This window comes from Schistocerca nitens, chromosome 8 (genome assembly GCF_023898315.1).
Source record: "Schistocerca nitens isolate TAMUIC-IGC-003100 chromosome 8, iqSchNite1.1, whole genome shotgun sequence".
Classification (NCBI taxonomy): domain Eukaryota; kingdom Metazoa; phylum Arthropoda; class Insecta; order Orthoptera; family Acrididae; genus Schistocerca; species Schistocerca nitens.
The window spans coordinates 609,963,009-610,035,097 of record NC_064621.1 but is presented as its reverse complement, the minus strand read 5'-3'; positions in this window follow the sequence as shown (position 1 = coordinate 610,035,097).

Here is a 72,089-nt window from a genome sequence, read left to right as displayed (position 1 = left end):
CCATCCAAGCTCTCTTTGACTCAATGCCCAGGCGTATCAATGCCGTTATTACGGACAGAGGTGGTTGTTCCGGGTACTGATTTCTCAAGATCTATGCACCCAAACTGCGTGGAAATGTAAACACATGTCAGTTCTAGTATAATATATTTGTTCAATGAATACCCGTTTATCATCTGCATTTCTTCTTGGTGTAGCAATTTTAATGGCCAGTAGAGTAGATTGCAGCACTGCATTGGTACCAATGGTCATCACTTCGAAAACCTTCTGTAAATGGATGTTAATGCTACCTTTGTGACCTTCTTTGGCCTCCAAAGACCTTACTGTTACACATCATTGGATTCGTCTCGACAGCCGCTGTCGGAAAATAAGTACCAAACTATGGCATCCCATTAAAAAAAAAAAGTTGGCCTTCATACGTCTGAAGCGACCCGACCTAGCAACAGTAACCCAAAGTCATATTATGGCCCCCATTGTCCCAGGCAACTTTTGTCTCACAAACGTTTCAGCTCCTATCATGCTTTCGGAGTTATTCGAGGTGGAAATAGTTGGTGACTCACCTTGTATATAGAAGTAGCCGGCAAAGGCTGCCTCTTAATAGATATTTTGACTCGTTCGATATCGCTGAATGATGGACTTCATGACTGGCCTTATGAACACGGTGAATCAGTGAACGCAAGATCACATCTCCTTACCCCCATCTTGAATCTTAATTGAAGTGGCGACACTGTTTTAACAGCAAGTAGTGGAGAGTGCAACACTGCTGTGAGCGCGACAAGTAACTCGGGGGCCGGAATTAGCCCCGCTCGTTTCTGGGAGGACGCAATTCGTGCAGGCTGCCTACTTTGCCGCCCTGGCCCCCCGCGCCCACGGCGCGCTGTCTTCTGGCCAATTAGTGCCTCCGCAGGCCGACAGAGTGGCTCTCTCTCGGCCCACGGCCGACCGCCGCGCCGCCAATTTGCCGGCAGTCGCCCGTGCAGTGGGCCGGACGCAAACTGCCCGCCCGACCACTCCACTCCATCCCGGCACGCACTTTGCGCAGCCTTCGACCGCGCTGTAAGCGTCCAACATTTTCACGTACGCTGTTGTCTCGAAAGGGTATCCGAACTGAGGTGAATGTACCTCTCGTGATGCAATGCAATTCCGAATGTTTGAAAACTTAATTTGTATACTTCAGATTCATCTACATCTGCATCCATACTCGGCAAGCCACCTGACGGTGTGTGGCGGTGGGTACGTTGAGTACCTCTATCGGTTCTCCCTTCTATCCCAGTCTCGTATTGTTCGTGGAAAGAAGGATTGTCGGTCTGCTTCTGTGTGGGCTCTAATCTCTCTGATTTTATCCTCATGGTCTTTTCGCGAGATATACGTAGGAGGGAGCAATATACTGCTTGACTCTACGGTGAAGGTATGTTCTCGAAACTTTTCTTCCACTGGAGATTATCTATCATCTCCGTAACGCTTTCGCGATTACTAAATGATTCTGTAACGAAGCGCGCTGCTCTCCGTTGGATTTTCTCTATCAACTTTATATGATCATTCCATTTTAAATCACTCCTAATGCGTACTCCCAGATAATTTATGGTGACTGCTTCCAGTTACTGACCTGCTATTTCGTACCTAAATGATAAGAGATCTATCTTTCTATGTATTCGCAGCACATTACACTCGTATACATTGAGATTCAATTGTCATTCCCTGCACCATGCGTCAATTCGCTGCAGATTTCCTGCATTTCAGTACATTTTTCCATTGTTACAACCTCTCGATACACCACTGCATCATCGCAAAAAGCCTTAGTGAACTTCCGATGTCATCCACAAGGTCATTTATGTATATTGTGAATAGCAACGGCCCTATGACACTCCCCTGTGGCACACCTGAAATCAATCTTACTTCGGAAGACTTCTCTCCATTGAGAATGACATGCTGCGTTATATTATCTAGGAACTCTTCAATCCAATCACACAATTGGTCTGATAGTCCGTACGCTCTTACTTTGTTCATTAAACGACTGTGGGGAACTGTATCAAACATCTTGCGGAAGTCAAGAAACACGGCGTCTACCTGGGAACCCGCGTCTATTGCCCTCTGAGTCTCGTGGACGAATAGCGCGAGCTGGGTTTCACACGACCGTATTTTTCGAAACCCATGCTGATTCCTACAGAGTAGATTTCTAGTCTCCAGAAAAGTCATTATACTCGAACGTAATACGTGTTCCAAAATTCTAGAACTGATCGACGTTAGAGATATAGGTCTATAGTTCTGCACATCTGTTCGACGTACCTTCTTGAAAACGGGGATGACCTGTGCCCTTTTCCAATCCTTTGGAACGCTACGCTCTTCTAGAGACCTACGGTACACCGCTGCAAGAAGGGGGGCAAGTTCCTTGGCGTACTCTGTATAAAATCGAACTGGTATCCCATCAGGTCCAGCGGCCTTTCCTCTTTTGAGCGATTTTAATTGTTTCTCTATCCCTCTGTCGTCTATTCAGATATTTACCATTTTGTCATCTGTGAGACAATCTAGAGAAGGAACTACAGTGCAGTCTTCCTCTGTGAAACAGATTGCTGAAAGGCACTCATTGAATACTTTAACATGTTTCACAAGCTGCGACATGGTAGCGAATTGAACAGTGACCCGAATATAGAATAAAATTCCTTTATTTCTCGTCTATGGTCACATTTTTTATTTATTTATTTATTTATTTTTTTTTTTTTTTTGTCATTAGACTACCGGTTTCGGTCTGTAACTACCATCTTCAGACCTGCAGCAAAATATAGAAAGGACACATATACGCTAGAGATCGTATATAACTGTTTTATTGTTTTGAAGCGGTATACAATCTAATCATAACATGTAAGCTTTTACTAATTAAAACTTCCGGGCTGAATTGCCGTGGTCCATATGTAAAACTGCTACTCCTTCCTGACGTTTCGTTGCCTACTGCGGGCAACATCTTCCGATGTGAGTCGGCGACTGGCTGCTAGGCGCTGGAGGTCCCGCTTGTATAGAGTGCTTAGATGGCGCCACCACTCATCACGTGCTTTCGACTTTAAAACTATCTCTGCCTAGTGCCATCTCTCTCGATTATAGATAATCGATAGTCACTTCGTTGGTACAGAGTCGACCGCCATATCTTGTCTAGTTTTAATCCTTCTTCCTTATTATTAAAATTATTTTCGTGCTTGTAGATCTCTATAGTCTCTCTATACATGCGGGTATAATAATGTGAGGTCCTGGCTATCACGTTTGCCTCACTGTATATTAGGACAAATTGACAAATCAGCTGTAGCGGAACACATTTTCAAAGACGGTAATCACGAAATAAAATTTAGTGAGACAAACGTGATAGCTAGGAAGACCGAAGTAGCGATCTGTTGTACTTGCTAGAAACATTCAATAGCCAAGATCGCATAAACATTTCTTCATTTAAAATAACACGTTTCGACAGATTTTGCTGTCATCTTCAGGTCTGAAAAAAATATGTTTTTTATGAAACGTGTTCATTCTACTTTGGACCTCAAACAAAGGTGTCATCTGGATGAAAATCATGAAAGGTTTGTCACAACCAAAATATTTAAAAGTGTAAACCATCTTGCACAAATGTCATGCCCATATACAGGGTGAGTCACCTAACATTACTGCTGGATATATTTCGTAAACCACATCAAATACTGACGAATCGATTCCACAGATCGAACGTGAGGAAAGGGGCTAGTGTAATTGGTTAATACAAACCATTAAAAAATGCACGGAAGTATGTTTTTTAACACAAACCTTCGTTTTTTTAAATGTAACCCCTTTATTTTTGTTAGCACATCTGAACATATGAACAAATACGTAATCAGTGCCGTTTGTTGCATAGTAAAATGTTAATTACATCCGGAGATATTGTAACCTGAAGTGGACGCTTGAGTACCACTCCTCAACTGTTCGATCTTGTGTATCGGAGAGCACCGAATTACGTAAGGATCCAAAGGGAACGGTGATGGACCTTAGGTACAGAAGAGACTGGAACAGCACATTACGTCCACATGCTAACACCTTTTTATTGGTCTTTTTCACTGACGCACATGTACATTACCATGAGGGTGAGGTACACGTACACACGTGGTTTCCGTTTTCAATTACGGAGTGGAATAGAGTGTGTCCCGACATGTCAGGCCAATAGATGTTCAATGTGGTAGCCATCATTTGCTGCACGCAATTGCAATCTCTGGCGTAATGAATGTCGTACACGCTGCAGTACATCTGGTGTAATGTCGCCGCAGGCTGCCACAATACGTTGTTTCATATCCTCTGGGGTTGTAGGCACATCACGGTACACATTCTCCTTTAACCTACCCCACAGAAAGAAGTCCAGAGGTGTAAGATCAGGAGAACGGGCTGGCCAATTTATGCGTCCTCCACGTCCTATGAAACGCCCGTCGAACATCCTGTCAAGGGTCAGCCTAGTGTTAATTGCGGAATGTGCAGGTGCACCATCATGCTGATACCACATACGTCGACGCGTTTCCAGTGGGACATTTTCGAGCAACGTTGGCAGATCATTCTGTAGAAACGCGATGTATGTTGCAGCTGTTTGGGCCCCTGCAATGAAGCGAGGACCAATGAGGTGGTCGCCAATGATTCCGCAGAATACATTTACAGTCCACGGTCGCTGTCGCTCTACCTGTCTGAGCCAGCGAGGATTGTCCACGGACCAGTAATGCATGTTCCGTAGATTCACTGCCCTGTGGTTTGTGAAACCCGCCTCATCGGTAAACAGGTAGAACTGCAACACATTCTCTGTTAATACCCATTGACAGAATTGCTCTTGATGATTAAAGTCATCACCATGTAATTGCTGATGCCCGCATCTCGTGGTCGTGCGGTAGCGTTCTCGCTTCCCACGCCCGGGTTCCCGGGTTCCCGGGTTCCCGGGTTCGATTCCCGGCGGGGTCAGGGATTTTCTCTGCCTCGTGATGGCTGGGTGTTGTGTGCTGTCCTTAGGTTAGTTAGGTTTAAGTAGTTCTAAGTTCTAGGGGACTTATGACCACAGCAGTTGAGTCCCATAGTACTCAGAGCCATTTTTTTAATTGCTGATGTAGCGATACATGAAACGGGTGAAAGCGGTGACGATGCGTTATGCGCATGACACTACTTTGACTCAGTCCACCGGCTCTCGCAATGTCCCGTGTACTCATGTGTGGGTTCATGGCAACAGCAGCTAACACACCAACTGCACCCGCTTCTCCTGTGACGGGCCTGTTACGGACCCGTTTGCGTGCTACGACCATACCTGTTGCATACAGTTGGCGGTAGATGTTTTGCAATGTGCGGCACGTTGGATGCTCTCTGTCCGGGTACCGTTCTGCATACACCCTGCAGGCTTCAACTGCATTTCGTCGACACTCGCCATAGATGAGTATCATCTCCGCCTTTTCAGAGTTCGAATACACCATGGTCACAGTTCCTACAACACTACACTATCACAGACGTCTGGTAACAAGGTGTACTACAGTTGGTCTGCGTGCGGAGACGAATGCAGAATAACAATAGCAGCAAGCGTTACATGCGGACACTGCGACAGCTAGACCAAACCACAACAGTGCACTACAGCCACATTCGTAAACACGGTCGTCATCGTAAACATATCCCTGCAGTTGCTGCTCGCCGACCGTGGCCCGTGTTTGTTACAACACGCAACTGAACGTCGGAGATTTCAAGCGTCAACTTTAGGTTACAATATCTCCGGATGTAATTAACATTTTACAATGCAACAAACGGCACTGATTACGTATTTGTTTATATGTTCAGATGTGCTAACAAAACTAACGTGGTTCCATTTAAAAAACGTAGGTTTGTGTTAAAAAACATACTTCCGTGCATTTTTGTATGGTTTGTATTAAACAATTACACTAGCCCCTCTCCTCACGTTCGGTCTGTGGAATCGGTTCGTCAGTATTTGATGTGGTTTACGAAATATATCTAGCGGTAACGACGTTAGGTGACTCACCCTGTATATATATATATATATATATATATATATATATATATATATATATATATATAGTAAAACAATTACAACATATAAAGACACAGAAATGTCGTATCTTCAGGTAACAAAATTAGGAAAAACTTATAGTACAATAGATGGAAATAGGAGGATATGCATTTCCGGCGTTACAAATCCACTAAATTACAGGCCCATATCATTAACGTTGATATGCAGCAGGATTTTGGAACATATATTGTGTTCAAACATTATGAATTACCACGAATAAAACGGCCTATTGGCATTCACATTCAAATGGCTCGAAGCACTATGGGACTTAACATCTGAGGTCACCAGTCCCTAGACTTAGAACTACTTAAACCTAACTAACTTAAGGACGTCACATACATCCATGCCCGAAGCAAGATTCGAACCTGCGACCGTAGCAGCAGCGCGGTTCCGGACTGAAACGCCTAGAACCGCTCGGTCACACCGGCCGGCTTATTGACACACAGTCAACACGTATTTAGAAAACATCGTTCTTGTGAAACACAACTAGTCTTTACTCGCACGACGTGTTGAGGGCTATCGAAAACGGATTTCAAATTGATTTCTTATTTATGGCTTTCTGGAAGGCTTTTAACACTGTACCACAGAAGCGGCTTGCAGGGAAATTAAATGCCTGTGGGATATCGTCGCTGTTATGTGACTGGATTCTTGATTTCCTGTCACAGTTAATAGCAATTGACGGAAAACCATCGAGTAAAACAGAAGTGATTTCTTGCGTTCCCCAAGGTAGTGATACAGGCTTTTTGCTGTTCGTTATCTATATAAAAGATTTGAGAGACCATCTGAGTGGCCGTCTTAGGTTGTTTGCGGATGACGCTGTCATTTATCGACTAGTAAAGTCATCAGAAGATAAAAAAAATTGCAAAATGATTAAGAAAAGATACATCTATGGTGTGAAAATTGGCATTTGACCCTAAATAACGTAAATTGTGACGTCATCCACATAAGTACTAAAAGGGATCCGTTAAACTTCGGTTACACGATAAATCAGTCAAAACTAAAGGGCGGAAATTCAACTAAATTAGGAATTACAATTACGAGAAACTTAAATTGGAAGAACACACAGAAAATGATGTGGTAAGAAGGCAAATCAAAGATCGTTTTATTGGAAAAATACTTAGAAAATGTAACAGATCTACTCTGTCTCTGCCTACACTCGGCTTGTCTGTCCTCGTTTAGAATACTGCTGCGCGGTGTGGGATCCTTACCAGATGGGATTGACGGAGTACATCGAAAAAGCTCAAAAAAGGGCTGCACGTTTTGTATTATCGCGAAATAAGGGAGAGACTGTCACATGATACTGAATTTGGGAAGGACATCATTAAAAGGAAGGCGTTTTTCGTTGCGGAGGAATTTTCTCACGAAATTCCAATCACCAGATTTCTCCTCCGAATGCTAAAATATTTGGTTGACGCCGACCTACGGAAGGAGAAACTATCATCATGATAAAATAAGAGAAATAAGAGTTCGCACGGAAAGATATAGGTGATCGTTCTTTCCGCGCGCTATACGAGATTTTAATAATAGTGAATTACGAAGGTGGTTTTATGAACCCTCTGCCAGGCACTTAAATGTGATTTGCAGAGTTTCCATGTAAATGTAGATGGATAACGGGCAGATGTTCACCTTTCGCGCCACCTGAGAGTGAATTGTTATGCGTCGTTTTAACCATCGTGTAACAGGGTATCAGAACATAGTACCTTCGCCGAGGGTCAGTAATTTTGAAACGACCATTCCGTTATGACTGTCCAACGCCTCTGTCGTGGACAGTCTAATTTTGCGCGACGTGGCGAGATCGCTGATCGTAAAGCTACACTACATTGTCTTTAATCGCTGCCGGTTAATTATCATAGCACTGCAAATAACAAAATTGTTGATAACGGTCTCAGCGGCGCTGATAAACAACTGAAGCCGCTAAAAATGAACAAAGCTTCAAGTCCAGATGGAAACCCTACCAGGTTATATAGCATATGCGATTTAGTCACTCTTTTAACCATAGTATACTGTAGACGCCTCGAAGTAAAAAATGTGCTCAGTAGTTGGAAGAAAGCATTTTGGCCGTCTCGTTTATAACAAAGATAGTAAAAGTGATCCACAAAACTATCTTTCGGCATGATGAGGCTAAATTTACTTTATAGTGCGGTGTTCTGATATTTATAATGTACCTCTTTTTGCACTACCTGTTAACAGGAAACAAATGTTATTACAGCCATATGGAAGCGCATTTCACACTGCACGTATTGCAATGCAAATTGTTCCACACGTGTTTCGCTAACACGTTACGCCACACTTTGCTGAAATGCCTTGCCTCCTGCGCACACCACATGTGCTTTTTTTCAGTATGCATATTTGAAATGTAGTCTACATTCGCATAACTCGTATGACTAACGAATTTAAAGTTGCCATACATGAAGAAATCACAGCTGAGCCAGTATTAACGTTAGAAAATACAGTATGGAACCTTGAGAAGTAGAAAGTGCAGTGTGGAACTTTGAGAAGTTGTTGCATGTGTGTATACAGCAACAGAGGCAACATCTGCACGACACAACGTTTTGATATTAAACAACAATGATGAAGCGACATTTATTACGGATTGTTTTAGTGTCCATTTTTTTCTACTGTCATTGAAGTATTTGATAAACTAGCGTTTTTACGAAACATGTATTGTTCGAAAGCGGACTAGGTCCAAGAAAAACACGTAGTTCGTTTTCCGTGAATCGAATGTTTATAGTGGATAAAGAAGGAAAGAAATGTATAGGCTCTTGATTTCAAGGATGCACTGTCTTAGCTTAATGTTAGTGCCTATTTTCTTATGAGGTCGTCTTTTCATGTGCTGTGACAAAACATAATGTCAAGGGCCATTTCAACACAACGGAACATTAAACAGCTCTCCCGCTTTCGAATAATAGCCTACCTTCAGTATCCTCTGCTAGATCCTAAAGAAGCTCAGGTGAATGTTACCACGGTGTCTCAATACAACACAAAATCTGATACTTAACAACCGTAGACGCTAGACTCGATGCGTTCCTTGACGACAACAAACTGCGCATCGACGTGAAACAATCCCTATTGTTTCTATTGTGCGACTGTTTGTGTTGGAAAGAAAAGAGAACTCATGGAAAATTCCCGAAGTAGGGGAATAAAAGCGTGCACTTGTGTATAAAGGTTTTTGTTCATTCAACACTGTGCGCAGTTGTCTCATCTGCTCATAAACGTTTTGCTACGTAAATTGTTGGTGGTGTACGGCAACCAGCCACAAGCTGGTTTTGGGTTAGTTTACTCAAAAAAGCACTGTTACCGGCTTCGAATTTATACAGTCATCATTAGACGGGTTTCATGCTTTCTTCGTAAGATATGATGCATTTGTTTATTGGTGAGAAGCCCTAGGATAAGCAATAATCCACAGTTACAATCGCATAATGAAGATGATTCAGCTACAGACGTGTGTGTGAATCTAACTTACGTGAAATATCCGTCTGGAGAGCTTGTTTCCATGCTTTCCTTCTAACGAATTACATTCGCACTGTTGTTTGTGTTTTCGACATCATGTACTTCGGTTTCTGTTATTGATAACTTTCGTTTGGTCAGGAAATACTGGTTGCTGTAAACCAGCTACGGTCTCCAACTATGTCTTTATTTGACAAATCTGCGACTAGCGACATTCCAGAACTCGTGGATAGGGATTTGAAGTGGTCACTGTCTTTCAAAAATTACACAGTATCAAGACTCGTTAAGGCTAGGGAAAAAAAGACGTCAATGTGTGACAAATGGAGTGAATAAGGTGTATGGGGAAGGCTTTCTCATTGCTGGCCGACGACCTACGACGTATGCGTCCGTCCCGCTTTACATGGGTTACAGATAGGGTCGCTTCTGTGTGATTCCTTCGCAACTGCTTGGCATTCAATCTTTGCAGTATAGGGTGGTTGCAGTTAAACTTTCGCTACTCGAGCCAGTGCAAGCGTCGAACTATTTAGCGTTTGGTTGAAGATCGTGGTCTTGCGGTAGCGTTCTCGCTTCCAGCGCACGGGGTCCCGGGTTCGATTCGCAGCGTGGTCAGGGATTTTCGCTGCCTCGAGATGACTGGGCGTTGTTGTGTCGTTTTCATCATCATCATTCATCCCCATTACGATCGGAAGAAGGCAATGGTAAACCAACTCCGCTAGGACCTTGCCTAGTCGGTGGTGCGGATCTCCCTCATTGTCCCATACGATGCTCGGAGTATGGGACATCGTCATCATCATCACCCAACTTCACAGCAATGATGTTCAGACTGCGCGCTGTAGCATTTCCTTCGTTAGTAGTGTTAGTGTCACGACTGGTCGTCAGGCGCCAGCACTGATACGGCGACGTAGCTTTGAAACACAAGCATCAGAGTGTATTGCAGTTGGAGACAGCCAGCATGGGTCTGGACAAGGTGGGCAGGGCTTTACTCGAAAAGCTGTTTTATCAGAGCAACAGCGATAGCGCTGCTGACCTTCACGGGTATCGACGCAGTAACGGAATACGTTTAGGTCCCCTTTCCGTGCCGATATTATTCGAATTTAGAACAAATTGGCGATTTGGGAACTGCTCGTGGGAGAGGCCGACCGCCAGTTGCGCCACAGTTGGATGACGATGTTGCCGTTGCCATTGCTGAGAATGCCGGACCTTCGAGCAGTGCACAAGCTGTGTCACGACAGATGGAGCTGGAACGTTCCACAGCCCACCATTGTTTCGGGCGGCGGTAGAGCAGTCTCCAGAGCGGTTCCAGGCCGTCGGGGATGCAGATGGAGGTCATACCGAGCAACCTTTGTAAGCTGGAACGTGAATGAGGCACGCAGTTAACAACGTTTACCCTCTCATGTGCATATTAAAATATGTTTCTATCACTGGTTTATTCGTTATTTCTCTTCCGCATGTCCTTACAAATGTTTCAACAAAGTTTAATTGTCGTACGATCACTCATTCTTTCATTGGGGCTCTCACAAGTGGCGAAAGTTTTGATTATAACCAATTTCTACTTCACAATGTGACGAAACCCAATAATCTACGACAGTACTGACGATTCACAACTATAATCAGTCAACTCATAGAAATACCCGGCTTAACAGTGTGTTGGGACATGAAATGGAGCCGGCCGATGTGGCCGTGCGGTTAAAGGCGCTTCAGTCTGGAACCGCGTGACCGCTACGGTCGCAGGTTCGAATCCTGCCTCGGGCATGGATGTATGTGATGTCCTTAGGTTAGTTAGGTTTAACTAGTTCTAAGTTCTAGGGGACTAATGACCTCAGAAGTTGAGTCCCATAGTGCTCAGAGCCATTTTTTTTGTTCAGTTTTTCAAGGCCTATTCACTGTGCCAACTTATAACTAAATCTGAGGGGGGTGCGATGGGGAGGTTCCCTTGTAAGTACCCTACGGTATGTACGTCACAGTGTTTTTCAGAGTACTTTTGTAGCCGCGTAAATGTAGACGAATCGTTGAGCCCTCAGAGCAAAGTAACTTGAGAGTTGGGACTGGAGCACATAATGGAGGTGATTCAGCCGGAGGGTGTCGGGGTAAAGTGTTGTGCGCCAGTGGAGAGCGGAACCTCGCAGCGCCGGGGGCGGCGGCCTCCCTCCCCCGCGGCGGGTGGCAGGAGGGGGAGGGGGGGGTGACGGATGACGACATCAGCGCGGGGGCTGCATCTCCGTCACCGGCCGCTGTTACGCTGCAGGAGCTGATGCTGCGACGCGCCAGCCAGCCGACGTGTTCGCGAAAGTGTGCCGGTATCAACAGGGCGAATGCCAAAAACTAGCTGGCAGTATACACTCTAAGATTTAAAAAAATGACGCATCACGAAGGAATTATCCGAACGGGACGGAAATCGGTTGACGTGACATACATGTATAGCCAGACAAACAATTAAAGTTTCAGAAAAATTGGGTGTTTTATTCGAGACAAAAAGCTTCATAAACTGAGCAAGCCAATAACGCGTCGGTTCTCCTGTGGTCCTTGTTCGAGCAGTTATTTGGCTTGGCAGTGATTGATAGAGTTGTTCGATGTCCTCGTGAGAGATATCGTGCCATATTCTGTGTATCACTTTAATAAAACGCCTACAAAAACCTAAGACCATAAATGTTTAGTTATTTTAGAAATAAGAATTCAAAGAAAATTGTTTTTCAATGTAAAGTTTAATTACAGCGTTGATGATGGTGGAAATGGAGATGGGGGAGGAGGACCTTTACCCCATATTTGACTCCACTTAGGGGTAACGATGTCAGAAAGGTCTGGAACCACTGATGTAGAAAAATGATCCGCTTCGTGGTGTCACATCAAATTAGTTGGCGCCTGTAGACAGGCAACACAATGAGCAGATTTTCGGGCGGTTTGTGTCATAGACTTGAGTGAACTGCACGAACTTACTGACGTTTGCAGCATCACAAACGGTGCCCATACGGAGCACCTGCAGTGTGATTTAAAAGCGTGGAGACATGATGTGTACAATGGTAGGTATATGTTTTCTTTACGTCTCTTAGTTTTTGCGCTGTTGTCTCCTGAAACATCACAGATACCGAAGTGTTTCTTAGTAAAAGTTAATATGAAATAGATGTTACGTCACAGCTTGCAGCATAAGCACTTCATTCTTTTTTATCATTTTGCAATTAGTTGCTTCTAAGATTTCTGTAGATTCGCCAGTGGTTCATTTGTATGCTGACAGTCTGAAGATGATCGGTGGATATCGAAACTGATCGCAGCATTGTGAAATGCGAACGCGAATGTGTCGTATAAAATTTGGAAAAATGAAAGCACAAGATCAGTCAGCCACTTAATCTCCAAAGACAGTACTTCTTTTTTCTTTTTTCAAACTTAGCGCAGGCAACTGCTCTGTTCAGGCAGGCCGTTCACCCGCTTAAGACGCTCGTGGTTTTTTTTTTTCTTTTCTTTCTTGGAAATTTGTGGTCACGTTCCTATGGGGCCAAACTCCTGAGGTCATCGGTCCCTAGACTTACACAATACTTAAACTAACTTACATTAACTTACGCTAAGGCCGACACACACACCCATGCCCGAGGGAGGACTCGAACCTCCGAAGGGATGAGCGGTGCAAACCGTGGCAAGGCGCCCCTGACCGCGCGGCTACCCCGCCTGTAGACAAAAAAGTCTGGCGCATTACGTCGTCATATCGCAAGCTGGTTGGAGGACCCTGCACATAATTCTTCAAATTTTCTCATTTGGAAAGAGACCCGGCAACTTTGCTGGCCGAGGTAGGGCTTGGCAAGCGCGAAGACAAGCAGTAGAAAGTCTCTCCGTTTGTGGACGGGCATTATCTTGCTGAAATTTAAAACCATGATGGTTTGTCATGAAGGGCAGAAAAACTGGACGTAGAACATCGTCGATGTACCGCTGTGTTGTGAATGCCAACCAGAGGGGTCCTGCTATGAAAAGATGTGGCACGCTAGACCATCACTTCTGGTATACGAAAATGGTATCTGTTCTTTCGGACATGTCCGAAAGAACAGATCCCATCTTCATATACGAGAGTAATCCCAAAAGTAAGGACTCCTATTTTTTTATAAGTGCCAGGTGATCAAAAAGTCAGTATAAATTTGAAAACAATAAATCACGGAATAAATAATGTAGATGGAGAGGTACAAATTGACACAAATGCTTCGAATGACATGGGGCTTTATTAGAACCAAAAAAATACAAACGTTCAATAAATGTCCAACACATGGCACTTCATCTGATCAGAATAGCAATAATTAGCATAACAAAGAAATCGAAAGCAAAGATGATGTTATTTACAGGAAATGCTCAATATGTCCATCATCATTCCTCAACAATAGCTGTAGTCGAGGAATAATGTTGTGAACAGCACTGTAAAGCATGTCCGGAGTTATGGTGAGGCATTGGCATCGGATGTTGTCTTTCAGCGTCCCTAGAGATGTCGGTCGATCACGATACACTTGCGGCTTCAGGTAACCCCAAAGCCAATAATCGCACGGACTGAGGTCTGAGGACCTGGAAGGCCAAGCATGACGAAAGTGGCGGCTGAGCACACGATCATCACCAAACTACGCGCGTGCAAGAGATCTTTCACACGTCTACCAATATGGGGTGTTTTTCTGGTTCTAATAAAACCCCATGTCATTGCAAACATGTGTGTCAATTTTTACCTCTCTATCTACATTATTCCGTTGTTTATTAAGTTTTCAAATTTATACTGACTTTTTGATCAGCCGGTACATAGACCTGTTTATTTCTACAATGATTTACATCAGTTTACAGCTTGAACATTTAGCTATTTTTCGACATAATCACCATTTCTGTCGATGCATTTTTGTAGACGCCGTGGTAGTTTTTGTATGCCCATGTTATACCAGCTCGCCGCCATGCTGTTCAGAAAGTTATGAACCTCTTCTTTCACCTCGTCGTCGGAGCCGAATCGCTGGGACCACAGGTACCGTGAGACTGTGAAAAAACTCAAAGGGGAAATTCAGAACCCTAGAAGAGGAATGTTGAGCAAGGCCGTACACATCTCCATGACAACGTTCGCCCACACATCGCTCGGCAAACCGTTGTTCTCCTGCAACAGTTTCAGTGGAACATAATCACCCACCCACCCTATGGTCCTGCCTTGGTGCCCAGTGACTATCACCTGTTCCCTAGGTTAAAAGAACATTTGGCCGGAAAGCGATTCAGCTCCGACGAAGAGGTGAAAGAAGAGGTTCATAACTTTCTGAACAGCACGGCGGCGAGATGGTATGGCATGGGCATACAAAAACTGCCACAGCGTCTACAAAAATGCATCGACATGGTGATTATGTCGAAAAATGTTCAAGCTGTAAACCTTCTTTTGTGCGGATGCACACGCATTACCCGAACTCTTACGGGACTCGGGAAGACTGTCTGCCGCCAGTAATGAGTCTAATGGGCAGGGGCACCACGAATGTAGTGTGTGGACATTAAGTTAGGAATGTGGGTCTTACGGGGAGCGTGCAAGGGATAAATCCCTGCAGGCGCACTATTCTCTGTGCCCTCGGTGGCTCAGATGGATAGAGCGTCTGCCATGTAAGCAGGAGGTACCGGGTTCGAGTCCCGGTCGGCGAATACATTTTCAACTGTCCCCGTTGATGTATATCAACGCCTGTCGGCAGCTTAGGGTCTTGATTTAGTTATCATTTCATCACTTCTGGTTGTCGGGCCGTATGACGGGCGGTTGGTAACTCAGTGCTACCTGGGACGCCTCGGGCTCACTTCGAAGCGGGACTCATCGCTGAAGACAACTCTGCTCCAGTCAATGAGACTCCAGGCCGAATGTGGCCGACACCACTGCAAACAGACTTGTTGGTGTACAGAAGTCAATGGACGTCTCCGCAAAGGGCGCCGTGAGCTCAATCCCCCTTACCCTGAGCCTCCTATTAACGGTGCATATGGTCACTAATGCACCAGTTGCACGTCGGATCGATGATAATGACGAATAGGGAGCTCTGAGTGCCTCTCTGACTATTGTTCTGTCCTCACGTTCTGTCGTCCCTCTAAGCCGATTGCTTCCTTCGGGACGCTGTGTTCGGCCACGATTTACCCACTCCTGCCAACATCGCCGAATACTGGCATTGCTCCTGTTCAAATGTCGAGCAGTTCGGCGAGAACTCCATCTGGTTTCTTTGAGCCCAGCTACGTGTCCTGTCTGCGATGCTGACATCAGCATGTAACGTTGTTGCTTTAATTTGCTATGAAAGCGGTACTGATAGACAGTAAAAGCGGGTTAAAACTGTGAGCTGTCTGGGGAAGTTAACCTTGCATTACTGCGCAACTGTTTCACCAGGTATCTAGTCTAGGTTTACCAAATTCCCAAACAGACTAACATTAATTATAATCTTTTAATAGTCATACAACAACCGGTAATATATATATATATATATATATATATATATATATATATATATATATATATATATATATATATAAAGAAAGAGAATTTAAATAAAAAGAAAGAAATCAGTTTATATTTGGAAATTTATTTTAAGATTCATCATTGAAATTTCAGCATATTGAACTCGATTCATAACTAAGCTGCTGCCTTATTTAGGATTGTGAAAATGTGAGATTGTAATCTTACGGAACACATCAAATATGGAGCCAAGATTGGGAGACTGCATACAACACTGCATTCATAAAATAACACACGAAGAACGTTGAAACATATGCAAGAGGAAATTAACCACAACCAACCGATTCAATTTTCACCCAAAGAAGTTACGTTCGTAGCACAATCCTGTCCGTCATGTAATTACCACACACTGGTATACTAAATTCATACTAACTCTCTGTGAAATCTTCCCAAAAAGAATAGCTGAGGGCTACTTTGATGATTACACCACATGCTTCACGTGGTCAACTTGGTTTACACAAAGAGTGTAACTCCACAATAATTTTGATAGTTAAAATAAATTAGATCGAAAAGCAATTTACAAAAGAAAAACCTCGAACTGGTTACTAATGTCTTACTATTAACCTGATGGGTCAAACAGTTATATAAGCACGTGGTACTGGTCTCGCAAAGTACACCCCACGTGGGTTGAACATAATGAAAAGTTGCTATATTGAAAAATATTGTCAAGACGAGACGTTATAATCACACAAGCATTCGCATTTAAGATTGATCTTAGTTAGAGTTACTGATCAACACGTGGTTCCACTTTACTCAGAAACTAGTGACAAAGCAACTACCGGAAAATAATCCTAACTTCACACGAGAATTACACTGCGCTGCAATTTAAGATAACATTAGATATTTTAGAGCTAAACCTGAAATAAAGGTGATTAAATTTTCAGTTAGGCTGAACTTAAGAAATCCATTGTCCTACGGACTTAGCAGACACGCGCTTAGCCGGAGATCTTACCACTTCAGACGCTCGCCACGGACCGACTGACTGGTCCCTTCCTGAGGGGCGGCTCACAAATACAAACGGAAGTGGCCAGAGGGGCAGCTTCCTATACCAACATGACAAGGGACGGACAGGACCATACTAAGAATAGAAACCTTTCTGCTTTTAGAAAGCGTAGCTACCTGTTCTGACGTTGGTTCTACTGTTCTCTAGCAGACAGGCTTGTCTGCTACCCTCAAGCATGCAACTAGAAATACATTTGCTCATTCATCCTCTCACACAGAAGGGAAGGGGGATGACAGTATCTTATCATATACAGTATATAAAAGAAAGCGGATGTAGGTTCCGTATGAGACTGTGTGACATGAATTACATATAAACTGTGTTTTAAAGTGTAGTAGAGTGACAGATCGTTCTTGTTTATGTGTAAAAGTAACACGTTCCACTACTCAGTCTCCTCCCAGATAGTCAGAAACGCCACAGTAAATTTAGAAGAGGAATTTATGCCGTAAATGACAACAGATTTAAGAAATTAAACATGAAAGGAATCCAACAGAGACCTTTCAAGCGTATATCGTCCACGTGCCTGTGTGCGAGCCTTAATCACTGTCCAACTGGAATGAAATTCGCAAGGATTTTATGCCCTGGTATCAACAAGTCCCCTGATCGCTGTCCTTGCCAGCTGCTCAGTGAAACGAAATTGCACCATGACATATTCCATTGGCCGCTAAAGTTTACAATTTTGTATTTTCCATCTATACCTGTATGAACAGTCGAGGGACATGAAAGGGGAGCAGTGGTTGGGAAGGGAGTGAGACAGGGTTGTAGCCTATCGCCGATGCTATTCAATCTGTATATTGAGCAAGCAATAAAGGAAACAATAGAAAAGTTGGGAGTAGGTATTAAAATCCATGGAGAAGAAATAAAAACTTTGAGGTTCACCGATGACATTGTAATTCTGCCAGAGACAGCAAAGGACTTGGAAGAGCAGTTAAACGGAATGGACAGTCTCTTGAAAGGAAGGTATAAGATGAACATCAACAAAAGCAAAACGAGGATGATGGAATGTAGTCGAATTAAGTCGGGTGATGCTGAGGGAATTAGATTAGGAAATGAGGCACTTAAAGTAGTAAAAGAGTTTTGCTATTTGGGGAGCAAAATAACTGATGATGGTCGAAGTAGAGAGGATATAAAATGTAGACTGGCAATGGCAAAGAAAGCGTTTCTGAAGAAGAGAAATTTGTTAACATCGAGTATTGATTTAAGTGTCAGGAAGCCGTTTCTGAAAGTATTTCTATGGAGTGTAGCCATGTATGGAAGTGAAACATGGACGAAAAATAGTTTAGACAAGAAGAGAATAGAAGCTTTCGAAATGTGGTGCTACAGAAGAATGGTGAAGGTTAGATGGGTAGATCACATAACTAATGAGGAGGTATTGAACAGGACTGGGGAGAAGAGAAGTTCAACTTGACTAGAAGAAGGTATCGGTTTGTAGGACATGTTCTGAGGCATAAAGGGATCACCAATTTAGTATTGGAGGGCAGCGTGGAGGGTAAAAGTCGTAGAGGGAGACCAAGAGATGAATACACTAAGCAGATTCAGAAGGATGTAGGTGTAAAAATCGTAGAGGGAGACCAAGAGATGAATACACTAAGCAGATTGAGAAGGATGTAGGTTGCGGTAGGTACTGGGAGATGAAGAAGCTTGCAGAGGATAGAGTAGCATGGAGAGCTGCATCAAACCAGTCTCAGGACTGAAGACCACAACAACAACAACCTGTATGAATATCAACTTGCGACGAATTTGCGTAAGTCCTTTGCGGTGTACGTTTTTGGCTTAGAGTGTATGCTTGGAAATGTACACGCTGTACAGGTACAGTCAGCGATGAAAAATATGCTGCACGGCTCCAAATATGTTGATTAGTGTTTCGGTTGACAGCATGTTTTCCTTATGACTGAATCAAATGGTCGCATCCCTGAAGCTACTGTCCGTCAGTCAATAATATACCTTTCAAAACCGCAACTACATTCTTTTCTGTCCTCGTCCTTTTCTCCCCCTTCATCCAACTTTAAAATTTTTGCTAGTGGGAGACAACTTCTGTCAGTACACGTAACGAACTCCAGACGGTATCTTTGTGTAAACCTCTGAACAGTGGTTGAGATTAGCGATGTTCGATGATAATCCAAGTTAAAAAATACCGAGGTTGAGAGCTTATGCATCGACGTACAAGTCAACACTGAAATCTTCGAAACATCGTAATATTGATATGAAACACAAAATACCGACCTTCGATGTTGACAAGAAACCAGGCTACACTGGTCACGGATGATAATTCTACGGCGTTGAAACGAAACTTTTTCTGATCAAGTCTCATATCGTCATTAATACAATGCATATGCGGCTTGTCACGCATGGCCGGGAGCGAGGGGGGAGACATTGGGTGAAGCGATATTTCCGAAAGAACTGAGGCAGGAACAATGGCTAATGTTGTAGAGCGTGGTTGAATGCTTTTCATTGTTCCCTCAGTTCATGTACAGACAACACGTATGAAAAAAAAAAAAAAACCAGAGAAATCAGATTTCGTGTATGGATGCTAAACAAGCTATAAAAACTGCTCTCAAATGTCCGAGTTATGTGGCCACATTCTCAGCTTCTGTAAAATCGTTCTCAAAAGTAGCGAATGCTGTATGTAAAAAACACTGGAGGGAAACAGCTCTTTAAAATGTAGTTTTTACAGCCTGTAGACAAAAAGGTCTGCTGTATTTACTGACAATGGATATTAAACGTATTTCTACGCTACTTTTTAGTGATTTCTATACATTTATCACTTTTCCATTGTTGGGATCAATTAATATTCCTCCCCTCTCCAACCTATAAAAAAAATGATACTGTACGTTCGTAGGGCCTAAAGAGCCCCACACCTCGTCAGTTTAACTTTGCAAATGTTCGTCCAGGTCAAAATCTTTATACTTGTCCGGACTGCTATGTGTGTAGGCGACATTCAGTTTTTCCCTGCAGTTCGTTCTCGGTTCTCCCGGTGCTGGCGTTCTGTGCGGTGTTCGTGGTGACAAAGTGTCCATGGGCGACAGGAAAAAGGAAACACGCTGTTTGCTGTACGGCTGCAGCTGTGTGGCTTCTTTAATTCTTTCTGAAAAGCAGATCACCGGTAGTTTACCTCGTTCACTAAACTATCACCATTCGCGTCAAGGTCCAGATGTGTCAGTTTTCCATTAAAACGCCGTACGCGTTCGGTTTTTGTGCGCGATTGGAATGTGAAGCACACCCTGTATCCCAAAGTTCACGAAGATTCCGGCCTCCTTCAGTGAAAGCCAAAAGTAAATCTTTTGTATTTTCATGGAGTTCGCGATGGCAACGGCTTGACATTCAGGGGACCTGCGGTGACAGGACAGTGCGAACGGCACGGTTTCCATGTCGAACTGCACAGTTCACCGTCGCTGAACACGAGCCTCCGCCGTGCGGGGTAGCCGCGCGGTCAGGGGCGCCTTGCCACGGTTTGCACCGCTCATCCCTTCGGAGGTTCGAGTCCTCCCTCGGGCATGAGTGTGTGTGTTGGCTTTAGCGTAAGTTAATGTAAGTTAGTTTAAGTATTGTGTAAGTCTAGGGACCGATGACCTCAGGAGTTTGGCCCCATAGTAACTTGACCACAAATTTCCAAGAAAGAAAAGAAAAAAAAACCACGAGCCTCTTACGCGGGTGAACGGCCTGCCTGAACAGCGCAGTTGTCTCCGCTAAGTTTGAAAAAAGAAAAAAAAGTACTGTCTCTGGAGATTAAGTGGCTGAGTGATCTTGTCCTTTCATTTTTCCACATTTTATAGGACACATTCGCGCGCGCGTTTTACAATGCTGTGATCAGTTTCGATATCCACCGTTCATCTTCAGACTGTCAGCATACAAATGAATCATGGGCGAATCAATAGAAATCTCACAAGCAACTAACTGCAAAATCATAGAAAAGAATGAAGTGCTTATGCTGCAAGCTGTGACGTAACATCCATTCCATATTAATTTTTACTAAGAAACACATCAGTATCTGTGATGTTTCAGGAGACAACAGCGGAAAAACTAAGAGACGTAAAGAAAACAGATACCTACCATTGTACACATCATGTCTCCACGCTTTTAACTCACACTGCAGGTGCTCCGTATAGGCACCGTTTGTGATGCTGCAAACGTCAGTACGTTCGTGCAGTTCACTCAAGTCTATGACCCAAACCGCCCAAAAATCTGCTCATTGTGTTGCCTGTCTACAGGCGCTAACTAATTTGATGCGACACCACGAAGCGGATCATTTGTCTGCATCAATGGTTCAGACCTTTCTGACATCGTTACCCCTGAGTGGAGTCAGATATGGGGTAAAGGCCCTCCCCCATCTCCATTTGCACCATCATCAACTTCACGCTGTAATTAAACTTCACACTGAAAAATAATTTTCTTTGAATTCTTATTTCTGAAACAACTAAAAATTTATGGTGTTGGGTTTTTGTAGGCGTTTTATTAAAACGATACATAAAAGTCAATAATAAAATTGGTACTGCTTATTTCAAACAACTTTTTTTTTTTCATTGACAGATAGAATAATTCTTAGTGCATTGCGAGTGGGGTCTACAACTCCTTCGAATAGAGTGGTAGGCTTGAGGGTAGACACTTATTGCAAACCATGCTTCCTCTGCAATCCTCCTTTCCCTGGTGACGTTTACTTCACTCACACCCTGCACCGCAGTTTAAAACTTAGCCAAGTTAAAATGTGTACTTCAATTATTGATCGTAAATCACTCCTTTAAAATTCTGGAAACTGGAAAACTTCTGAACGTCAATGCCTTTTGTATAATCGCAGGCACAAGAAATAATAATATTAATAATAATATTGTGAAGGTCCTACGGCAACGTAGTAACAAGTAAACAGTTGTGCTGTCAGTCAGTTCATTTATCTGCCGTAAACTAAAGAATGAAGCATTTCTGGCTCACTACGGGAACTACTTTGCAACTCGCAGAAAAAAATTTCACAAAATATTTAAGCTTATGTCTCATTTGTACTGTCATATAAAGTATGAAGGCTATTCGGGAAGTAAGGAGCCATCGGTATCGAAATGGAAACCACAGTGAAAATCCGATGAAACTTTGCACAGACGTTTTGGGCAGTGTCTATAGCAGTGTGCGATTTGCAGTGGGGGATGGGGGGGGATTTCCCCCCCTCTGCATCAGACCATCCCCTCCTCTGGTTTTAGTTTATGCATCCCAACCTGGGATGTTTATTTCCCACGCACTGAAGTAAAACTTTACATAGAATTTAAATTTGTGGAGCCGAACACTGAAAGTTTTTAATAAGTCTTACTATTAATATGTTTCAGTTTTCTGTCATCAGAGTAAGTACAGCTTTTCACAAATGTGCCTCTACTTTTTGAATTCCCCTCTGTAGGGGAGCAGCCTACTCACGCCGTAGTAAATTCACAGCAGTCTTTCCATTGTGTGCCAGCCAGTCCGCTGTAACTAGCTCTGACGTCATAAATGTTGCCCAATGCTTTAAAAATCAAATAAATAACCTAAAATGTTTCTAGCATGTCAGGAGTAATACTAAATTAATATGTGTTGAATGTCAATTTGATAACTTTAACCATTTTCGAAATTTGGACATTTTTCTGTAAAAATCATTGGCGCAACAGAAAAGAGCTAGAAAGTTAAAAATTTATAATTAGATTCATTTTTCATAATAATTTAATAAAAACAGTACTTTGGGTTTCACAAATTAAAATTTTAGTGGAAATTCATGATTTTCTGGTTTTCGTCTTAAAACTTAAGGAAGCAAGATAGATTAAGTAGGCTAATAAATAAGGCTAGGATGTTTATATTTAAGTAGAATGGAGATCCGCTATCACCATAAGGATGTGAGAAGTTTCATTTGAATACCTATAAAACTATAGCGATAGCGTATCTCCAAAGGGCCAGTTCAGAGCTCGTCTACTGCGTGCTGTGTAATTAAATTAATTCTCTCGCCCAAAATATTTAACTTACAATTTTTATTATAATTACTTACCTGTGTGCTGAATGCACATTTAAATTAAGAGCTTCATCGGCTATCAGCAAGAGAAGCTATGATTTATTAGGTAACTTAAAGTGGTGCATTACTAGCCTAGCGGCTAGTCGGGAGAGCCGATTTGATCAGGCGTTCCCTTAGCCGTCCGCACCGCGGCTTTATACACTCCTGGAAATTGAAATAAGAACACCGTGAATTCATTGTCCCAGGAAGGGGAAACTTTATTGACACATTCCTGGGGTCAGATACATCACATGATCACACTGACAGAACCACAGGCACATAGACACAGGCAACAGAGCATGCACAATGTCGGCACTAGTACAGTGTATATCCACCTTTCGCAGCAATGCAGGCTGCTATTCTCCCATGGAGACGATCGTAGAGATGCTGGATGTAGTCCTGTGGAACGGCTTGCCATGCCATTTCCACCTGGCGCCTCAGTTGGACCAGCGTTCGTGCTGGACGTGCAGACCGCGTGAGACGACGCTTCATCCAGTCCCAAACATGCTCAATGGGGGACAGATCCGGAGATCTTGCTGGCCAGGGTAGTTGACTTACACCTTCTAGAGCACGTTGGGTGGCACGGGATACATGCGGACGTGCATTGTCCTGTTGGAACAGCAAGTTCCCTTGCCGGTCTAGGAATGGTAGAACGATGGGTTCGATGACGGTTTGGATGTACCGTGCACTATTCAGTGTCCCCTCGACGATCACCAGTGGTGTACGGCCAGTGTAGGAGATCGCTCCCCACACCATGATGCCAGGTGTTGGCCCTGTGTGCCTCGGTCGTATGCAGTCCTGATTGTGGCGCTCACCTGCACGGCGCCAAACACGCATACGACCATCATTGGCACCAAGGCAGAAGCGACTCTCATCGCTGAAGACGACACGTCTCCATTCGTCCCTCCATTCACGCCTGTCGCGACACCACTGGAGGCGGGCTGCACGATGTTGGGGCGTGAGCGGAAGACGGCCTAACGGTGTGCGGGACCGTAGCCCAGCTTCATGGAGACGGTTGCGTAGGATCCTACGGTCTTGGCGTGCATCCGTGCGTCGCTGCGGTCCGGTCCCAGGTCGACGGGCACGTGCACCTTCCGCCGACCACTGGCGACAACATCGATGTACTGTGGAGACCTCACGCCCCACGTGTTGAGCAATTCGGCGGTACGTCCACCCGGCCTCCCGCATGCCCACTATACGCCCTCGCTCAAAGTCCGTCAACTGCCCATACGGTTCACGTCCCGCTGTCGCGGCATGCTACCAGTGTTAAAGACTGCGATGGAGCTCCGTATGCAACGGCAAACTGGCTGACACTGACGGCGGCGGTGCACAAATGCTGCGCAGCTTGCGAGGTGCCGGGGCTAGCAGTGTATTTAACACTAAATTCTTGAATCTACATCTGTAAATGATGCTCTAAGCCCCCCTATTCTAACTCCGACTTTTGCTGTTGCACAAGGATGAAAAAAAATATACGCGCACTGACTCTAATCAGCCCTGCAAGTGGAGTAGAAAAGAGTTTGGCACCTGCAATAATTTAATTTGATAAATAAGTTAAATAAAGGAAAGTTTCATTAACCTAGTGAGGAATGATAGCTTTACTCTACCGATTAACAGAATGAAAGTTCTGTGCAAAATAACAATATGATTTATTACGACTAAACACAAAATACTAAACCAATACACATGACACATTTACAATACATTAAATTGGCTCGAATTGGAAACACAAACAAACGCTATAAAGGTGAAGTTGTCCCTAACTTAGATCGTGAGGTTTAAGACGAAGTGGTATGTGGAGCCAATTCCTTTCCACTCAAATCTCGAGAGAGACACACAGCTAACCCAACAGTAATTGCTGCTACTCAAGACAGAACAAAGTTAGAAAAGGATGAACAGGCGCGCTCTGCTGAGCTCTGATTATCACCTAGGAAAATCCCTATCTGCCGGTGCTGCGGACGTACATTACCAAGCTGTCTTCTTATCTCCCAGAACACGATCTGGCGTACCGCAGGCGAGGGCTGGTTGCTTCGACGTCCTCGACCGAAAGGCGACTGCCGACTACTCAGAGCACCCGTACAGGCCGAACACCGAACATTCCCGCCCCCACGACAGTGGCCGTGGTTACGTTCCAATCAGCAACTCGAAAACCGGCGGAAATTCCACTCCATTGCCGGAGCACTACCATTCCACCAATGGAGATTCTTGGCGCCAATTTCTGTGCTGATTTTGCAGAAAGTGCGGGAATTTTCCCGCCACAACTGCGTGGGTACACAAGTCATTCCCACGCCTCGCTGGTAGCCCGCCAGAAAGTGTTTTCGCAAAGTTTCTCCGAAGTAACGGAACCTCTAGCCCAGCCGCTACTTCACACCCCAGCGGGCGTGTCTCTTGACAATGTCGGCGTCTGCAAAGCATTCACTCGACTGCCTCACACACGTCGGCTTAACTCTCTCCAGTTCCACAGAGCCCGCCTGTCACCGGACCACCCGGGTGACGAGAGACGCTGCGTGGGAAGTACGCGTGTTAAGGAAAAGCAACCCTCCACCGCATGCAACTAGAGAGGAGAATCGTAAGATAGAAATATGAGAGGGGGCTCATGCCACCTCTCAAGCTAGCGCCATTCGACGGCTAACACCGCGGTTCCTGGTGTGTCCGCTGTGCCGTGCGTGTGATCATTGCTTGTACAGCCCTCTCGCAGTGTCCGGAGCAAGTATGGTGGGTCTGACACACCGGTGTCAATGTGTTCTTTTTTCCATTTCCAGGAGTGTATATAAGAACGCTGCGCGAGGAAGCAAGGCCCCAGTTCTCTCCAGACGCTGAATAGCACGCCATCTGTGTCGGGAGTCGCGTCGCGTCGCGTCGGTATCATTGCTACAAACAGCCTCGGATGCCGTATTAAGTTACTCGGAATACCCGTAACCATGAAATCATTTTCGAGTGATGTGTTAATTCTGGGTTGACTTTAATTATCGATTTTCAGTTTGCGTATGTCGTATTTTCACGTGCCGCCGCGGGACAGACATTCTACCATTATTTAGCGTGGCGTTTGATGAACCTAATCATCAAATTATGGCGAGCATTCATTTAAACATTTAATTCGGACAGTTATAGTTGCATCAGCGCATTAGACTCTGAACTGCTCTGTTAGTTAGATTGTGTGGATTCTTTTGTTTTCATCTGTGACTTTCAGAATACAGGACGTTTTTTCACGACTGTTTTTGATTATAAATCCCAGACAATCTCCTAATTCCTCAGAGCTATAAGCTGTAACTATAAGTGTATTCTCAGATGAAGTGGGCACTAGGAATTCTAATTACAGGCTTCACGTTTTGCTAATCACTTTCTGGTTGCCAATATTGTAGTTAGAGAGCCAGTGTTGAGAACTGCGAAAGACAGCATAAATAACATTCTAAATAATAGGAAATGCAGTGTTTCTACAACCAAACAAATTTTATGCAACAGCAACAATAGTTCCACCCGCCGCCCCACACCTCGTATACCTGTATGTAGATGATTTTGTAAATAACCTTTACTTTTTAAAGATATAACAAGGGATGGCTTTTCTGATAGTGCATACGCGTGAATAGTAAGTTTCGACATTAACATCTATTTATAAATAGCGTAACGCCACGGTCCAAGCTAGTAACATATATAATTCTACTAACCCCCTAAGACATCCCCCCCCCCCCCACCCCACTGGTAAAAGCACAAATCGCACCCTGGTCTATAGTATGCTCGTAGATACCGCTACGTCGCTCTTCTCAGTTCTGGGCGCACGGTCAATACGTAAAGGTGCCTAGAAAATAGTGTCTCTCGTCAAGTACGAGGGCGTGGTGAGAGATTTCGCCTCATTTCATGCAAGCCCGCAGCACGTACTGTCATACATTTCCTTCTTCATGACAGTTCTACGCCGCACATTGCAGGGGCACTAAAGACGACCCTGCAGCGTTTTCCATGAGACGTGTTTCGTCAACCACCATATATCCTGCACATGGCTCCCTCTGATTGTTATCTCTGCCCAGTTGAACCGCTGGCTATGAAGGCAACATTTTGGTACAGACAAAAAAAAAAAAAAATGCAGATCAGCGTAGAAATTTGTCGGAAAGCACAGGAGGTTGACCTCTATGACGACGGTATTGGGAAGTCAGTACAATGCTACGAGAGGAATGACCCACTTCTGGCACATTTCAGCGGGAAATGCACGCACAATTTTCGGAGTGAGAATTTTATCGTATGCCACGACGTCTTTTCCTAAGGCACGCAGTGCTTGAATAAGACGGTTACATTCCAGGAATGTACTGATCAGCGTTTCAGGTGTCGCTGACTGTACAGGCTTTAGCGCATCCAAATAATCGAGGTGCGCCTGTATAATGCGATTGCTATCTCCGTATCTATTCAATAAAATTTTCTTTGTCTCTTCATACCTGTTAGCCGTTACAGGTATTCCATCTACTAGCAACTTCGGTTCGCCTGACAGATACCCTCGTAGGAAAACGTGTTTGTTTACTGTAGAAAGGGATGGGTCTTTATCAATGGTCCATTCAAATTGTTCCCAGAAGCGGGACTACATTTCGACATATCCACAAAATGACTCAAGCTTAATTGCCTGCAGTGGTTCGCACACTGGACTCGCATTCGGGAGGACGACGGTTCAATCCCGTCTCCGGCCATCCTGATTTAGGTTTTCCGTGATTTCCCTAAATCGTTTCAGGCAAATGCCAGGATGGTTCCTTTGAAAGGGCACGGCCGATTTCCTTCCCAATCCTTCCCTAACCCGAGCTTGCGCTCCGTCTCTAATGACCTCGTTGTCGACGGGACGTTAAACACTAACCACCACCACCACCACCACCACCGCTTAATTGCTGGTAGCTTGACAGAGTGGAATACAGTTGGTTGTGTGAGCACTGGTGGTGACGTGATATTCATTTGCGACGTTGTGGCTGAAAGTTTTTTTAATCAATTGCTTTTGTATAGCCTTCTGTATAGCGCGTTTGACTTTGCCTATATATTCCTCACCGCTCAGCACTTCTGCATTGTATTCATCGTCAGAGAGAAAATTATGAATAGCGTCACCTAATGAAACGAGCTTCTCTAGAGTTTCTTGAAGACGTTCCCAGTAATGTTCAAAATCATCAAACGGGCTTTCTGTGGTAAGAGCATCCCCAACAGCCGCACAAAACCGCGTAGCATTAGTCCTCTCCATAGTTCGCTTTCTTTTGAAGTTTGCTAACTGTATCTCTGATTCGTCCTGCATTATGTCTTACTAAAGACGGCTGTTGTAAGATTGTTTACGAGTGCACTTGTGAATAGCTTAAGCGTTTAACAAGCAGCGTATGCGTAAACGTAAGTCAACGAAAACCTTTTAACAGAACTAGCTACTCTGAGTGCAAGTTTCAGGCTTGCAATACAAAGCCGCAATAATTGTTTTGAAGCAACCCGTTCATGCGATCAGTTTATATTGGAATGGACTTAGCTTGTCATGCGGTCCGACGTCGTCTCTTGTTTCCTACAGCGTGAAGTAAGCCGTTAATTGTTGAAATCACGCAGGAAATCGCAATTTCTTCCCGGGTTTCGGCACCAAAATATTACGGACTCACAACACCGTGATTCCAATATAACATTAATTTATTTCTCTCCAAGGAACGTACATCATGGAATATAAAACATTAATTCAAGGATAATCAATATTTCCAGAGTGTCTATAATTACAAATATCAACCCGCAATAACAGATGTCTAAGCTGGAGCGGCGACTATATAGAGAAGCAACTGGAAAGTGTAGCTAAGTGTTGCAAATAAAACAGTTTTAATTTTCATTGTAGTTTACATTTCCCGATCGATTATTCCTCACTTTCTGAACGCTCTCGTAATTGAGTAATGGAATGACTATGTGAGGCAGGTATTTTTAATACTTTCCTCTCACAAGCTAAAACGTCCACGGGATTGTGTCACACAATAATGCTAGCATTTAATCAGTTTTATAGACTTGGGAAACACTTAAAATAGTAATGATCTTTTAAAAGTAATTTAGTTCCGTGAGGTAATCACAGTCGAACCGTTTTGTTTTTACTGCCGAGAAAATTTCAGTTCAGCCGTCCGAGAGTCATTAACCACGGGCTGGAAACCACTGATCTGACACACCAGCTCCCAAGTACAACTACACCAAGGTCCGTATTACCGATCTAAAATTGGGGAGATGCTCTTTTCACGGATGGGTATAATTTTTGTGAACATCCTGTAGTTGTCACACAGTTGCCATTTTAAACCCCAGAGCTATTTGCGAGTAGTAGAAGAAGGAGAAGGAGGGCACAGATTGGAGGACACTAAAATTGGATAGAGACGTAAGTGTGTGAAGGAAGTCACGAGGAGACCCGGACTGAACGGTATTGGGCAATCTCCGTAAGAGTTTTCTTTACTTGGTATGGAGACGCTTGTTTCTTCACTTCGGCTAGTAGATGGAGCTACTCTCGTTTTCACAAGAGCATATTTTACTTCTGTTGCTTTTTTTTACCACGGTTTGCTTTGATCGGCAATGAAACAATGAAACTGCAGTCACGTTACTGTACTAACTAATGCCACTTTGGACTCTGAAGTGTTCCATGTTTTGGACTGTATCGTACAGAACCAAAGTAGTGCAGTGTGTACCTTATACTTATTTGTGAAGTCGCGTCTCTGCTCGGTCCGGTGACTTCTGGAACTCCGCCGCAGAGCATGGACTGTGAGTTCGCGGCCACTCTGTAAGTTCTCGGTGTCCGCCCTCGCCACGCCCCATATCCCCAGAACCTCTGTCCGGATTGCTCGCTGGACATTGTCTGCTTGTCGCTGCCCTCTCCGTGTGTCTCTTTCCTCGCTGGCCACTGTTGACACCTCCTGACCGGACTTGTTTTGAGTCGTACCCGACTTTCGATGGAATCTCGGTCACAACAGTGTTGAGCTCTTCGCTAAGCAACGATGAGGACGAAACAAAAACTGGGCTGATGTCCACAAATAAAGTACACTAAGTATACGGAATGCTTGTAGGTATAAAAAACAAACGAGAAAATATCAATGCAATGCAGTGTCCTAAAAATCAAACGCTTTTGTAAGAATACACACAAATAATGTAGGACTGGAAAAAACTGGCCACCGAAGCGATTTTAAATAAAGCAAAATGCACCTGGTCCAAAACAGAGGTTCTAGACGCACAAAAGGAAGACTTCGCTGGGTGTATTATTTTATGTTTTCGGCACTAATTTCGAGCATGGCTCATATTCTTGCGCTTGATTTACGTGTTCATTATCGTTATTTATGAACTGTCACATTATTTTGCTTTGTCATATTTAAGATGTAACTCCGCAACGCTCATATTATCGATCAGTTTTATTTATATGATAGTTTCGCGGTCACAACGTAAACATGTCTAAGCAAAACAATGTGATAGTTCATAAATAACATTAATGATCCCGTAAATATACTGTTTGAGAACTAGCCATTATGTGAACTAGGAGCTGAAAAATGAAAGAACCTACAAAAGACTAAACATATAAAAAAGGTATTTAATACAATTTATTGAAGCTGCAGGACAACAAATACAACTAATATTTTGAAGCGATTTGTTCTTTTATTCGTTGATCTTTTTATTATTGTCTGGAGTCTGACGATGGAGGCTTGTACTCCCAGACTCGGTTAGCTTTTAACATTAGTAATATTATGAGTATGGTTCACTGAATTATTGCCTTGAATTCTTACAACTCATCAATTTTATTATATCAAGAGTCTCATTCACGCAGCATTTCCGTTAACGCATACGGCTGGATCTGTTGGGCACTTGTATGCCGTCTTGTGCTAGGCTGTCCCTACAACAGTCGTCGGCGTAATCTTCTGACCTGTGTACAGCAACCGTACTTTACTTGTCCGGTCACTATGTCATTATGGTTGTGCTGGAGGCATCAAAGTCTTTCGTTATTCCATTTTATAGTGCTAGAATGCAGTGTAATCTGCTTGACGAAGCTAGATGTGTTATTTGAGACTATTAACAAGAAGGTTACGTTTCGGCTAGGATCAAATATTCACATTTGAAATCAAGCAAATGTCGTGAATTTATGTCTCTGAAGATGGAAGCAGCGACTATCCGTATTTTTCAGGGCTAGCATAACTGATATATTTCTAGGACAATGTTCCAGAAAATATTTAATACGTTAAACATGAAACAATAAATGAAAATCACAAAATTGTGGTTGTTCTACTATTTTAATTTATTTAATTAACTGGTGTCGTCCTACAAGACCATAATCACACTATATTGTGGTGAAAAAAACGGTAAGCACCTAGAAGAGACGGTCGCATACCAACGTAATTTCGTACACGCACTATCAACTGATGCGAATGTAAATGATTACAGTTGCAGTACTTTATGACAGGTAGAAAACGGTCAACAGACTGCATTAGACAGAGTTGTTCGTGTTTAGCCTTATTACCACACTTACTAGGGTATATAAGGTACATGAACATCGTCTAATGTTGAATGATCACAGTGAAAGACTTAACTGGAAGAATGCAGAAAGTTGAAATAAGTGGTTCTTGTAATGTTAAAACAGCAGCTGATTCCTCAAACTGGGAGGCTATCGAGTACGGGGTCCCACAGGGTTAGGTCTTAGGTCCTTTACTGTTTTTGATATACGTTTATGACTTACCATTCCACATTGATGAAGATGCAAAGTTAGTTCTCTTTGCTGATGATACAAGTATAGTAATAACACCAAAAAACCAAGAACTAAGTGATGTAATTGTAAATGATGATTTTCACAAAATTATTAAGTGGTTCTCATCAAACGGACTCTCTTTAAATTTTGATAAAACACAGTATATACAGTTCCGTACAGTAAATGGCACAACTCCAGTAATAAATATAGAATTTTCAAAATTTTTAGATGTGTCCATTGATGGCTCTGGCTCTGAGCACTATGCGACTTAACTGCTGAGGTCATCAGTCGCCTAGAACTTAGAACTAATTAAACCTAACTAACGTAAGGACACCACACACATCCATGCCCGAGGCAGGATTCGAACCTGCGACCGTAGTGGTCGTTCGGCTCCAGACTTTAGCGCCCAGAACCGCACGGCCACTCCGGCCGGCGTCCATTGATGAGAGGTTAAACTGGAAGCAACACATTGATGGTCTGCTGAAACGTCTGAGTTCAGCTACGTATGCTATTAGGGTAATTGCAAATTTTGGTGATAAGAATCTCAGTAAATTACCTTACTATGCCTACTTTCATTGACTGCTTTCGTATGGCATCATATTCTGGGGTAATTCATCGTTGAGTAGAAAAGTATTCATTGCCCAAAAACGTGTAATCAGAATAATTGCTGGAGCCCACCCACGGTCATCCTGCAGACATCTGTTTAAGGATCTAGGGATCCTCACAGTAACCTCACAGTATATATATTCACTTATGAAATTTGTTGTTAATAATCCAACCCAGTTCAAAAGTAATAGCAGTGTGCATAGCAATAACACCAGGAGAAAGGATGATCTTCACTATGCAGGGTTAAAACTGACTTTGGCACAGAAAGGGGTAAATTATGCTGCCACAAAAGTCTTTGGTCACCTACCAAACAGCGTCAAAAGCCTGACAGATAGCCAACTAACATTTAAAAATAAATTAAAAGAATTTCTAGATGACAACTCCTTCTACTCATTGGCTGAATTTTTAAATATAAATTAAGGGAAAAAACTTAAACATTAGTGTCATGCAATATTCTGTGTAATGTAATATCTTGTACAGACATCTTTTATTAACCTGACACGTTCTACATCATTACGAAGTGTGTATTCATGATCTATAGAACAAGTATTAATCGAATCTAATCTAATCTAAGTAGATGCCGTGTACTTGTATGAGACAGCGTTATCAGCAGCTGACAGAGTTCTGGGTCTCCATTTGGCCGTCTGATCGAATCGTGCAACATCCAAGTTTTTAGGCCATTGAGATGTGACAGTAGCCCGATGCTGGACTGCATGGGAAGACGAGGAACGTCGTCAAAGCTCTGACTGCCGCAAGGGACGATAGCCGTGTTGTACAACAAGCACATCGCAACCCCTTCACATCTGCGCCTGCTATCCGAGAACAAGTAATGGAGTGCCTGCAAAGTTCTGTGTCATCGCACACCATTGGTCAGAGTCCAGCAGCACCCGTACTCTGGAACTGCCGTCCCACTCTTAACACCACAACATAAACAGCTTCGTTTGCAGTGGTGTCGTTACTGGGAACCATACAGTGCTGATGAATAGTGTCGTATTGTGTTCAGAGAGTAATCGCGGTCGTGCACTAGAACAGACGACCAGCGCTGGTGAGTATGGTGGCGGCTTGATGGGATGTCCCATCCTTCCAGTGTTTTGGTGAGGCGCAGCACTGTTACTTTTGGCGTCATGGTACGGGGTGACTTCGGATATGACTTCATGTCACAGCTGGTAGCGATTGAGGAAACTCTGATGCCACAGCGCTACATCATGGACATCCTGTGCCTTCATGTGTTACCTCTCATGCGAAAGTAGCAAGGTGCCATCTTTCAACAGGACAATGCTCGTCCGTACGCGTCTTTGTGAGCTGTATGTGCAATGGTGAGGTACTCTCGTAGCCAACAAGATACCGAAATCTGTCCCTGATGGAACGTGAGTGGGATCAGTTCGGACAACAACTACAACCCAATGACAAATCCAGGCTATCAAAGACCAGTTACAGTATTTAGGGACCAGTTTGCCTTGAGAAAGGATGTAACGTCTGAAATTACTATTACATGTCGCCACATTTTACTGATTCATTTTTTCAGTCATTTCGTGATTAACTTTGCCGGCTGGAGTGGCCGAGCGGTTCTAGGCACTACAGTCTGGAGCTGAGCGACCGCTACGGTCGCAGGTTCGAATCCTGCCTCGGGCATGGATGTGTGTGATGTCCTTAGGTTAGTTAGGTTTAAGTAGTATTAAGTTCTAGGGGACTGATGACCTCAGAAGTTAAGTCCCAAAGTGCTCAGAGCCATTTGAACCATTTTTGATTAATTTCATTTTAGAGTGTACTGGGCACATTTGCCAGGAGTAAAGCTTTTTGTTTTCCTCACTGGGAAGGTGATCTCTCGGTGCGGTTTCCGGGCCAGGAAACCGTGGGTTAATCTCATGTGTTTGTTTATAAATAACTTTTCTGCTACCAGCACGATTTTCTTTTATTCATATTTTACACGACGCATTTCGGGAAATGATTCCCGTTTTCAAGTGTGTAGTTCTTCGCACTATGACATTTTTAGGTAATGTTTTCGATGTGTGTGAGGTCCTGCTTTGTTTCGCTGACTTTACTGCAATATATATAAGAAAAGCACAATTTTTAGTTACTTATCGATTTTTATATCTAGTTAGTGGCAAAATTTTGAAGAGTTTTTACTTACAGTTTTCTTATGGTTTGTCTCACACATGCTAAACATCACACACAACTTTCAGTGCACAATAAACACAGCTACAAAGATGTTTTTAGATGTAGTTGACAGAGATAATGTTACAAGTCCTCCACAGATATGCTCTTGCACAAAAGGTGTTTAACTTAACAATATGAATTACAATTTTCTACATCTGTTTTACAATGGTACTTATTTCTTTGTGTTACTACTTTTATTTAAGTAGATTGTCGAAGCATCTGAAGAAATTCACGGATTCACTTTCAAGTTTTTCGTTTAACATTTTGTCTTCATATTTTCTTAATGCGTATATTTCGCCAGTTCTTCTAACAAGTGCAATTTATGCCCTTTACTTAGTCGGTGGAGTCCTTTGACATTTTACTCTACTTTTCAAGTGGGCGTCCTATGTTATTTATGTGTGTAGCTATTGCTGATGTCGTGTGTCTGTTGTGTGTGTAGGCTTTAGTGTGCTTTGTGAACCTGATATCTGTTTGTCCTAGGTAAAACATGTAGAAAGTCCAAGTTTTACTTTGTGATTTTTGAAAATATTTGCGATCTTGTGCGATATATGCCAATGTCTGGGATACTAGAAATACATTTGTTTTTGTCTTTTTCTTCTGTGGTGAACTTTGTGTTTGCGCCTTTCTTGACTGTTCTCAGGACTGAGTCTGCCATCAAAGTAGTATAAACATTAGCAACTGCAACCTGTTTCACTATATTTATTTCTTGTTGCATGTATTCTTGGCTCATAGGTATTTTAGTTATCCTATGTAGCATTGAATTGTTTGCCGCCTGTTTACGGATGTCCGTGTTACAAGAGGTTGCAGAGACTGTGGTGTTGGTCATTGTATTTTCCTGTAAATTTTGAATATGCATGAGTTGTTGTTTCTTGTACAGTATTATTTAGGTCCATGTACTTGATGTTTTTGTTTTGTCCATGTTTCGCTGTAAATGTAATTTTCTCATGCAGATTACTGAAGCGACTCAGTTTGCCTGTTATGTCTTTGGCATCTCATTTTACTGACAGTAGTGTGTCATCTACATTTGTCCTATAAAATTCAATTTTCTCAAGACAGGGTTCTTGGTTGCTGAATAACTTTTGCTCCAAGTGATGTATGCATACGTCACCTACGGTACCTAATATACGTGATCCCATTCCTAGGCCATCTAGTTCTTTATAAATGACGCCGTTAAAGGTAAAGAGATGATAAGAAGCAGCGGACCGCGAACGGGAAAAGATTAATAACGTTAAGCTTTCCCAAAGGCTACCTGCCCAGGAAATACTGGTCAATCCACCCTGCACGCGTCTCAAATCAAGAAAATCATTCTGGATAGGTCGAGACCCGAACAATTCGAGATTTTAGATGTCTGGAAGGAGAAATGGAGAAACGACAGCCGGCCGGAGTGGCCGAGTGGTTCTAGGCGCTTCAGTCTGGAACTGCGCGACCGCTACGGTCGCAGGTTCGAATCCTGCCTCGGGCATGGATGTGTGTGATGTCCTTAGGTTACTTAGGTTTAAGTAGTTCTAAGTTCTAGGGGACTGATGACCTCAGCAGTTAAGTCCCATAGTGCTCAGAGCCATTTTTGAGAAACGACATCAGCATACTTCGCCGTGGCCTCGAAGGTCCCACATGTATACCAGGCTTCCAACTACGTACAAGAACCCGATGTGTGCTCAACAGAATCCGATGTGGACATGAAAGAACTGAGTCCTTCACGTACAAACTGGGACTCTGACTCCCCTACGTGCTACTGTGGAGTATCAGAACAGTCTGTTGAACACATTGTAGACGAATGTTCTAATAGATGTTTTAGTGGAGGCTGGAACTACATAATCAACGCCTCGCCAACAGCACTGGATTCGACAGACTCTCTGGATATCAGTTTGTGATATAGTTAGTGACCATAACTCTTGTACATTCCTTTTGTTATGTATAAATATTTCTTTTGTATTGTGTGAATATCGCGGTAAACTGCATGTGCTTTTCTATACGACAAATAAATTATAATAAAGTAGTTACAACTCAGAGTTAGCTGGAGGGGTTGCATTGTATGGGTATGTTTGAGTAAATGTTGGTAACGTTAAGTGATAAGACCTGAGCATCTTGGGGGAGTTTTTTTGCTTTTTAATTCTTCAGCTAGCATCATGCTATTTTAGTTTCTCTCAGTATGTTATTCAGTTTCTGTGACAGTTTGTATGCTGGGCTATTTATAGAGTTTACCATGGGACGTATCGGATTACCGTCTATGTGTACCTTTGGCTGTGCTCTTAGGCGTGCTGCCTTTGGATTCGTGCATGTGAGATATTTATTTTCAATTTCTGTCAACAGGAAGTGTGTGTTCTTTAGTTGTTCCGTAATTTTAGTTTGAAATTGTTGACAGATAGTAACGAAAAAGAAAACAGAAATCATACTGATAAATGGGCTCATACTGCTAAGTTCTTTGTAAATCTGACCCGTTTTTATAATCACCGAAACAACGTCACTCACCGTGTAAACCGTGGAAGTTTCATTTAGTTTGTCGATTCCTTTCTGTGTGCTTCAGTTGTGTTGTCTAGCAACTGACCTGAAGGTAACGTAAGGGAAAGAAGTCGCCTGTGCGAAATGTCTACGAATCGTGTAAATTTTCTTCTGTGTGCTGTCGTATTTTAGCTCTTTGCGTATGGTATTCACTGAGGTTGAGTCGCGAGCAGCTCAGAATTTGTTAAAATGAGCGTCCAGGTGGCGCCTAAAAATGGTCGTTAGTCCGCCGCGAGGGTTCTGTCCGGGTGTGGCCGGCATCCTTGTCTTGCAGGGCAGCGCGCTGCGTGTGACCAACACCGACTCAAAGGAAGGCCTCGGCGCTTGTTCGTGACGTCACGTCAGCTAGGCACGGCGAACGCCAGGTCCGTTGCAGGCATACTCATAATGGTGGTGTCTCGCTCTCTGACACAGGAAAATGAGAAACTGAAACTTCCTGACAGATTAAAACTGTGTGCCCGACCGAGACTCGAAATCGGGACCTTTGCCTTTTGCGGGCAAGTGCTCTACCATCTGAGCTACCGAAGCACGACTCACGCCCGGTCCTCACAGCTTTACTTCTGCCAGTATCTCGTCTCCTACCTTCTAAACTTATGAGAAACTATTGGCGGTAGTTGAGCAACACACATTGTTCTGAGAGATTTCTGCAATCAATTAATTGTGCAGTTCATTACACTTCTTAAGAAATAGTGTACTTCTGAACTTAAATTTGCACCTGTTCTATGGATTGACATACAAAAACAACTTCACGGTCCAGCAGCAACAGAATTTGTGCTTCTTTACCTTATTTGTACATCTGAGGAAGTTACGTTTGTACTGGGTTGCTTTTACAAGAAACTGTGAACATATTCGTGCTCTTCTTTAGGTATCTTGGTTGACTATTGAGTGAGGAGCACTGAATATTAATGAAATATCTTGCGATTGTACACGTTGGGGGAGGGGGTGGGGGACAGAAGAAGAGGCAAACGAGAGATACTTGTTTTATCAAATAAAATTCTTTTTATCTTATAAAGCTTCTCCTTTCAGTTGCAAGAGGGGAATATTTATCTTTTCTAATATGCATGTTTAAAAAAAGTTTAAGCTCAGCAGTATTTTCGATGTATGAAGCTAATTTGTTTCCTGTTTAGAATTCCTTTCGTTGAAAACGACTGTAATCTAATGACTGGCAACAGTTGGACATTTGCACATGTAAATTAGTTCACATTTCCAGTAACGATGTCAAACGAAAATAAATAAATAAAAGAAACGAGTTCATTGTAAGGGGTTTGGGGTAAGTTTCGATAGCAAAATGGATCAAGTAAATATAGTTACTTGGATGTAAAATTTCCGAAGCTTGCAATGGGGCAAAGCATCTTCTCATATTGATCTACGTTTGTTTCGACAGGATTCAGTAATAGAGAATTATGATTTTCATTTGCAGCTTTACGATAGTAAGAAAATCTTTCATCTAAATAAAACTGCAGAATCCAAAACAATACCAAACATTTTGTCCAAAAATAAGAGATTTATAGTGATAAGCACACCCAGGCGTTTCTGCCTGCAACAGACCTGGCGTTCGCCGTGCCTAGCTGACGTGCCGCCGCGAACAAGCGCCGAGGCCTTCCTTGAGTCGGTGTTGGTGTGACCCCATACGAGCAAGCTAAAACCTTACGGCTACCCCTCGTCCTCTTAGTCATTTAAGAGGGCGCGCCTAGATATACCGTAGGGCAGGGCTTCCCAACCTGTGGTCCGCGGACCCCTTAGGGGTCCGCCGGCTCTTTGTAGGGGGTCCGCGGCCACATTTCACCAAATCGTGTAAAATAATGAGTAAAATTACTGCATAAAAATGTGAAAATCAAATTCATCACCATTTTTTTTTTTCGTGTGATCCCCAAGCAGCCTTTGCAGTTCCTAAGTCAGAGCGTATGTCGGTCGGAGTGGCCGTGCGGTTCTAGGCGCTTCAGTCTGGAACCGCGCTGCTGCTACGGTCGCAGGTTCGAATCCTGCCTCGGGCATGGATGTGTGTCATGTCCTTAGGTTAGTTAGGTTTAAGTAGTTCTAAGTTCTAGGGGACTGATGAACTCATATGTTAAGTCCCATAGTGCTCATAGCCATTTGAACCATTTTTTTGAGAACGTATACACAGTTTAGTGCCGGAGAATGCGGCTTCTCTGATCGACTGTTTCGCAACAATACGGGGGTCGTTTGTGCGCCGGCTCACGGCGCTAGGTGCGCTGAAACCTTTTACGCATGCGCGGAGCGAGCTTTGTCGACCAATCACAGCGCTCGCTGGCCCGTATGCGGCCCCAGGCATCATTAAATGCTAAACTTGCTTTGTCAGTGCACTACCTATTTCATAAGTTGAATTTTGACCAGTTTATTACTTCTAACATGGATCGGTGGCTGAAGTCAGGATCACTGAAGAAGGGTGCAGTTTCTCCATCGCCTTCACAACAGGGGAAGTTTCCAGTTGAAATGAATGAGGAGGGAGGACGACCAAAGGAAGACTTTACATACATCTGAACATTTTTCTTCGGATTTCACGAACCCCCCCACGCACACGACTGTTACGAAATATGCATGCTCCTTACACAGCAGTAGCCAAATGGTGGAAGTGAACAGACCATAAGCGGCAGCTTGTCAACAGCGAACAGTTTGGACGTGACGTTGATTGCTCTTGGAGGAAGACAGCTCCATCGTGTGAAATTTCAATTACCAAGTAATTTTAATCAGGCTGTAGTGTTTTGAGCAAAGTGAGTAAATCCACTAGTAAGTGTCTGGATACTGTGGGAATTCAAATTGGATAGTTAATTTCAAGTTGTTTTCATTCATCTCTAAACGAAAGACTATTGATACGTCGAGGGGTGCGCAGGGGGGGCTCATTGGGAACATGGCACTTGTATTAAGAAGCTTTCAGTTCCCATGGGTTTCGCTCTGAAATTTAAAGTTACTGTGCTCTTGACTGACTAGGGGTCCGCCATGGATTTTCGACTGAAGAAGGGGTCCGCCAGCTGAAAAGGTTGGGAAGCCCTGCCGTAGGGCAAAGGGCCCGGAACCCACAGCAAACGCGCAGCCACCTGCGCACACGACCGCAACGTCACCTCGCTACTTGAGGCCGCGGCGCGTGACTTCACGCCCGGCCACTTTGCACGCGCGTGCCCGACCTCCACGCACGCGACGCTCGCTGGCTCATTGACAGGGCTGCCACAGAGCCGGCGATCGATTCGGGCGACCTGCCCTGCCCTGGCCTGCCATGCCGTGTTGTGCTGTCCGGCGTCACGACCTGCGTTAACGCACGCGGACGCGGCGTACTCCGCGGCGCCCGCGGCAGTCGGCCAGCCGCCGCTGTGTGTTTGTGTGCGGTGCGGCTGTCACGTCACAGCGGGCTGTCCCCTGGGAGCGCGCGCCTTTACGTTGTGCAGCGCCCTCCTGTCCCTCGGGCTGATGACTACATAGCGACGGCAGGCAGCGACTCCTTTACTGTCTGTGTTCTGTTTAGGAGACCGCGTTCGTCCTGTAACACGCGTCGCCTTCGTATAACTGTTACTGCAAAGTCCACCTTCTAACAGCGGGTCAAGTCGGCGTTTGGGGAAAAAAAAAAAAACGAATAGAGACATAAAGAGAGACTTTGATCTTATCCATACTGGATGAGAGGTCGTGGTTGTGAATAACACTGTGGAAGAAGAGAAAAATGGTTAACAGCAATTTCTCGACCAAACAAGGGAACCTCCCCATCGCAACCCCGTCAGATTTAGTTATAAGTTAGCACAGCGGATGTTGTTGTTGTGGTCTTCAGTCCTGAGACTGGTTTGATGCAGCTCTCCATGCTACTCTATCCTGTGCAAGCTTCTTCATCTCCCAGTACCTACTGCAGCCTACATCCTCCTGAATCTGCTTAGTGTATTCATCTCTTGGTCTCCCTCTACGATTTTTACCATCCACGCTGCCCTCCAATACTAAATTGGTGATCCCTCGATGTCTCAGAACATGTCCTACCAACCGATCCCTTCTTCTAGTCAAGTTGTGCCACAAGCTCCTCTTCTCCCCAATTCTATTCAATATCTCCTCATTAGTTATGTGATCTACCGATCTAATCTTCAGCATTCTTCTGTAGCACCACATTTCGAAAGCTTCTATTCTCTTCTTGTCTAAACTATTTATCGTCCACGTTTCACTTCCATACATGGCTACACTCCATACAAATACTTTCAGAAACGACTTCCTGACACTTAAATCTACACTCGATGTTAACAAATTTTTCTTCTTCAGAAACGCTTTCCTTGCCATTGCCAGTCTACATTTTATATCCTCTCTACTTCGACCATCATCAGTTATTTTGCTCCCCAAATAGCAAAACTCCTTTATTACTTTAAGTGTCTCATTTCCTAATCTAATTCCCTCAGCATCACCCGATTTAATTCGACTACATTCCATTATCCTCGTTTTGCTTTTGTTGATGTTCATCTTATACCCTCCTTTCAAGACACTGTCCATTCCGTTCAACTGCTCTTCAGAGTCCTTTCCTGCCTCTGACAGAATTACAATATCATCGGTGAACCTCAAAGTTTTTATTTCTTCTCCATGGATTTTAATTCCTACTCCAAACTTTTCTTTTGTTTCCTTTATTGCTTGCTCAATATACAGATTGAATAACATCGGGGAGAGGCTACAATCCTGTCTCACTCCCTTCGCAACCACTGCTTCCCTTTCATGCCCCTCGATTCTTATAACTGCCATCTGGTTTCTGTAAAAATTGTAAATAGCCTTTCGCTCCCTGTATTTTACCCCTGCCACCTTCAGAATTTGAAAGGGAGTATTCCAGTCAACATTGTCAAAAGCTTTCTCTAAGTCTAAAAATGCTAGAAACGTAGGTTTGCCTTTCCTTAATCTTTCTTCTAAGATAAGTCTTAGGGTCAGTATTGCTCACGTGTTCCAACATTTCTACGGAATCCAAACTGATCTTCCCCGAGGTCGGCTTCTATCAGTTTTTCCATTCGTCTGTAAAGAATTCGCACAGTGGATAGGCCTTGAAAAACTGAGTAGTCCATGCGTAAGATAGGCCACATCAAGGATAGCATAAACTCAGGAGCGCCGTGGTCGCGTTGTTAGCGTGGCAGCTGCGGAACGAGAGGTGCCTGGTTCAAGTCTTCCTTTGAGTGAAAAGTTCAAGTTTTTATTTTCAATTTATGTGACATACCCGTATGTTTTCATCACTTTTTTGGGAGTGATCACCACATCCACATGAAAAACTAAATCGGGCAATGTAGAAGAATCTTTTTACCCATTCGCCAAGTGTACAAGTTAGGTGGGTCGACAACATATTCCTGTCATGTGACGCACACGCCGTCACCAGTGTCGTATAGAAAATATCAGACGTGCTTTCCTGGGGAGGAATCGGTTGACCTATGACCTTGCGATCAAATGTTTTCGGTTCCCATTGAGGCCGAAGTGGCCGTGCGGTTAAAGGCGCTGCAGTCTGGAACCGCGAGACCGCTACGGTCGCAGGTTCGAATCCTGCCTCGGGCATGGATGTTTGTGATGTCCTTAGGTTAGTTAGGTTTAACTAGTTCTACGTTCTAGGGGACTAATGACCTCAGCAGTTGAGTCCCATAGTGCTCAGAGCCATTTGAACCATTTTGGGTTCCCATTGAAGAGGCACGTCCTTTCGTCTACTAATCGCACGCTTTTGCGGTGCGGTCGCAAAACACAGACACTAAACTTATTACAGTGAACAGAGACGTCAATGAACGAACAGACAGATCATAGCTTTGCGAAAATAAAGAAGGTAAAGTTTATACTCTAGGGATGACTTGAACCAAGGACCTCTCGTTCTGCAGTTGCTCACGCTAACCACGGGACCACGGCGCTCCTCAGCCTACACTGTCCTTGATGTTGCATATCTTGCGCATGGACTACTCAGTTTGTTTATTTTGCTTATTTTTTTATAGTTCCACGCAACTTATTCCTCTTTTCTCGATTGATCTGTGTTCAATTTTTCAAGGCCTATCCACTGTGCTAACTTATAACTAAATCTGAGAGGGGTGCAATGGGGAGGTTCCCTTGTAAGTATTAGGAAACAAAATGGTAGGCATGTTTTTAAAATATTTAGGAAACCAACCACAACTGATGTGTGATACAAAATAATTCCTGCCATCTTAATAGCCAGAAACTTTCTGCTTTTAGATCTTTGATAGATAGAGCTTTTAGAGTCCCTATGAACGAAGAAGACAGAATGACTGAGCTGAACATCGTGAAACAACTAGCCAGAGCTAACGGATATCACCAAAACGTTGTCAATAAATTAATACGACAGAAACAGCGCGCGAATTCAAGGAAGAATACCGCAAATAATTATACGAGAGTCACAATACCATACTTCGGTGATATTTCGCAAAAAGTGCCTAACATTTTCAAACCTTTTGATGTTGATACCGCTTTTCAGACCAATAATACGCAGCGGTTTAAACTAAGAAATAATTTACAGCAGGAAAGCGATAAATATGAGAGAGCTGGGGTCTATAAAATTCAATGTAACGCGTGCAAGGCAAGCTATGTAGGCCAAACTGGTAGGTCCTTTAAAGTACGTTACAAAGAACATAGCGATGCTTTCCGGCTTAATAATTTCAAAAAGTCAGCTGCAGCCACGCATATTTGGGAAACGGGACACCCCATGTTGGGAATAGATCAGGATGTCGTTATTTTACATAGACAGGACAAAGGCAAAAAGCTGGATCTTCTAGAACAGCTGGAAATTACTATACATAGCGTGGATAATCAGAACACACTGAATGAGCAGCTAACTGGTGATACAAATAACTTTTTCAAACATTTCACTGGTTTCTTTTAGTAACTACATTTTTAGCAATTGGCAGGATACCATCATTTCATGAGGTCCTAGGAACATATATGTTCTGTTTGTATAGACATCTGTTTGTATCTGTTTGTATAGACATCTCTGTGACTTCCTTGTTTACTTGCGTGTGAGCTCACTCGCGTTTCAGTGTCGTGTTTGGCTACGTGGTGTGTGGTATCAATGAAGACGCACTGGCGGTTTACGACGATAGAGGAGAGAGCCATGTGGTTAGATGTTGAACACCATAGGCGACACCACTTTAAAGTTTTTTTTATATTTTGACGACTATGTGGAGATGCACCTTGGAAGACACGGCTGCAACAAGGGAAGTAGCCACGATGTTTTAATTTTATTCAAATGGTTCAAATGGCTCTAAGCATTATACGACTTAACTTCTGAGGTCATCAGTCGCCTAGAACTTAGAACTAATTAAACCTAACTAACCTAAGGACATCACACACATCCATGCCCGAGGCAGAATTCGAACCTGCGACCGTAGCGGTCACTCGGCTCCAGACTATAGCGCCTAGAACCGCACGGCCACTCCGGCCGGCTTAATTTTACTATCAGTTTTATTGTGCCGGGTGCATGTTCCATTTTAGCGAGTTTTAACAGGTTCTTTTACTTTTTATTACTCTGATGATGGAAGCTTGACTTCCGAAACGCGTCAGTCTTAGTGTTTTACACTATAAACAAGTGGTTGATCCGATATATTTTTTAACAGTAAGAGAGACTTTACCGAACGTAGGTTGAAAAGACAGAAAGATACAGCTTTCGCACCCTTTACACCCTCGACTGGCCGTAGTATACAAACCTGTATTCAGTGTTACAGCTAAGTGAAACAGTGATAATGGTGAATGCAGACTTCCGATTTACACCGTATAAATCATAAAGTTGTGGCAGTTGTGAAAATGTGTCCTTTCTTGAAACCATTTTGTGACAAACGTACTTCTCGAATTTGTGGACAAATGCTTTTGAGATGACGTATTTATCTGAGTTGCAACTGTTTGGGCACTGTACTCGAGTGAGCCAGCCCACTAAGCACTGATGTAAACAAATCATACACAACTGGTGTTGCACGGCTATCTCCTCCTCCGTCCTCTCCCTGTCAATCTGTGACCCCCCCCCCCTCTCTCTGTGCATCTGCTCCTCCCTTCCTCTGTCTATCTTCTGCTCACCCTCCTAATCTCATTTTCTCCTCACATTCTCTTTGTCAATCTCCTCCTCTCCCAGTCTCTCTGCATCAGTTCCTCCCACTCTCCTCCCCCTTTTCTTTCTGTGTCGATCTCCTCCTCTCCCCTCTCTCTGTCCATCTCTTCCTCTTCCCTTCCTCTTTCCACTTCCTCCTTCCCCTCTCTTTGTTCATCCTCTTCTCTTCCATTTTTCTGCCTGTCTTTTCCTCTCCCTCTGTCTGTCCATTCTCTCATCTTTCCATTCTTTGTCCATCTACACCTCTCACTTCTCGCTCTCCATTTTCTCCCTTCCCTGTCTCTTTCAATCTCTTCCTCCACCTATCTCTGCCTGTGTCCTCCTTCCCCCTCGCTTTCCGTCCACCTCCTCGTCCTCCCTTCTCTCTCCACGTTATCTGATTCATCCCAATAATGAGGATTGTAGCTAATATGTATACCAAAATAAACTGAAATCGTTCCAGGGTTTTAGCATGAGCTTTTTAGCAGTGGCTTTGCTTCCATGCCAAGACCTCAAATATACTGGGTGATCAAAAAGTCAGTATAAATTTGAAAACTGAATAAATCACGGAATAATGTAGATAGAGAGCTACAAATTGACACACATGCTTGGAATGACACAGGGTTTTGTTAGAACCACAAAAGTGCAAAAGTTCAAAAAATGTCCGACAGATGGCGCTTCATCTGATCAGAATAGCAATATTAGAATAACAAAGTAAGACAAAGCAAAGATGATGTTATTACAGGAAATGCTCAATATGTCCACTATCATTCCTCAACAATAGCTGTAGTCGAGGAATAATGTTGTGAACAGCACTGTAAAGCATGTCCGGAGTTGTGCTGAGGCATTGGCGTCTGATGTTGTCTTTCAGCATCCCTAGAAATGTCTGTCGATGACGGTACACTTGTGACTTCAAGTAACCCCAAAGCCAATAATCACACGGACTGAGGTATGGGGACCTGGGAGGCCAAGCATGACGAAAGTGGCGGCTGAGCACACGATCATCACCAAAAGACACGTGCAAGAGATCTTTCACGCGTCTAGCAATATGTGGTGGAGCGCCATCCTGCATAAACATCGTACGTTCCAGCAGGTGTTTATCAGCCAGGCTGGGGATGATGCAATTCTGTAACACATCGGCGTACCTCTCACCCGTTACGGTAGCAGTTACTGATGTTTTGCTGTCCAGTGCCATCTGTCGGACATTTTTTGAACCTTTTTTTTTGTTCTAATAAAACACTATGTATTTCACATATGTCTAACATATTTCACGCGTATTTGTACACACATCATACAAGTGTGTCTAGCGAATTTGGCCCTGCAGTTTCATTTTCACGCAGTTCAATCTTTATGACGTCCCATGTCCTGAAGTATGTGCTGTACAATGATATAATTTTGCAGGTACGTCCAATGGTATACGTACCTACGGCCTGTTAGAAGTGTTGCGAATAGATTCGGTAGTAAAGAAGTCACAAATTAAAACATTATGCACGACGCAGCATTTTCTCCTGCACCTCAGAGTTCATGACGTCGTATCTCCTGAACCCGTGCGTCGTACAATGATATATTTCTTTAGGTACAGTCTGCGACAAATTCGGACACTGTCTGCGAAAAATGTCGCGAATAGAGTTAGTAGCGACGAAGTAATGAATTTAAACGTCATATATGACTGGGTAGCTTTTCACGCATTCGGTATTTATAACGTCCTACCTCCTGAACTAAGTGTCGTTGAATGATCTAATTTTTGTGCCACATTCCGTGTTTTATGTGCCCACTGTGTGCAAAATGGTCAAATACAATAAGCAGTAAAGAAGTAATTAATTAAAACGTCGCGCTTCATGTGGCAGTTTTACTACTTGAACAGCGAAAATATAGTAAGCGAAAAGTTGTTTTCCTTTCATCAGTTTGTCGACTTGTTAGCGAGTAACAGTTTCGTAAAGATTTGAAATTATGATTAAACATCGTTGCAAGTCGCTAAGTGCTTTCATTCTCCAATTTTGGACGACTAAAATATGGGCATTCTTGCCTCATGGGCTACACTGCTCTTTCACCCCACCCCCCACCATAAGATAGGTGGGTAGGTCTTACCTGCCACAGAGATTCTTTCCAAACAATAAATGATATGTGCGCCAAGCTTGGTCGAAGGAGGTTCAGTGGTGTTGGAGGGGACGTGGACCATAGATACACACATATGTACACTGAAGCGCCAAAGAAACTGGTATAGGCATGCGTTTTCAAATACAGAGATACGTAAACAAGCAGAATATGGCGCAGCTGTCGGCAACGACTATATGACTCAAGTGTCTGGCGCAGTTGTTAGATCGGATACTGCTCCTACAACGGCAGGTTATAAAGATTTAAGCGAGTATGAACGTGGTGTTATAGTCGGCGCACGAGCGATGGGACACAGCATCTCCGAGGTGGCGATGAAGTGGGGATTTTCCCGTAGGACCGTTTAACGGTGGTACCGCGAATATCAGGAATCTGGTAAAACGTCAAATCACCGACATCGCTGCAACCGGAAATACGTCCTGCAAGAACGGACCCAACGGCGACTGAAGAGAATCGTGTTCAGCGTGACAGAAGTGCAACCCATCCGCAAATTGCTGCAGATGTCAATGCTGGGCCATCACTAAGTGTCAGCGTGCGAACCATTCAACGAAAGATCATCGATATGGTCTTTCGGAGCCGAAGGCCCACTCGTGTACCCTTGATGACTGCACGACATAAAGCTTTACGCCTCACCTGGGTCTGTCAGTACCGACATTGAACTGTTGACGCCTGTAAAATGTTGCCTGGTCGGACGAGTCTCGTTTCAAATTGAATCGACCGTCGAGCGGGTGGAGGTGTACGGGCATGGAAACAACATCATGAATCCATGGACACTGCATGTCAGCAGGGCACTGTCAGAGCTGGCGTGTGGAGTTGGAGTGATATGGAACCCCTGATACGTCTAGATACGACTCTGACAGGTGCCACGCACGTAACCATCCTGTCTGATCACCTGCATCCATTCGTGTCCATTGTGCATTCCGACGGGCTTGGTCAATTCCAGCAGGACAATGCGACACCCCACAGTTCCAGAATTGCTACAGGGTGGCTCCAGGAACACTCTTCTGAGTTTAAACACTTCCGCTGGCCAACGAACTCCCCAGACGTGAACATTATTGAGCATATCTAGGATGCCTTGCACCGCGCTGTTCAGTAGAGATCTCCACCCCCAGGTACTCTTACGAATTGATGGAGAGCCCTGCAAGATTCATGGTGTCGATTTCCTCCAGCACTGCTTCAGACATTAGTCGAGTCCATGCCACGTCGTGTTGCGACACTTGTGCGTGCTCACGGGGGCCCTACATGATATTAGGCAGGTACATCAATTTCAAAAATTTGTATAGGTGCTTTAATGCAAAAATAAAATACCGTTATATTTTTAAAATTTTGCGAGAATGTGACTTTTGGAGAGTGCGGTTGAGGCAAGGTTTATTTGGAGCGGGAGAGGTTGAAGGTGGGGGTGGGAGTGGGGGGGGGGGGGTCACTAATAGTCTGTGACCCTCTCCCCTTCCTACACGCATACATCAGATGGTCACTTTCTTCACAAGAGATTAGTCAGAACCTCCTAGTCACGATTCTCTGACGAATTGAACTCCCATGCTTAAGACAACTTCAGAGGTCTGATTACTTTGCACATGAGTTGATGTTTTAAATATTTGACATTAAGCAGGTAAGTGATAAAAAGTTTAGGAAAGGCCTGAAATTATTTTTAAAGTGTGTTGGAAGTCGCTAAGTGCTCTCATTATGAAACATTGGACGAGTACAGTGTGGGTAAGTTGTGCTCTCTCCTAAGCAGAAGCTGGTACTTCTCGCATCCTAAGTCTCTCTTCTAACATCGCATGTCCGGAAATGTGTGTCGCACAGTGACATAGTCTAGCAGATACCTTCCATGGTGTTTGTGCTTAGTGCATCCAAAATGTGCTGTGAATAATCTCTGTAGTAAAGAAGCAGTGAATGAAAACGTCGTGTTTGATTCTGAAGCCCTACTGCATGAACAGCGAAAACGTAGTCAACGATAAACTTTTTCCTTTCGTAATTTTGTGCGGGGTGTTAACGACAAACGGTTTCAAATTATGGTTAAAGCTTGTTGAAAGTCCTCTCGTTCTGAAGTACTGGATGAATATATTTTGGGTGATTTTCACGCTGTCATTTACGTAGTCTCAAGTCAGACTTACATTTTCTAACTCTAATACGTGGCTTAGTGTATCAAAAGTTTTAACGTATATTATACTTCATAATCAACAGATTACGACAGAATTTTAGTTTTTTTTTCAAATTCTTTCAATGATAAAATGAAACAGTAAAAAGGAAATTTTTATTGACCCTGGAAGACGACAAATAATTACACAGTCTGAAATTGGGATCAGGTGACCAGCCCTTTAGGCACAAGACGATATTATTTCGATACAATCTGTTATCTTTTCCCTGTATTTCCGCCGTAGAATACAGAAAAACCACCAATATCCAGAAATAGTGGACTCACACATTGAACATTCGCATGCATGAAATTACAGTGCTACGTATTTGCAAATATTACAGTCAAACAAAGAGTTCATGATGTAACCTCATCGGTAAGTGCTTCCAAGGTCTTGGAAATCCCCAACTGGCAAATCTGTCAGCGACTATCATTCGGGATTCTTGTGGAAAAATGCGTGTCTCTCCATTTTAACCTACTGACCACGTACAAAGTTAATCAGAATACAGTTTACGCTGTTCAGTATTCTTACAACATTCAACTCGGAACATTTTGTTAGGGGACAGACTGTTGGGTACGCTAGGGTGGTGCATAGAAGTGGACAGAGGCGGTCCTAGTAACGCCACCCGGTTCAGTTATTCAATGACATCATCAATGGAGTCCCTGGCAACAATGCGGGCAGGCAAACTGGAATAATATATTAAATGCTTGAAGCTGATGATACTGATCTGCATTTTCTCATCGCTTAGCAGTTTATTCTGACTGCCGACTTTTGGCAGAAAGTTTTAAAATCAGAGACATCTGATATCTGCACTTCCTTGACGAGAGACATATTAGCTTTTCTGTTGTTAACAATCATCCCTGATGTTTTAGTTATGCTGTAGAGTGGCTCGTGGTTCCTCAACAACTGCGTTACAAGACTGAGTGCGCTGTCACAAGGAAGGACAGAAATTTGTAACAATCAGGCTGAATAACACACTAACAAGTCCACCTCTTTTGCTACTTTACATCACTTTCTTCCATTTTTCTGTAATACTTTGTGTTGCTACATAACAGTGCACGAGAAACAGCAATAATGCACCAAGTAGTTGCTTGTGAGGCAGGAGAAAGCGAAAAGGGAGGGCGTTACTACGCGAAGCAACTGTTCACAATGTTGCCACTGCTTTAAACAGTAAAGTTCTCAGTCCGCGACTCGACGGAGTTGTGAAACGCGTGTATCGACTTCTCCGCTTCATGAGCGCGCAAGGTTAGTAGCAAGAAGTATTACTGCAGCGTGAACTCTTTTTCTCCAATATTGTGACTGAGGCCCATTCATTGTGGACCGATTCAGTTAGAGTGGTAGCGACATCGTCTCGTAAGTCATGGATTTCCACGTGCCGTTACAGGATGCCTGTCATCACCCCAGCTCCAATAAAGTAACACTACAGTGGAGGTGGTGGCAGTGTTGCCAGCTTGCAACAAGCCAAGCCACGCTGCTACCCACAAGGCTCTGTATGCAGACAACAAAGGTCGACGAAGCGATCACGTGGCGGTCGAGACAGACGTACGACTGGGTGGCGGCTCGGCCCTGACACTTCACTCGATGGAACGCCAGTCACAAAGATGTTTTAAACCAAAGAGAAGTGATGACATGTGTGTAAAAATGGTTGAACTGGCTCAACTGCTACCAAAGCGAACATGTGTCTTCGTCGACTACACGAGAGTGCAAGTGACAGTGTCGCTGTGATTTTAAGTACAGAGATTGGTTTGAAGCACTTCTCCAATCAGTTCTGCTCATTTCAGATTCCTTCACCTCTGTTCAATTCATCCACGTGATGTGCTTACTGTATTTGAGCTTTGCTCTCCCTTTGTGCACCATATCCCTCCCCCTGCCCCCCTCCATCTTCCCATTATTACCAAATTGACTGTTCCTCAGTGTCTCAGGTACTGTCAACCTATCCATTCTTTTAGTTCTTTTGAGCCACATATTTCGCTGCTTTCTGATTCAAGTCAGTACCTCTTCATCAGTTATTCAAAGTACCCATGTAATCACCAGCATTTCTCTATGACACCACATTTAAAAAGTTTCTATTCTTTTCTTGTCCGTACTGAATTAACTGTAGAGAGGTGAAGTGAAACTAAAAATTGGGAAATATTTCGAATAATTGCAGTTCCGTGTAACAGTATTAACATTATTAATAACATGCGGAAACAAAAGTAGTAGGTCTGTATCTATAGCTAAGCACCCATGAAACAGCAGTAACGATATTCAAGTGAGGCAAGGCAACAACTAGATACGACGGGAGTGTTGTGAATATTAAGCAGGAGCAACGTATAACAGCCGGACACTTATGGATCACAGATCTTGTTGGAGAACGCACTGCTGGTGTAAATTAGGGATAAATGCAAACAGCAATAAAAAAAACACAAAACACAAATAGTACAGCGCAAGAATTTACTATAAATGCGTGAAAATTGCGGTTATTTTATGGCCAAAGACGGAAACAGCGTGTACACAGTTTCTCAAGGAGATTGAAGTTTTAGACCGTGAGTTGGAGAGAAATCGAGAAAACAGCAGAAAATGTAGACAATTAGTAACGAGTGATATAAGACCTGAAAGACAGTTACTTGCCTCTGCACAATGACTCTGCATTCTGAGAAGGTTTCGCCATCTACTTATTGCCCTTGGGGAACATCAGGCAGGTGTGGTGCGGCTGGTGGGTGGATTGGATGGAGTACAGTGTACACTGCCTGAAAAAAAGGGTCTGACGCACTCAGGAGACGTGATCGGATAACAGTGCAACTTTGTACACGTACAAACCGTCAGGGGGGGGGGGGGGGGCGAGGGTACGCAAACGATTAGATTTGTAATCACAGAACACCAAAATATCAGAACTGGAAGGCCCATGTTGCGATACGGAAGTAGAGACCCACTGTAGCCTCGCAGTGCACTTCGAATTCGTGAGAAGATGACGTAATAATCTGTATTCTTGCTGTGTGAAGTACAAGTACTAGATGAAAATATTTTTGATTTATACTTTATGGATGAATCTAGTAGTCTGGTGATAAAGCGTATTTATTTGTAAAATCTAACGTCGGAATTTCTGCCGTGCGGTTGTTATCAAGAGGAAATTGCGTTCCTGTTTACGACTATGTTGTGTGTATTACACTCTTTGCCGGCCGGAGTGGCCGAGCGGTTGTAGGCGCTGGAACCGTGCGACCGCTACAGTAGTAGGTTCGAATCCTGCCTCGGGCATGGATGTGTGTCATGTCCTTAGGTTAGTTAGGTTTAAGTAGTTCTAAATTTTGGGTGACTGATGATCTCAGAAGTTAAGTCCCATAGTGCTCAGAGCCATTTGAACCCAAAACGGAACCTCTCAGAGAGTCTCTAGTGGGAACGGACCGCATCAGACGAAGCGCCTGGAACCGACCATGGCGATGGAAGACAGTGTAAATAAATTTTGTGTTCTGTTCTGCGTCCTGCATGATGCGAGTTTTAGTATGATGCAGAATGGCTGGCTCGTAATATTTTAGTTCAATAATACCCAGCTGCACGTGTTAATTACGCATACACATGTGCACTTGCAAGCGCGCGAGTTATGTGAGTGTGTGTGTGTTTGTTTTCAGGACATTTTAGTGCTTGCGCGTCAGACGTTTACTGCTGGACGTCCAAAAGTTCAAAAATCATCCTCATCGCAATAATGTTCTGTAGCTGATATCTGTATCCGCAGTTTCTCACATCTCCTCCTCCCCTCCTCCCTCCAGAGTAACCTCCATCGATCATTCCTTCCTGCACTTCAGACTATCCAATTTCACGCTTCTCCAGTTCCTATGAAAAATCTTCCTTGTGAGCTATTTCGCTCCCGCACGGGTGTTCGATATATCATACCGGAAGAAACGCGATACGAATTTCACAAAATATATGCAAAAGATTTTGAGGTTATTTCCAATAATAAGAAATATATATTGCCGGAACGGCTACACCCATCACCTGCAGATGGCGCTTTGTTTGCCCTGTTGTTGCTACCCACCATTACTGAAGCAGGTTTGCTGGGGTACACAAATGTTTTCATCTACATAAGGCATCACTGTGGATTCTATACGATAGCAGTCATCCAGGAACTACTCAAGCTTGTCCTCTGCTCCATTCATACCGAAACGTTATTCCGCCATTGCACTTAATGTACAACGGAGCGTCGCCACTTTACAGCACGTTTCAAGAAAAATTTGCTGCAATTTATACACGACGCGGCAGGCGGTCGTTGCTTTTCTGGGGTATTGGCGCCGATTGACTTCATTCTGATAAACAATGACTTGTGCACAGCAGCTTCCAGGAAGTTTCATTACTGTTCTCATGTTTATACCAGTCACTCAGCAGAAAAAATGATTGCATCTTATACTGCTATCAAACTCACAGAGGCGAGGGAGGAGCTGATATAACAATAAAGAAATTAAAACGTAAGACTGATACAAATTAGAAATGTTATGGACGACTTGTTGAATATTCGGCAGACAAAAGACCTGCACTTTTCAGTTAATAAAAGTATAGCTACACTACAGCTATACCACTGACAAAGGTACTCCTTATTAAAAACTACATATTTTCGTGTATCCATGTAAAAACAATATTTATTGTATTTTTGATATTTTTGCTTTCATCTGTTGCTTTTAGATCATTAAGATACGAAATATTTTATTTCAACGCAGCCATCCACGCCGACAAATATAACGTAGAACACTACAGCCAACCAGTACAGATCTGAGGAGGACGTAATATAACTGCCAAAACCGGCCATGAAAACACGCATCATATAGAAACTGTAACCGAAACAAATAAACAGTTATTTCATGTTAATTCATACACTCCTGGAAATTGAAATAAGAACACCGTGAATTCATTGTCCCAGGAAGGGGAAACTTTATTGACACATTCCTGGGGTCAGATACATCACATGATCACACTGACAGAACCACAGGCACATAGACACAGGCAACAGAGCATGCACCAATGTCGGCACTAGTACAGTGTATATCCACCTTTCGCAGCAATGCAGGCTGCTATTCTCCCATGGAGACGATCGTAGAGATGCTGGATGTAGTCCTGTGGAACGGCTTGCCATGCCATTTCCACCTGGCGCCTCAGTTGGACCAGCGTTCGTGCTGGACGTGCAGACCGCGTGAGACGACGCTTCATCCAGTCCCAAACATGCTCAATGGGGGTCAGATCCGGAGATCTTGCTGGCCAGGGTAGTTGACGTACACCTTCTAGAGCACGTTGGGTGGCACGGGATACATGCGGACGTGCATTGTCCTGTTGGAACAGCAAGTTCCCTTGCCGGTCTAGGAATGGTAGAACGATGGGTTCGATGACGGTTTGGATGTACCGTGCACTATTCAGTGTCCCCTCGACGATCACCAGTGGTGTACGGCCAGTGTAGGAGATCGCTCCCCACACCATGATGCCGGGTGTTGGCCCTGTGTGCCTCGGTCGTATGCAGTCCTGATTGTGGCGCTCACCTGCACGGCGCCAAACACGCATACGACCATCATTTGCACCAAGGCAGAAGCGACTCTCATCGCTGAAGATGACACGTCTCCATTCGTCCCTCCATTCACGCCTGTCGCGACACCACTGGAGGCGGGCTGCACGATGTTGGGGCGTGAGCGGAAGACGGCCTAACGGTGTGCGGGACCGTAGCCCAGCTTCATGGAGACGGTTGCGAATGGTCCTCGCCGATACCCCAGGAGCAACAGTGTCCCTAATTTGCTGGGAAGTGGCGGTGCGGTCCCCTACGGCACTGCGTAGGATCCTACGGTCTTGGCGTGCATCCGTGCGTCGCTGCGGTCCGGTCCCAGGTCGACGGGCACGTGCACCTTCCGCCGACCACTGGCGACAACATCGATGTACTGTGGAGACCTCACGCCCCACGTGTTGAGCAATTCGGCGGTACGTCCACCCGGCCTCCCGCATGCCCACTATACGCCCTCGCTCAAAGTCCGTCAACTGCACATACGGTTCACGTCCACGCTGTCGCGGCATGCTACCAGTGTTAAAGACTGCGATGGAGCTCCGTATGCCACGGCAAACTGGCTGACACTGACGGCGGCGGTGCACAAATGCTGCGCAGCTAGCGCCATTCGACGGCCAACACCGCGGGTCCTGGTGTGTCCGCTGTGCCGTGCGTGTGATCATTGCTTGTACAGCCCTCTCGCAGTGTCCGGAGCAAGTATGGTGGGTCTGACACACCGGTGTCAATGTGTTCTTTTTTCCATTTCCAGGAGTGTATATAAAAGGTCAACCTCACTGATTAAATAACATGTAGGAGAATGACAGTGAAATATTCAGTGTGCATAATACAGATTTTTACGTAAACTAGAAATACTCAGTCTTTTTTTTTTCATCCTGGAGTAAGGTAAGAGCGAGCGGAAGGATTGAGATGCCGGCTGGCTCTCTTCGTCCACGGGACCCAGGAGGAAGCGCGTACGGTCGGCGTTCCGCACTTTTTTTGTTGGGTTGTTTGGGGAAAGTGACCAGACAGCGAGGTCATCGCTCTCATTGGATTAGGCAAGGAAGGGGAAGGAAGTCGGCCGTGCCCTTTCAAAGGAACCATCCCGGCATTTTCCTGGAGTGATTTAGGGAAATCACGGAAAACCTAAATCAGGTTGGCCGGACGCGGGATTGAACCATAGTCCTCTCGAATGCGAGTCCAGTGTCTACGTTCCGCACTGCCGCGCAATGAATGAAACACGAGCGTGCGGAATATCAGACCAGCTGTGCGACTGGACTGAAGAGGTCCTAGCAAACAGAAAGGAGTGTGTCATTCTGAACCGAGAGAAGTCTTCAGCCGTGAATGAGCCTTTGGGTGTATTGTAAGGAACTATTGTGGGACCATCATTTTCCACTGTCTCTAAATATAAAAGGCGACGTCCCGACTAACTGACTGACTGACAGCTCAGAGGGGTGAAATAGGGTTGAAAATTTTTTTGAAAACATGTCACTATTAAGACAATTTTGAAGATGAAACTGCGAAAATTGGTATTTGGTTTCTTGTTCAGCAATAAACAAACACATGTTTTAGCATTTTTTGAAATTTAAAGCCTAGGGTGGTAAAATAGTGGGTGAAACTTGTTTTCAAGATAAATCATTATTAAAGAACTACTTAAGTATTTTTAAGCCTATATCTATGAAAACTGGTATTTGAGTTCTCGGTTAGGGGGGGAAAAAACTAATTTCACTGGTTTTGGATGCTCAACACCAAAGTGGGTGAAACAGGCTAGGGTTCAAAAAAATGTATGTGAAATCTTATGAGACTTAACTGCTAAGGTCATCAGTCCCTAAGCTTACACACTACTGAACCTAAATTATCCTATGGACAAACACACACACCCATGCCCGAGCGTGGACTCGAACTTCCGCCGGCACCAGCCCCACAATCCATAACTGCAGCGCCATAGACCGCTCGGCTAACCCCGCGCGGCAAACAGGCCAGGGGGTGAAGTACATTTTTAATGCTATATCTATTACAATTGGTATTTGGCTTCTCAGAAATGAAAAAATACGTGTTTCACTGGTTTTGGAAATTCAACCTCTGAGGAGGTGAAATAGGCCCATACTGATTCTCCGACACATCACACATCATCGCCCAGCTCGAAACTCTAATCTACTTGAAATTTGAAGAGGGTATTGATGTTGTATTGTAGGCATCGCTTAAGAAGGGATTTTTCGAAATTACACTCCTAAGGAGGTGAAATAGGGGATGAAAGGCTTTTTGAAAACTGTCGCTATTAAGGGAATTTTGAAGCTAGAACTACGAAAATTGGTATTTGGTTTCTCAGTCATAAATAAAAAAAATACGTTTTATGTAAGTCTGCAGGCTTTCGTGGCCGTTGTCACTAAAGTTAAAACCTTCTGGGTTATTAGGCCGCGTCATGTTTCTTCTAAAATTTTAGAAGAAACATGACGCGGCCTAATAACTCAGAAGGGGTGAAATATAGGACGAAATTTATTAATAAAATATTTCGTTGTATTAAGAAATTTTTGAAGCTGAATCTACGAAAATTGGTATTTCACTTCTCCGGTAGATACAAAGAAATATTTGTTAGGGGATGAAGTGTCTATCGAAATACCACCACAAGAACATAAAAGGCATGACTGACAAAAACCTAGAAGTCCAGCTACCAGAACTGTTTTTTGGGCGGAAGTACATTCGGCAAAGACCATTTTTCTATGACCTTAACTAGCGTGAAAAGCTTGGAAGTTGTTGCAACGTAGGAACAACATAAAAAATCGATTAAAGAAAAACAAAAAAATTGTGCAAACCATACATAATTTCAAACCCTTACGTAACTTTTTCTGTCTGACATCCCGCACAAAATGACGAAAGGAAAATTTTTTTGTCGCTTTCTAGATTCTCGCTGTTCGTACAGAAACCGTCAGCAGTGGATATGAAGTTCTAATTTATTACCTCTTTACTACCGACTCTTATTCGCAAGACGTTTTGCATACAGCATCTACATATATCACTGGATGTATCTGCAAAATTGTATCATTGGGACATCAGGGGATATGAGGTCATAAATATCAAGACGCGTGAAAGACTGGCTTCTGCTTAAAACGAAGCGCAAACGCTACCGAGCTGTTCCCGTCTCGCTTCTGGTGTGGAATAAGTCTAGTTTTATAGTCTTTTCGCCTGTGTTCCCTAATGGAACTAAACAGAAATCGGTCACCTCTATCTCGTAATACTTCTCCTTCAGACCAGCTACTCTGTTCCGAAGTGCCGTGTTAGATCAGACTTCTACTCCTGGCAGTTATGCTGCGCTCGAAATCTAAAAGAAAAAGGCTTTTTGCTTCTGTAGCCAACTAAATGACGAAAGCCTTTCTTCAGCTGACTGTCTATGTATTTTCTCTTTTTCTTACATAGGTACATCTTATTCCTTACATAGGTACATCTTACTCCAAAAGATAAGGTTTCATCTCTTGCTATACAACTTATTAATAATAACAGTGTACATGGGCAGGGAAGAGGGGAAAAGTTCGTTGGATTCTGCTTATGACGACAATGTACGGGAGGTCGAGCGGTCAGGACTTCTGAATGGACATCCAGGGCTGCCGTCAAATGACAGAACAGAAAATTAGGTAATACAAAGAGAATATATTTCAATGCACGGAATACAAAGAGCGCGCCTAAGGTAGGAAGTTACCAGGCTCAGACCAGTGTCCCCTAGAACTTAGAACTACTTAAACCTAACCAACCTAAGGACATCACACACATCCATGCCCGAGGCAGGATTCGAACCTGCGACCGTAGCAGTCGCACTGTGTAGGAGGTCGGACAACTAATTAAAGTGGGCAACGGAAGGGGAGGCAGTTCATGAACTTATGCTGGTGGCCGGTCATGGAACGCAGAGCCAGTGGCTCTGCTTCCCAAAGAGACCTCTGTCCTGCTCGAGGTCTGGAACACGAGAGAGAGAAGCAATTGTATTCCTCACTGCAGAAACCTCCAGATCCACACACGTGACCTGTATCCCACGAAGGCTATTGGCTAAATCCGATGGCGTGAATTTGCTAGCAGTTTCAGCAGATGGCTCAAGGCGTCTCTTGTCAGCAGCTTTAACTGGACAGAACTGCCTCGGTTCTGAAAGGTAGGAAACTTGTATCACGTAGGCACAGCCGAAGTTGCTCTGGGAGCAGATTTCACTGGGGCCCTTTAAATAAAACGTTTTAAACCAATTTCCTAAAATATTCCTTGAATGGCTGCCACCTTTTACAACAGAGTGACCTAATTTTCACTTCTTTTAATAACTCCTCGCGGATCATTCCTGTTTGGTGTTCCAAGGCTGCAACACATCTTTGGGCTGCACTTTCCGAGAGTAGGCATCCCCCTCCCTCCCCCCTCCTCCCTCCTTCCCCCCCTCCTCTCTCCTCCCCCCCCCCCCCCTCTCACACCACCACCACGCAGCCACGTAGCAAGTGGTGCCGTCCCAATCGTCATTCTATCCAGCCGGTATGGTGCGCCCAGGATCCCGCGACATCTGCACATAACAGCATACCACTTACCACAAAAAGGGCTGTACGTGCCTCACTTCTAAACTAAAACGATGGCCTAATTTCGCGATCACCTTTCCTCATCGAGAAGGACATATCATTTCCCCTGAAACGACGTTTCACACCTCACTATTCACCGGTGTTTAATAATGAGGTCAATAACCAACTTCCAACAAACTTTAAGCATAATTTCAAATCTTGCCAAAGCTTTTTCTCGGTAACATGTTTAAACGCAAACGTTTAACTCGTTAACTTATTCTTAGAGTAACCAGACGTTTTAAGTTGTTTGATACATGTGAGTTCTTTAAAAAACCGGAGGTTTATATATATGACTTTTATCCATTGTGGATGTGGAGCACTGCGACTGTGGTGTGAACAGGTTTTCAGAAATTACTGCAACCAGTCGCCTTTTATGTAGATGTATTTTATTTAACCATGACCGGTTTCGAGCTGCCTAGCAACTCATCATCAGATGGTGTATACATTTAGTGCTTTTTTGTACCCATTGTGTGGGTGGTTGAGTATCTGTGGAAATAAATCTTTTTGCTGGTATATATATCTCTTTTAGGACGTATTTTTGAAACCATTGTGTCTTGTTTTGCACAATTTCACAAGATAAAACTTTCACTAGATGTATATTACTTTTATGAGGCACTGTTGGAAACATATATCTTGTTTTTCGTAAACAACGCTGAACACACTTAGCCACAGATACAAATACTGGATCTGTGGCTAAGTGTGTTCAGCGTTGTTTACGAAAAACGAGATATATGTTTCCAACAGTGCCTCATAAAAGTAATATACATCTAGTGAAAGTTTTATCTTGTGAAATTGTGCAAAACAAGACACAATGGTTTCAAAAATACGTCCTAAAAGAGATATATATACCAGCAAAAAGATTTATTTCCACAGATACTCAACCACCCACACAATAGGTACAAAAAAGCACTAAATGTATACACCATCTGATGATGAGTTGCTAGGCAGCTCGAAACCGGTCATGGTTAAATAAAATACATCTACATAAAAGGCGACTGGTTGCAGTAATTTCTGAAAACCTGTTTATATATATATATATATATATATATATATATATATATATATATGTGTGTGTGTGTGTGTGTGTGTGTGTGTGTGTGTGTGTGTGTGTGTGTGTGTGTGTATGTATGTATGTATGTATGTATGTATATATGGTGGTCCATTGATCGTGACCGGGGCAAATATCTCACGAAATAAGCGTCAAACGCAAAAACTACAAAGAACGAAACTTGTCTAGCATCAAGAGGGAACCCAGATGGCGCTATGGTTGGCCCACTAGATGGCGCTGCCATAGGTCAAACGGATATCAACTGCGTTTTTTTAAACAGTAATCCCCATTTTTATTACATATTCGTGTAGTACGTAAAGAAATATGAATGTTTTAGTTGGACTACTTTTTTCGTTATGTGATACATGGCGCTGTAATAGTCACAAACATATGGCTCACAGTTTTAGACGTACAGTTGGTAACTGGTAGGTTTTTTAAATTAAATTACAGAACGTACGTACGTTTGAACATTTTATTAAGGTTGTTCCAATGTGATACATGTACCTTTGGGAACTTATCATTTCTGAGAACGCATGCTGTTACAGAGTGATTACCTGTAAATACCACATTAATGCAATAAATGCTCAAAATGATGTCCGTCAACCTCAATGCATTTGGCAATATGTGTAACGACATTCCTTTCAACAGCGAGTAGTTCGCCTTCCGTAATGTTCGCACATGCACTGACAATGCGCTGACGCATGTTGTCAGGCGTTGTCAGTGGATCACGATAGCAAATATCCTTCAACTTTCCCCACAGAAAGAAATCCGGGGACGTCAGATCCGGTGAACGTGCTTCGACGACCAATCCAACTGTTATGAAATATGCTATTCAATACCGCTTCAACCTCACGCGTGCTATGTGCTGGACATCAGTCATGTTAGAAGTACATCGCCATTCTGTCATGCAGTGAAACATCTTGTAGTAACATCGGTAGAACATTACGTAGGAAATCAGCATTCATTGCACCATTTAGATTGCCATCGATAAAATGGGGGCCAATTCTCCTTCCACCCATAATGCCGCCCCATACATTAACCCGCCAAGGTCGCTGATGTTCCACTTGTCGCAGCCATCGTGGATTTTCCGTTGCCCAATAGTGCATATTATGCCGGTTTACATTACCGCTGTTGGTGAATGACTCTTCGTCGCTAAATAGAACGCGTGCAAAAAGCTGTCATCGTCCCGTAATTTCTCTTGTGTCCAGTGGCAGAAGTGTACACGACATTCAAAGTCCTCGCCATGCAATTCCTGGTGCATAGAAACATGGTACGGGTGCAATCGATGTTGATGTAGCATTCTCAACACCGACGTTTTTGAGATTCCCTATTCTCGCGCAATTTCTCTGCTATTGATGTGCGGATTGGCCGCGACAGCAGCTAAAACACATACTTGGGCACCATCATTTGTTGCAGGTCGTGGATGACGTCTCACAACTGTCTGAACACTTCCTGTTTCCCTAAATAACGTAACTATCCGGCGAACGGTCCAGACACTTGGATGATGTCGTCCAGGATACTGAGCAGTATACATAGCACACGGCCGTTTGGCATTTTGATCACAATAATCGTACATCAACACGATATCGACCTTCCCCGCAATTGGTAAACGGTCCATTTTAACACGGGTAGTGTATCACGAAGCAAATGCCGTCCACACTGGCGGAATGTTACGTGATACCACGTACTTATACGTTTGTGACTATTACAGCGCCATCTATCACAAAGCGAAAAAGTGGTCCAACTAAAACATTCATATTTCTTTACGTACTACACGAATATGTAATAAAAATGGGGGTTCCTGTTTAAAAAAAACGCAGTTGATATCCGTTTGACCTATGGTAGCGCCTTCTAGCGGGCCAACCATATCATCATCTGCTTTTCCCCTTCAAGCTAGACAAGTTTCGTTCTTCGTAGTTTCTTGGTTTGATGCTTATTTCGTGAGGTATTTGGCCCGGTCACTAATATATATATTATTATTATTAGCGAATGTCCCCATGGGAGAACGATAAGCAGGTGATTAACATTTCTTAATGTTCTTCTTATTTTCCCAGTATTTCTTCATTGCCTCCCCAAAGGCCTTCTTCCTTTCTTCGGTCCACTTTGGTCGGAAAGGTTTAGATTCCGTCTCTGGAGTAAACTTCCACTTGTCGATTTTTCTTCTGAATGTATCCCGGTCTGATGTGTTTGTTATGTCAATTTTTGCCTTTTTCAAATCCTTCTTAACTTCAGTTACCCAGGGTATTGTTGCCTTAAGTGATGTCATATAGTCCAATAGACGTTTAGTTAACCTGTTTCCAGGTAATCTGTCTATATGTCCATAAAACTTCATCCGCCTCTTCCTGATATCTGCCTCAATGTTTGATATTTTTTCGGTTGTCTCGGTAGTCTGCAGCCTGTATCCATCTTGTGTGTATCGTGGTCCTAGGATTTTTCTAATAATTTTTCTCTCTACTTTCTTAATTTCGTGTAAATCTAATTTTCTATTCAGGGAGAGTGTTTCACTTGCATATGTGACTGTTGGTTTGATGACTGTGTTGTAGTGTCTGATTTTAGTGCCTTTTGATAGACATTTCTTGTTATATATATTTTGAATAAGTCCGAATGCTTTCTTGATTTTCTGTAATCGGTTTTTTTGTGCTATTTTCTCAAGTCCTGTTGGTTCAATAACTTCACCGAGATACTTAAAGTGCTTGACTCTAGTTATTTCACCATACTTTGTTTTTAGTTTCGAAATATCTAATTTTGAGCAGATGAATTCTGTCTTCTCAAAGGAGATTTGCAGGCCAACCTTCTCAGCACATTCTTTAAGTGTCTCAATTTGTTTTACTGCTGTTTCTTCACTGTCAGTTATAATTGCCAAGTCATCTGCAAACGCTAAATAAGGGATGTTCAATTTTCCTTTACCTCTTCCTAGTTCAATTGGCTTCCACAAGCTTTGTTTCCTTAGTGTTACTTCCCACTCTTTCATAACTTTGTCCAAAACTATATTGAATAATAGTGGTGAGATCCCATCTCCTTGTCTTACTCCTGTTTTAATTGAGAATGGTTCCGAAATTTCCCCTCTGAATTTAATTTTTGATTTGGTTTCTGTTAGTGTTTGTTCAATTAGTTTTCGGGTTTTAGTGTCTAGGCCTCGTTCTTCGAGAATGTGACATAGAGACTGTCTGTCTATGGAATCGTATGCCTTTTTGAAATCAACGAATGTGCAGATTATTGGTTTTGACCTGATTGCTTTAATCTTTAAAATAGTTTTAAGGTTGAATATCTGTTCCGGGCATGATCTATTAGGACGAAAGCCTGCTTGGTAGTCTGAAATTGTATGTTCTAGTTGTTCTTGTGCCCTCTTTAGGAGACATGCAGATAGAATTTTGTAGGTAACTGGTAAAAGTGAAATGCCTCTGTAGTTGTTTACGTCTGATCTCTCTCCCTTTTTGTGCAATGGGTGAATTAGTGCACACTTCCACTCCTCTGGGATATTTTCTGTCTGCCAAATTTCTTGGATGATGCTAGTGATCTCTTTTAACGAATTTGGACCAAGGTTTTTCAGTAGTTCAGCTACAATTCCATCTTCTCCCGATGATTTATTATTTTTGAGTTTTCTAATGTGACTATAAATTTCTTCTTGAGATGGTGGTAGTGAAGTCTCATTCGTGTGTTCTGGTTGTAATCTGGGGAATCTTGTACTTGGTTGTGGGCAATTTAGGAGTTGTGAGAAATATTTAGCTAGTTCTTGGCAATTTTCTTTGTTAGTTAGTGCCAATTTTCCATTCTGTTTCCGGAAGCAGAGATTTTGTGGAGTGTATCCTTTGATTTGATTTGCGAATATTTTATAAAAATCTTGAGTGTTGTGGTTCTTAAAGTTTTCTTCAATTGTGTTTAGCTGTTCATTAAGGTATTTTCTTTTAGTTTGTCTATATAATATATATATATATATATATATATATATATATATATATATAGGGTGGTCCATTGATAGTGACCGGGCCAAATACCTCACGAAATAAGCATATATATATATATATATATATATATATATATATATATATATATATATAGGGTGAGTCACCTAACGTTACCGCTGGATATATTTCGTAAACCACATAAAATAATGACGAACCGATTCCACAGACCGAACGTGAGGAGAGGGGCTAGTGTAATTGTTTAATACAAACCATACAAAAATGCACGGAAGAATGTTATTTAACACAAACCCACGTTTTTTTAAATGGAACCCCGTTAGTTTTGTTAGCACATCTGAACATATAAACAAATAGGTAATCAGTGCCGTTTGTTGCATTGTAAAATGTTAATTACATCCGGAGATATTGCAACCTAAGGTTGACGCTTGAGTACCACTCCTCCGCTGTTCGATCGTGTGTATCGGAGAGCACTGCAACATACGTCGCGTTTCTACAGAATGATCTGCCAAAGTTGCTCGAAAATGTCCCACTGGAAACGCGTCGACGTATGTGGTATCAGCATGATGGTGCACCTGCACATTCCGCAATTAACACTAGGCTGACCCTTGACAGGATGTTCGACGGGCGTTTCATAGGACGTGGAGGACGCATGAATTGGCCAGCCCGTTCTCCTGATCTTACACCTCTGGACTTCTTTGTGTGGGGTACGTTAAAGGAGAATGTGTACCGTGATGTGCCCACGACCCCAGAGGATATGAAACAACGTATTGTGGCAGCCTGCGGCGAAATTACACCAGATGTACTGCGGAGTGTACGACATTCGTTACGTCAGAGATTGCAATTGTGTGCAGCAAATGATGGCCACCACATTGAACATCTATTGGCCTGACATGTCGGGACACACTCTATTCCACTCCGTAATTGAAAACGGAAACCACGTGTGTACGTGTACCTCACCCCTCATGATAATGTACATGTGCGTCAGTGAAAAAGACCAATAAAAAGGTGTTAGCATGTGGACGTAATGTGCTGTTCCAGTCTCTTCTGTACCTAAGGTACATCACCGTTCCCTTTGGATCCCTACGTAATTCGGTGCTCTCCGATACACACGATCGAACAGCGGAGGAGTGGTACTCAAGCGTCAACTTTAGGTTGCAATATCTCCGGATGTAATTAACATTTTACAATGCAACAAACGGCACTGATTACCTATTTGTTTATATGTTCAGATGTGCTAACAAAACTAACGGGGTTCCATTTAAAAAAACGTGGGTTTGTGTTAAAAAACATTCTTCCGTGCATTTTTGTATGGTTTGTATTAAACAATTACACTAGCCCCTCTCCTCACGTTCGGTCTGTGGAATCGGTTCGTCATTATTTTATGTGGTTTACGAAATATATCCAGCGGTATATATATATATATATATATATATATATATATATATATATATATATATATATATATATACGCTTGCCGGCCGCGGTGGTCTCGCGGTTCTAGGCGCGCAGTCCGGAACCGCGCGACTGCTACGGTCGCAGGTTCGAATCCTGCCTCGGGCATGGATGTGTGTGATGTCCTTAGGTTAGTTAGGTTTAAGTAGTTCTAAGTTCTAGGGGACTGATGACCACAGCTGTTAAGTCCCATAGTGCTCAGAGCCATTTGAACCATATACGCTTCGTACACGTTTTGTCAGTTGACGCACAGCATAAAAAAATGTAACGTGTTTGCTCATAATGAGTCAGAAATGTCCATTATTGTACGCTTAAACGATTGCAGAACAATGGCCGGGAGCAGTCACGTCCAGATCTGAAAGTATGCGCACGGAGCGATGTAAACTGGAACGGCTACATAAACTAATCAAAACTGAGGCGGACCCCGGACTGAGATTCATTGGAAGTATCCACAGGAAAGGTAGTCCACCCACCGCTCATCAAGGAAGTAGCTTACACAGCCCACGTTCGACCTAGTACTTGAATACTGCTCGCCAATCTGGTACCGTTACCAGGTTGGGTTGATACAGGAAATATAGAAGCTCCAAAGAAGAGCAGTGGTTTACGTCACAGGTTGCTTTAGTAAGCGTGAATGCGTCTCTGAGATGTTCATGCGACTGCGGTCGCAGACGCTACAAGAGATGCTTTTGCGCATTACGGTGTTGTTTGGTGTCAAAATTTCCGAGAAGAATCAACCAGTGCATTGCTTCCTCCAGCTCAAATCTCGCAAAAAGACCATGAAGGTAGAATTAGAGACGTTCAATGTCACATGGAGGGTTACCGACAACCGTCCTCCGGATGCGGTATTCGCGACTGAAACAAAAAAGGGGCAAATGACAGCGACACACGAAGTAGCCTTCCTCACACACGCTACGAGGGCATGTGGAGTCCAGCAACAGATGTAAATCGAAGACCAATATGTTTTGCAGCAAATGTAGCTGGTAGGCAAAATGGACGTAACAATTATCTCAGCAGCGTAACGATAATCCAGATTTGAGTGAGAACCCTTCATGTTACTTCAGCGCTGTTGCTCCACTCGCTTGAGTGTCACACAGGGTAGCCGCGATGTTGCCAGGAAGGGGCTGCTACGTCACAGGTCGAGCCGCCGTCGCTTCCACGTGCGAAAGTTTTGTCTTGGTTACAGTACAATGGCAGGTGATTTCTACTGTCCTGTGTCGGTGTACGTTTCTTATTTATACTTTTTGGCTGCTCGAAAGTTAAGGAACTACCATCGGAATAAAATTACGTTTGTTTTCCTAATTACTCTCAACATTCCTACCTATTCCCAGCATTGCTTGCCGAGTAACCGTCAGGTTTTTTAATGCTTTTCCTGTGAAAAGGACACATCTCACAGCCGTAAATCAAACTGCACTAAATACAAAAACTCGACAATCGGTAGCTAAATTTCTCATAAGAAAGGAACTGTTGAACAGTCGAGTCTTTGTCCAGAACGTTTCATTCGTTTTGTTCAACCATAGACATCCAAGTCGCGGCCGTGCATGATTTCTGTAGTCAGCTGTCTAATTTTCAATACAAAGCCGTCTTGGTCTTACCTTATCCATCGGAGTCGAGCAAAACAATTTCTTTGTCCATGATTCCGTGTAATCGTCCGACAACGTCTGCCAACTATCTATGAATATATTCCATTTCCATCATAGCTGATGGGAAGCGAAGTACCGCCGACCACATTCCTCGCACGTAAGCTCTCGTGGCTTCAGCTTGATTCTTAAATTCAAGAAAGCGCTTCCTTTCATTTGTTTCAGAACTGGCAATAGACCGCTCCACTGAAACTGTCAACAAAAGTGGTGCTGTTTAATAATACCCTACGTTTTCCACATCGCTGGCAACGGATTACACAAATGCTGGAAATTACACTGAAGGGGAATAAAACAGTGAAACACGTATGTGCTTTGTATAAGTGTAAATAAATTGTTGCTAGTATTAAAGTTTCAACCCTCCTGTGTAAGGAACCACTAGACGAACTTGGGTGCTCCAGAGTTTGTAAGATAATACGCATTTTCGGAACAGACAGGTGGAGTAGATCACGCTTGAACGAACGACTGCTGCTTAGGGTGAATAACCTAATGTTGAGAGTGTCGGTTAGGAAGGTTCGTTGCACCTCCTGCCTTCTTCATCTTTTGTGGCGGAGTGCGGAGGACCGCTGGGGCGGACGGGCAAAACTGCCAGTGCCTTCTCAAGTCAGGTTGTAAGAGAGATGTACACCCGTCACTTACAACCTAATAAATCGGCCGTAGCAGAGCACTGTACTCGTATTGACAATGGGCGCTCTATGGTGTACATGGTGTTACAAAAAGGTACAGCCAAACTTTCAGGAAACATTCCTCACACACAAAGAAAGAAAATATGTTATGTGGACATGTGTCCGGAAACGCTTACTTTCCATGTTAGAGCTCATTTTATTACTTCTCTTCAAATGACATTAATCATGGAATGGAAACACACAGCAACAGAACGTACCAGCGTGACTTCAAACACTTTGTTACAGGAAATGTTCAAAATGTCCTCCGTTAGCGATGATACATGCATCCACCCTCCGTCGCATGGAATCCCTGATGCGCTGATGCAGCCCTGGAGAATGGCGTATTGTATCACAGCCGTCCACGATACGAGCACGAAGAGTCTCTACATTTGGTACCGGGATTGCGTAGACAAGAGCTTTCAAATGCCCCCATAAATGAAAGTCAAGAGGGTTGAGGTCAGGAGAGCGTGGAGGCCATGGAATTGGTCCGCCTCTACCAATCCATCGGTCACCGAATCTGTTGTTGAGAAACGTACGAACACTTCGGCTGAAATGTGCAGGAGCTCCATCGTGCATGAACCACATGTTGTGTCGTACTTGTAAAGGCACATGTTCTAGCAGCACAGGTAGAGTATCCCGTATCAAATCATGACAACGTGCTCCATTGAGTGTAGGTGGAAGAACATGGGGCCCAATCAAGACAAACCAAGAATGCCTGCCCAAACGTTCACAGAAAATCTGTGTTGATGATATGATTGCACAATTGCGTGCGGATTCTCGTCAGCCCACACATGTTGATTGTGAACATTTACAATTTGATCACGTTAGAATGAAGCCTCATCCGTAAAGAGAACATTTGCACTGAAATGAGGAGTGACACATTGTTGGATGACCATTCGCAGAACTGTAACCGTGGAGGCCAATCAGCTGCTGATAGTGCCTGCATACGCTGTACATGGTACGGAAACAACTGGTTCTCCCGTAGCACTCTCCATACACTGACGTGGTCAACGTTACCTTGTACAGCAGCAACTTCTCTGAGGGTGACAGGGTTATCGTCAACTGCACGAAGAATTGCCTCGTCCATTGCAGGTGTCCTCGTCGTTCTAGGTCTTCCCCAGTCGCGAGTCATAGGCTGGAATGTTCCGTGCTCCCTAAGACGCCGATCAATTGCTTCGAACGTCTTCCTGTCGGGACACCTTCGTTCTGGAAATCTGTCTCGATACAAACGTACCGCGCCACGGCTATTGCCCCGTGCTAATGCATACATCAAATGGGCATCTGCCAACTCCGCATTTGTAAACATTGCACTGACTGCAAAACCACGTTCGTGATGAACACTAACCTGTTGATGCTACGTACTGATGTGCTTGATGCTAGTACTGTAGAGTAATGAGTCGCATGTCAACACAAGCACCGAAGTCAACATTACCTTCCTTCAATTGGGCCAACTGGCGGTGATTCAAGGAAGTAGAGTAGATACTGACGAAACCAAAGTGAGCTCTAACATGGAAATTAATCGTTTCCGGACACATGTCCACATAACATCTTTTCTTTATTTGTGTGTGAGGAATGTTTCCTGAAAGTTTGGCCATACCTTTTTGTAACACCCTGTACAATAACGTCGAAATTTTTGCCTCTACTTCATCTTTCTGGGACTCAGTAGTGAGACAAGAAATTCAAATTCGGTTGGCAACGAATTTAATTAATAGAGATAGCGGTTTCAGTTTCGACAAATCAAGGAATCCGGTACTTTCTGTAATACACACACAAAGATGTCACAACGGTGCAGCTCGCAGTGATACATGATTATCACCATGAGGACCGACCGCGCAGCCAGAGATCTAATTTCATGCATATGTGATACCTCTCTGCCGCCAATCAACGTCTCTGGCGCCTCGTGTATCTGTGGCCGCATGCGCAGTGGCGCGGTCCGCGGGTTTTGAAGGACGGAGCGAGTGCTGGAGCGTTCCGGCCTCCAGTCCCTCGGCAGGTCCCTACCAGCGGTTCTCATTCTTCATGAGTGCTCCGTCGTTTCCAGTGGTTTTTTAAGTGTCTCGCTCTGTGCGATTTTTATACTGTGGACGACTTTTAACTTGTGTTTGCCTCCAGTGTATTTTAAATGCGCAAAGAATTTCCAGCTGTGGTCTTTTAACTTTATGTCAACTTTTTAATTGTCCTCAAGTGCATGTCCCCGTATTAGTCTATATTTTAACTCGCATCATCTCCGTTTACTGTGTTTCTTATGTCTCCATATGGGGCAGGGAAATGAAATTACAATAAAGGAAAAAAAAAAAAAAAACGGGAGCGTCAGTCACGTCGGCTCACTCTGAAGATGCGTGGACGGTATACAGCCGAAATATTAGAAGAATATGTGAAATTTATGCGGCTGCACGCCCGAAATTGTTTGGAACCTCAAGGTATTACACATGCGGCTACGTAGACCAAGGCCGGCGTATTAACTGACGATATTCTGCTCGGGTGTGCAGCCGTATCGGGCAGTCATCTGTTCACAGCTTTGTCAGCTGAAGCTGGAGGCCAAGTGGACCGCGGAAGTATTGTATTCACATGACTGCGGACCCGAGACGAATATCAGCAGGTGTTAGGCAAGAGAGTTAAAAGTGTCAACTAGTCAGTTAACGACGTGTTACATGCGGAACTGTGCTACGAAGCGACTAGTCTGAAATACAATGAAATGAAAATTTTGTTTAGCGCCGCACTGTCATATTAGGGGGCGAGATATAATGACGAAAGGAACGAGAAATTGTAAATTGAAAGATGTAATAGAAGAAATAGAATTAGAAAGTCTCTGATATTCACGTAGATGGAGGGTACACAGTAATAGGAGCACGGCGATCAAAACCTCTCTGCGAGTCAGTAATGGCCTCTCGTTCTGTCTGGCACTAACAGGAAGCTATGGCAGCCAGTGAGAAGCTCTCGAGTGCCGAATTCATCACGCCTGCGCGACTGCACGCCGGCAGCCGATCTCATTATAACTGAGACACGTTTCAGGGTCGCTCTCTGGTTAGAACTGCTAAGCAGGGCTGTGTCGACTGCCGGCAATTGTACAACATCTAGTACGGAAGTAACACTTCGTCCTTGGAGCGTGAATCTTAGCCCCCAGAGAGGAGGCTACAATGGCCAGCGCAGAAGCATCCGCTTGCAAGAGCGCTGCCGCATGTCGCGATATTCGCAGTACGTCCCGATTTTATGTGGTGTCACGACCCATCCCGCGGAAGTCTTACGAGGGACTCAAAGTGTCTCGGTTTTTGGGCTCTGAAATGTTCTTTCAATACGGTGATCTGGAAGAAGCAGTGACATAAAATGAAAAGGTTGTCTTTCTCTGAATGAGAGAGATAAGAAAATGGCTCTGAGCACTATGGGACTTAACATCTGAGGTCATCAGTCGCCTAGAACTTAGAACTACTTAAACCTAACTAGCCTAAGGACATGACACACATCCATGCCCGAGGCATGATTCTAACCTGCGACCGTAGAGGACGCGCGGTTCCAGAGAGATAACAAAAGGTTCTTCATGATGAACCCATCTCTAAGAGTTCACAGGTTAAGTTACATTAACCTCGTCAACTAATCAAACCAATCGTCAATAACTGTTCTTGCCATCGGGTAGAAGTAAATTGGTCAGGTACTTCTCTGTCTTCATTTGTCAAAGAACATTCATAAACGTGATTCGAGAGAAACGACAAGCTAGAGCGTTCTAACCATGTTAATTTCCCTAATTTTATGACTATCACCCTGATGTGAGATACACATAAGAGGAATTAAATAGTTCTTAGAATCACGACTTATGAAAATCTCAATGAATTTCAGGTACTTCTTGCGTTGTACAAAATAACGGATGCCATGTTTTCCACTGAAGACCATATGACGAAGAGAGGACGACCTCTATCAAATTATCATGCTCTCCAAATATGTCTCCCTGGAAGCGCAAAGTCTTTCCCTCAATGTTCTCTATCCCATCGGTTAGTACGACATGGTAGGAATCGAGGAATCACAAGTAGCTAGCGATTAAGCCCCAAAGGCATTCGTGTCCTACTGCACTCACAGTCGGTATATTCTGTTTCCCAACGATCATTATTCACCTCTGAGTCCAAGGTCGTTGCCTTGGAGGTAGCCAGTTCGACTCC